The 72,089-nt window shown below is 38.4% G+C and overlaps 4 protein-coding genes across 4 annotated transcripts; 1 reads left to right on the top strand and 3 right to left on the bottom strand.

The window, feature by feature from the left end:
* Window positions 1-1,426: 1,426 nt before the first annotated feature.
* On the top strand, window positions 1,427-9,478 carry adra1bb (adrenoceptor alpha 1Bb). Its single transcript, XM_079838223.1, has 2 exons — window positions 1,427-2,507; window positions 7,916-9,478. The coding sequence occupies exons 1-2, from the start codon at window positions 1,556-1,558 to the stop codon at window positions 8,404-8,406; spliced, it is 1,443 nt and encodes a 480-aa protein (XP_079694349.1). The 5' UTR covers window positions 1,427-1,555; the 3' UTR covers window positions 8,407-9,478.
* Window positions 8,405-17,111, bottom strand: eif4ea (eukaryotic translation initiation factor 4ea). Its single transcript, XM_079838224.1, has 8 exons — window positions 17,053-17,111; window positions 16,060-16,163; window positions 15,848-15,943; window positions 15,655-15,718; window positions 15,460-15,573; window positions 15,207-15,346; window positions 9,704-9,833; window positions 8,405-9,608 (listed from the first exon to the last, which is right to left on the bottom strand). Exons 1-7 carry the CDS (start codon window positions 17,068-17,070, stop codon window positions 9,719-9,721), a joined length of 651 nt encoding a protein of 216 aa, XP_079694350.1. The 5' UTR covers window positions 17,071-17,111; the 3' UTR covers window positions 8,405-9,608; window positions 9,704-9,718.
* A 2,109-nt stretch (window positions 17,112-19,220) lies between these two features.
* Window positions 19,221-24,918, bottom strand: adh5 (alcohol dehydrogenase 5). The gene is made up of 9 exons (XM_079839472.1): window positions 24,454-24,918; window positions 23,831-23,932; window positions 22,038-22,179; window positions 21,828-21,915; window positions 21,131-21,350; window positions 20,770-21,030; window positions 20,367-20,502; window positions 19,700-19,838; window positions 19,221-19,601 (listed from the first exon to the last, which is right to left on the bottom strand). The coding sequence occupies exons 1-9, from the start codon at window positions 24,469-24,471 to the stop codon at window positions 19,577-19,579; spliced, it is 1,131 nt and encodes a 376-aa protein (XP_079695598.1). The 5' UTR covers window positions 24,472-24,918; the 3' UTR covers window positions 19,221-19,576.
* A 990-nt stretch (window positions 24,919-25,908) lies between these two features.
* Window positions 25,909-33,123, bottom strand: gar1 (GAR1 homolog, ribonucleoprotein). Its single transcript, XM_079839668.1, has 7 exons — window positions 33,031-33,123; window positions 32,455-32,654; window positions 32,187-32,341; window positions 31,089-31,148; window positions 27,907-28,006; window positions 27,641-27,799; window positions 25,909-26,395 (listed from the first exon to the last, which is right to left on the bottom strand). The coding sequence occupies exons 2-7, from the start codon at window positions 32,642-32,644 to the stop codon at window positions 26,385-26,387; spliced, it is 675 nt and encodes a 224-aa protein (XP_079695794.1). The 5' UTR covers window positions 32,645-32,654; window positions 33,031-33,123; the 3' UTR covers window positions 25,909-26,384.
* Window positions 33,124-72,089: the final 38,966 nt, after the last annotated feature.

The following is a 72,089-nucleotide window of genomic DNA, read 5'->3' on the forward strand; positions in this document are numbered from 1 at the left end:
CTTCAGACTCCACAGGAGATATGCTAATGAAGTCTGCATGAGACGAATTCGTGTAGAAAAAGTGGCATGGTTATGTGGTTTCGTCTGGGTATAAGTGTATAAGCCAGAAATCAACCGAGTTTACTGCATGCTTCACAAAATGTTCTTGAACACTCGATTTTTTTCTTTGATGGCTTGAGATATATAGCAGGTAAAGCTGGTAGGCTATAACCAAATGTTCATTATTATATTTTAGTTGTAGGGGAGAGCGGGGCACAACCTAACGCATTTTGACTTTCTGAAAAGTAACAACATAGGGTATATTGTAACATGTGAGGGGCACAATAACATGACCAAATGACAACTTAAAATGTTATCTGATCTGGTCAATAAAATACAATTATTAACTTTTTCATATATAAGAATGGCATTTTTTAATAATTAATAAGTAACACATTTTTGAGTTTGACAACAAACACACGGCAAAACACAGTTATACAGCATAGTTAAAAACAATAACAATGAATCATTTCTGAACATTGACTCTCATTCTTTTTTCACTTTTTTCTCATGGTTTCTCAATAGAATTAATAAAAAATATAGAATATAATAGCATAGTTCTAATAGGGGCAATATTGTAATGCAGGGTTACAACATGTGCTAAAGAATGGCACTTGTTTTTAGGCTAGGCACTCAGTGATCTATTCTATGTACTGACACCAGTTTTGTGTGTGTGTGTGTGTGTGTGTGTGTGTGCTTGTTTATGTGATTTATGATGTCTATGGAATGTCCTCATAGTAGTTGCACCAACGTGTGTGTGTGTGTGTGTGTGTGTGTGTGTGTGTGTGTGTGTGTGTGTGTGTGTGTGTGTGTGTGTGTGTGTGTGTGTGTGTGTGTGTGTGTGTGTGTGTGTGTGTGTGTGTGAGTTGTTGTTTATATATTGTGTATAATGATACATTTAATTTAAACCTCAGTAAATTCTTTTTTTTTAAATCTAGTTGGCCCAACATAATAATAATTAGTTTGACAAATGCAATAAAATTAAGTTAAAATACATTATTTTGAACAAATCCAACTAAACTGATTTATTTTGAATTAAATTGTGTGTAAAAATGTCTTCAAATAAATTCATATTTTGGAGCGTATAGCTTTAAAAATTAAAACAGATCCCCCTCGTTTGCAGTGATCAGCAATAACTTTGGAAGAAGAGCTTATGTTGCATCTATTTCTTTCCCATTTTCTCTTGTTAAATTATTTGGATACATGGTGGATTTCTAAACTAATTTGTGTCATTTGTTAAATGTTATTTAAAAGTTTAAGACAGTGTTTCCCATGTGGCTAGTGCATTTTGTAAGCTTTTTCAGCTGTTGTAAAAAAAAAAGAGAGTTTGGACTGAAGCAGAGATGGGCGGTAACGTCTTCCCCCTGAGACAGAGACTCTTATTTTCACATTACATGGGTGCATCAGAATGAAAACATTGCTCATTAGTAACTCACGCAATGTTCTAGTCATTTATTAGGAACCTGACTCAAGCAGCCAACCAACGTGTCAGCAATGGAGAACATTTTTCGCCAAAATGAACCAACAAAATGAAGATGAAGTCACACAGTCCTGGGGAATCGGTTCTTTGGACGGATATGAAGAGTCATCCAATTCAAATTCTTCCGAGTTAAATGGCACAGAACTCGAGCCTCTCCACCTGTCCCGTGCCGTCCCACTCGGCTTGGCTTTGGGGACTTTCATTATATTCGCGGTGGCTGGAAACATCCTAGTGATACTGTCAGTTGTGTGCAACAGGCACCTGCGAACTCCAACTAATTATTTCATCGTAAATCTCGCTATTGCCGACCTGCTCCTGGGCACAACCGTGTTACCCGTATCAGCCACCTTGGAAATATTGGATTACTGGGTGTTCGGGAGGATTTTCTGTGATGTTTGGGCCGCTGTGGATGTGTTATGTTGCACCGCATCCATCATGAGTCTTTGCGTAATATCCATTGACCGTTATATCGGAGTGAGCCATCCGTTGCAATACCCCAGTATCGTAACGGGACGCAGAGCTTTGCTGGCCATGCTGGGAGTTTGGGTCCTGTCTTTGGTCATCTCTATCGGACCCCTACTGGGATGGAAGGAGCTTCCGTCAACGGACGACACGGTGTGCTTAATAACAGAGGAACCCTTTTACGCGCTCTTCTCATCGCTCGGCTCATTTTATATTCCCTTAATTGTTATTCTGGTCATGTACTGCCGTGTTTATGTAGTGGCTAAACGGACAACGAAGAATCTAGAAGCTGGTGTGAAGACGGAAGCGATGAATTCGGGTGAAATCACGCTGAGGATTCACAGGGGTTCGCAGGTGCACGAGGACGCCAGCACTGCAGCCAGAAGTCGCGCTCATCAGGCGAGGAATTCTCTGACAGTCAAACTCCTGAAGTTTTCCAGGGAAAAGAAAGCAGCTAAGACCTTGGGGGTTGTGGTTGGAATGTTTACGATGTGCTGGTTGCCATTCTTTCTCACTTTACCCATTGGTAGGTCTTTATTATACAGCAGTTGCACAATTTAGCCCCCTCTCCCATTCATGTTATCACACTAAAGTTGTCACAAAGAGAAATTGCAATGGAATAGTAGGGTGAACTCAGGTTGATTGGGACACCTTTTGCCATTAAGAAAAATTAAATACATTAGGCCTACTTGAAACACCCCTGGTTTAAACTGCTCTGATCATCTAAAAACCAGCTGACAGTTTTCTCCATTTTTATATTTATAAAATAATAAATTAAAAAAAAACTTTTTTATAACTTTATAAGCTTCATGGGATCCTCAATTTAGGTCCCCACACTGACACAAGTCCCCATGAGTCTGTGTGCATTAAGGATGAGGTTCCCACCGAGATTGAAAAACATGTACACACACACACACTGCATCATTATGCCGGTTTATATTCTAGCTGGTATGCAGTTTGACCAGTAGAAAAGTGGCCAAAACCTTTTTAAAACCAGCAAACCGATCAGCACAGGAGACTACTAACCACCTTAGGTCATTTATATATTATTGTAGCTAGTGTTAGTAGTAAAAATAATAAATTCATACTATTTTAAATTCTTAATAGCATCCTGCCCTTTATCCTGTTTGGCCTTTATACATCTTGATGCCTTATATTGCAATGTGCCTGCTAATATTTGTTCTCATGTCATTACTTAGGATCTATGAAAGGTTAGCAAACAGCAATTAAGATAAAACAATCCTCACAAGAATAAATCATTATTACGGTTTAAATTTAATGCAAATAATGAATCATTAGCAAATTAATAGTTTGGCAAGGTAAATGGAAAACTTTTTTTCCAATTCTATTTTTATTAAATTTTGTTATAGGCCTACGACAGGAAAAACACAAAATACATAATATACAAAAAATAAAAAAGCATGACAACATTTTATAATAATTTAACATAAGTAAATTGCTTAAATTACTGTGGAATTATCCATTCTGTGTCTAAATAGATCCGCCTTTACACTCACAGGAAATACGTGCAAATGATTTATCCCAGAAGCCTTCTGCTGCTGGACGCTTGAGGTCAGTGGGAAGACTGCAGAGTAGGGTCAAGACAGAATAAATCTTTTTGCACTTTATTTCCTCGTCCCTCTCATGGGGCCCCCAGTGTGGGGTCTGCTGCATCCGTCGTTTGGCTGTCACAGCAGGGAGTATGAGAACGAGGCCCTGGACCACAGCCATTCAGACTCAAAGACAGGTTATTATTAATGAATTAGCATAGTAGTCATTCCTGTCCCAGACAGGGTTATCTCAGCAGGGCAGGGTGCTTGGAAGTTCAGCTGGCCTGGTTCTTAATTAGGCAACTGTGGTTTTCTTTGAATTGAACTTAAGTGGAAAACAGTAGTGTGTTTACTGGGTCCCTACAGTGGATTATTGTAGATACAGAAGTCATATTAACGAACACATCATGATACAATGTTTCAAGTTAACACGTTTATTTAGACGTCAGTTTGTTTTTAATGAAAACTCTTTAAAACTTTGAATCTTTAAAATCATTTCAATTCAAATCTTTATTTAGTTTGTTAGTAGTGTAAGTGGGATAATATAGCTGTTCAGCTTAAAGGGATAGTTCATCCAAAAAAGAAAATTATCCCATAATTTACTCACCCTCGGTGTCTATGACATTCTTCTTTCATAAGAATACAATCGGAGTTATATTTAAAAATATGTCCACACCAGACGCGACGCAACTACAAGATGCCAAAACAATCAAAAACCACAGCCAATCAGAACAGCGTGTGGGCGGGCTCTCGTGGCGAGTGTGAAGGAAATGGATAAGTACATAAAAAAAATTCACAAATATTACGCCATTTAAACACTACTAAAAATACATACTGAGTCACTAAAACAACCTTTGTCATAGAATATAACTGTTTGTTCACAGTTTGAACGTTCTTGTTTCCATTTGTTTCATTTCAAGATCTGAGGTGAATTATACATTGTTGCTTTTAGCACGACTACGTTACAAAGCTTGGAGCACTAAGTGATATACAAAGTCAAATTGCACGCTTTTAACATTAAATAAAGCACATAAACATTACCTGAGATTATGTTTTGTGTTGTTGTTCCAGCCACGACGTTGCAGAAATAGAAACCGTTTCTGAAATAGAATCATCGCGTGTCACGGCTGGTTAGGACAAAAACTCAATTTAACATGAAAAACATACCTTTTATCGAACGTTGCGGCGCATGTAGTTAGGACACGGTGTTACGCTTTTTCTGTAAGTTGAATACAGAAGGGGGTCTGCCGGAAGCTAGATATTTTACTTTACAACATGTTAAATATGGATATTTTCCTCCAATTGATTGGCTTAGAATGTCTTTATTAACCCCTATAGATAAGATAAATATAAATATATATATACAGTATTCAGTATATACATGCAAATATTTCTTAAATGTATAAATGAAAGAGTTGTATTTATACACAGTACACACACACATATATTATGTAAACACAAACTTTTGTTTTGGATGCTATTAATCGTGATTAATCGATTGCCTAGCACTAATATTTTCCTTACCCAAACCCATGATTCGCTTCAGAAGGCCTTTATTAACCCCCCGGAGCCATGTGGATTACTTTTATAATGGATGGATGCACTTTTTTGAGCATCAAATTTTGGCCTGCCATTTAATTCCATTATAATGCTTGGAAGAGCCAGGACATGTTTTATATATATAACTCCGATTGTATTCGAAAGAAGAATGTCTTGTGGGTCATTTTCATTTTGGGGTGAACTATCCCTTTAAGAAAATCTGCTCATAATTTTGGCTAATTCATTGCTGAGGAAATGAATACATGAGATACACATGCTAACAGGGATTATGAGTCTTGCTACATAAATCTTTGATAAGTTTCCTAACCTGTCATACTAGACAATGGAACAAAACCACAGTGAGCCACTTGACTGCATACAAGTTGGAAAAACAGGATGCAAGGATGTGGACAGTATCTCAACTTGTTTGCTTCCTCTGAATCCTACTGTTCTAGAACAGTTATATTCTCGATGAGTTCTTTGATAAGAGTGGTAATCGGATCAGAATAATGAGACTATTTGCTATTTAAGTAAAATTCTTTGCTGTGCTAACATTAATTAAGGTCTATTTAAAGTCTATTCATGACTCCTTTTTAGAAGAACGAAGCCTAGATCTTTGTCAGCTACACACTCTCTTGGCCTTCATTCGTGAAACTTTTTTTTTGTTCAGCCAAGTCTCATGGTTCCCATGGTACTTTGAATGCAGTGGGTCAATGCACTGAGGTGCCTCCGGCTTACACAGCAGGGATATCAGTCTAAAGCAATTAATGGCACAGATCCATAGTTTCAGCTACCACTGGAAATGAATGAGGAAAAAGTGGGGGAAAGGAGAAGTACACCTTTTCTATGAATCTTGCTAAATATTGGTTTTGTGATCAACAGAAGACAGCATTTCATAATCAGGCTATTAATTCACAACAGCTTCAGCAGATACATTTCTTTCAAACGTTCATATTTCAACAAGGGCAAAAGGCCTGAATTTGGCCTGTTATGAGATGATGGTGGCACTAACGTGGTTTTATCTTCACTGTAAACCCTAACGCTCAAAATAATTCATTGGTTTGAGTAGCCAACTCAAATTAAGCAAATTAGTTCAATCAAATTAACTTTTAAGAGTATTTAGAGCTTTCTTTTTCTTTTGAGTTCTCAAAACTGACACATTTTAAGTAATCTGAATTGTTTTATTGTTTTGAGTTTATTAACTTGTTTCTTTTCATTTAGACTAACTTAAATTTAACCAAAACTGGGCTGGGATTTCAATAAATGGGACAGCAAATGCCAAAATAGATGCCAAATGTTATTTATTATTTTATTTTTTTGCAAGATTAACATTAAGTGGGAGATTTATTAGTGTTTAATGTTCTGTTGTGCTAGTTTAGAAGAGTTTCTGTTATGTTGGTTTTTTGTTCCATCATGGTGACGAGTGAATCATGAGCTTAGTTTGAGAACAGATACATGTTAAAGGTTTTATATTGCTGTCTTCATTCAGGAAGTGCTACTCTATGCTACTGCTACCAAAGCATTTATTTAACTATATTATATATTATAACTATAACTATAATATTATATATTATGTATTATAACTATAAAGCTAGTCAAGTTTCCACTACTAAAAATGTGAGATTACATGATATTTTTAAGTTAAATTTACGAATTAGCTTACTCAAAAATTTTAATTCAGAGCAATTACAATATGCAAGTTCTACTTACTTTAAATGTCTTAACTTAAAAAGATTGAGGCAACTGATTGCCTCAATTTTTTTGAGTTTTGCCAACTTATTCAGGTTCACAGTGTACTCTGTTATTAGATAACTTGGATACTAAACTCAACAGTTTAGTGCTAGACGTTCTTGTAGAAAAAACAAACAAAACAAAAACAGGACCAGGATAAATGGTGCAAGTTCAATAGTGTTCAGCCATCGGCACTCGGGTCCAATAAAAGTCTATTTAAGGTTGACTTGGGTTATAGATTTATAATGGATTATAGACTTATAATGGATTCATTATAAAGTTTGCATTTCTGGGGGTGTAAAAAAATATTGTATTTTAAATTGTAGTTTTTTAAATTCTATTGTAGCATGTTATCTTTATTGTCTTAGTTCTATGCGTCCTAAAAACACAAGCTTGATCATCCAAACAACTCTTGATTGATAAGGTGTCTAAATACAAATCCTTTCTTCAGAGTTTGCGTCAAAGAGTAAACACAATATATAAATGTAAACTTTTTTACAATAACTTTCTTCTTTATAAATGCTATGCACATCTGCCATTTAGTTTGTCAATGACACATTTTAGTAACTTGCAAGAAGCGGAAAATATTGCTAAGCAAACGTTGCTGCCATCTGCTGGATGCTAAAGCAAATAACAGTTCTTTGCTACTCACCAGAGCCATTACCTCCAGCCCCCAACACCCTCTCTGGAGCTCCAGCTCCCCCTCTCTTGACCTACTGTGGGCATGATGGGTGGAGCTGCATCCCCTAACCACACCCTACACATACCCCGATCTCTCCACCCTTTAAACAGGTTAAGCTCCACCCTTGAGCTCCAGATGCTCTGCAGCGAGCACTACTTGGAACAAATACCAGTGGTACGGCAGGGGGAACAATCACGAACAGTGCCAGCAGGGGGCACACCAGTCATGTTAATGAGAGAAAAAACGAATCCCACTCACACAGCATGACAGTCAGAAAATGGACAGAAAAGTTTTCTCTGGAATTATGTCATCTTAACGATGACAAGTACAAAGTGAATTTAGTTTATAATTTGAATGACTAATAAACTTAGAACCCTAATGTCATATGGCTAATTTAATGACAAAAATATAACAATATATTTATCTTTGCAGTGGCCTTCAACGCCAGCCTGCGGCCCCCTGAGACCATCTTCAAAATCATCTTCTGGCTTGGTTACTTCAACAGCTGCCTTAATCCCATCATCTATCCCTGCTATAGCCGGGAGTTCAAGCTAGCTTTCATCCGCATCCTGAAATGCAGATGTCACCGCAGGAGACGGCCAGGTTGGAGATCGTACAACTACCAGGGCTCGCACATCAACTCCTTCTACTCACGGCAGGACTCAAAGGACTCTGTGAACTATGGTAGTTACCTAAATGGGAGCCAGAGAACCCTATCCTCTGCCAGCCCCAGCCCTAGTTATCATACCAAAGGCCTATCACATTTCCAGGAGGATGGACCCAGACATGCCCGGAGCAGGACACCTTCTGTGTTATCTGAAAGTATTTTGGATCATCATCTTGAGCCTGTGGAGGAAGATCCAAACCAGTCTGTAGGCCATCCAGATCAAGCTGGTATCCGAAATTGGCAATTGAAAGAGTAAGGATGTCAACTAAGTTTTTATTTACCCCAAGTATTTCTCTGGTCATGACATGAGTAAATACAAAGAAATCATTCATATTTCATTCCAAACTATTTAATTCTGATATACAACCCAATTTCCAGAAAAGTTGGGACATAATACAAAATGCTCCAACTTTTCTGGAAATGAGGTTGTACAAACTGCCGTTAATGTACAGCATGTGAATACATTAAAGCAATTTTGCTGAATTCCAGATCTAAATAATTCATTAATTATTTTCAAGTTGTAAAATTGTCATTAAGATACTTTAAAAAGTTAATACTTAAGCATACTTAAATGTTGTTCTTGCAAATTTGATTAGGCTTTTTCAATAAAGATGAAGTTATTCAGACTGCTTGATCATAAAGAGGAAGCAGATACATTTAGCTAAAATACATTTCTAACCTACAGAAATAAGAAAATGGCCCCCACATTTCAAGAATCTCAGAAAGGATTATTTATTTATCAACATATGCATTTCAGTGGCTCTTTACTGGATATAGACAATGCACTGTGCATTTTATTTACAGTCGCTTTTCATACATTTTCATAAGCACCCATTTTCGAGAAAGGGGTTTCTTTTTTTTGTCAGGCTACTCAATAAAACCCCTTAGGAAAATGTGAGAACTGGAGGTCAGTTTTCTCAATACTGCCTTGAACACTTTACATGAGGAATGTAGAACAAGACTGCAAAAATAACAAATTTTGCAACAGTCTTTAAACAGAATCAACCATTGACATTCTCAAGCTGCAATACAATAATTGCTTTTACAGTTTCATTAGAAATATCATGATATCACGCGAACACTAAATCCAAAGCGGAAACAAATGGCTAAGCAGTAAAAAATAAATAAATTACACTTAAGATTTAGTAACTGCAACTCAACATAAAAAGGCAAACAGAATATGAAAGAAATATTCATAAATTGCATTGAATACACTTCCCACCCCAACCAGCAAAAGATCTGCTTATAGTACGTTGACATTTAAAAAAAAGAACGTGGCTCTGTGTTTATACATTGTACAGTTTTGTAAATACAGTATTCTTCCGATTAAAGCCTAATCTGAAGGCATTTCATTTCCTAGTGTTTCCCCCACAGCATCCTGTGAAGATCCCAGGATTGTTTGCATCTCTTTTGATGAAAATTTGAATTTGATAAAGATTCAGACTGTTGTTGCAGCATCTGAAAAGAAATTATAGCATGATCAATCTTACAAAGGATAATGCAATTAACCATGTAATATGAAAATGTACAAGGAACTATCAAAAAATACCCACTGTTTAAAAGGCTCCTTAAACAACAAACTTATTCTTGGTGGTGGAACCACTTTTGGTGGCTGTGTCCGCATGTGACTGGTATCCAATGATGACCTTTGATGGCACACCTAATCTTTCCTTGTACACACGCCTGTGAATAAACAGATAAAACTGTTCAGATAATGGCAAGCCATAACATAATGCGTCTACCTAATAACCACAAATGAAAAGAAACAGCAGAGATCTTCCATATTGGTGACATACATCCGAGTGCAACAAATTATTGGAAAAGAATAAAAAAAAGTAGGACAGGGACTTGGAGATGTGGGCATGGCACTCAAGGTATGTTCCCATTTCACACAAAAAACTATTGGCGATGAATTTAACGAACATCCATGTGTTCTGGGCTAAATGAGCTTGTTATATGTGTGTACATATAATGGTATTTTGACCAGCTGAGAACTCCTGAAGAGTAGGGGTGCTCCGATTGATCGGCAACCGATCTCTATCTGCCGATAATCGATTTGGGATGATTGATCGGCGGTATCTAATAAGGCCGATCTCATGAACCGATCACATGCTGACGACACATAAAACCCCATGCCTGCCGTGAGAGCTAGGGTATGATATGCAGCGACACCGTCTCATTCTCTTTCCGGCGCGGGTAAAATAATTATAATGCTGAAGGTGAGGTAAAATTCATATTTCTATATTAAATAACTTGCGCAGTCATTTGAAAACTGTGAGACGCAAGTTCACAAACAGCGCGAGTGAATCACCGCGTGCGCGCGCACGCTCTCTCTTTCCCTCAAAATGCTCAAATGGCTTCACATCAGCGCATCGCATTTGCACTATAATCGAGCTGCACAGTTGACACAGGATTTGCCACTTGCACAATCGAGGCAGTGTCGCATCGTCGCTAAAGTTTATCATTTGCATTTATTTTTAAGTCTTGCCAGTGTTCAAATCGCTCAGCACTCGCGCGCTCTCCAGACCGTGAGCGCGCGCACACGCACACACACACACAGGCCATCTCACAAAAAGCTTGCGAGTACAAATTGCGCTGAAATGGTCAGATACACACAAATGTATGTACTAAATTACCGTCTTGACGAGTGTGCACGTAAACCCCGTCGTGACTCGCGAGTGAACGTTTGTGCAGCTGCATGTAACCGTATCCGTGTTCGCTCTTAAAGTGACAGCTGTCGAATAAACTGCTGCTGTCTCTGAGTTTCTCTTTGTCTTGTGTTGTTTGATGAACCTTTATGACACTCACTGCTCTTGAATGACTAACTTTTGCAACCTTAAGTGTAAGGATTAATCTAATTTAATTTATTCAGGGAAGACAAATATTAATTTACATTTGATTTCTTATTAAATGTCTTTAGTATTTCTCACCTCAATACTAATGTTAGACCTACCTGAAAATTGGTCTTTAAAAACAAAAATGCACTGCATGATCAAATATTTAGGTGAGATAATGATATACATTTATTATATACATTTATTTGGGAAAGATGGCCTACAGTAGCCTTAAGTTATCTCATTTTCTAAAATAAACACTTGGTGGTTCTTCAAGATCTTGACTCTAGCCTATTTCTACAGTTTTTTTCTCACTACAGTTAATTTAGAGTTAGTTTCATTTCTACAAATGGTGCAAACTCTGCAAGATTATAGATAAAAGATTCCCATTCCCTTGCCATTCTGTGATCGGCAGTGATCGGTAATCGGCCCCAAAAATGCTGATCGGAGCATCTCTACTGAAGAGTTTATAAAACTAATGAACATGTCAAAACAGTTGCAGGAATTCCCCTGTTGCATACAAATGAAGATCTGCTGTAAGAAGTTTCTGACGCCTATACCGAACTGTAATGGGCAACATAGCTCCTTTGACGAGAAAAAGCAGGTATGAGTCAGCATTGTCTTTTTTATGGTGTTTCTGGTTCATTTAGATTTCAGTCAAACCGCACCCAAGTTCACTTCATCGGTCTCTGTATGCTTGTTTGGTGTGCACCAGGGTTCAGATGGCAGCGTTCACACTTATTCAAATGAACTGTGCACCAGAGTTTGTTTTAATGGAACCAAACCTGCCAACACACCTTTAAAAAGTCACCATGAAATCAAAATGGACCTTTTTTTTTACGGAATACTGCAGTGTTACTGCAATAGCAAACCATTCAATCAATTCCTTGCGGGCAAAATCAAGTCCCGTCCTACATTTTTTGTTGCTTGAGAAGCCATTTCACTTTGATATACATCACAATATGAAAGAAAATACCATCACAACTTCCGTTTCATGCTGACTTTAAGAATGGAGGCAGATGAATGTGAGTTCTTGCAGAGGCGGGGTTTAAGTGGACTAAATGATTGGAGAAGTTCTGCATACATCACCAGAGAGATTTCTGCCGTTTCACTTAGGCCTGTCGCGATAATTAAATAACCGTCTAATTGCGCCTAATGTTTCAGACACCTGCGATTATAGCGCTCTTTTATAGGCCTACTACGGCACAGGGGGGAGTTATGGACCAAAAGAAATACAGGGAGTGCAGAATTATTAGGCACGTTGATTTTCTGATCATATTTTTTTTCCAGGCACATTTGACCAATTCCAAACCACAGTAATCCTAATAACTACTATTGATTTAGTATTTAATAATGTATAAGTGATATATAATTGTTCATGAAGGCTGGAAATGAAAATCACCTTATATTCAGGTGTGCAGAATTATTAGGCATGTTTTCTTTTACAGATAAATTGAGCCAAAAAAGAGATTTAACTCAGACTGAAAAGTCAAAAAGTATTAAATGCCCATGAGAAGGATGCAATACTAATGCAATACTAGACATTGCAGTTAAGGCATGACCATTGGACAGTGAAATGCTCGTTGGGTCAGCAGGATCTGACAAAAACAGGTGGTGAAGAAAAGACACCTGTTAACTGCAAAAGAATTAAGAATTAAGGTGAAGAATTAAGGGTGAAACCATCAGGAACCCTTTAGTCTCCAGCGCCACCATTTTCCAGAGCTGCAACCTACCTGGAGTCTCCAGAAGTGCAAGGTGTCAGGATCTCAGAGACTTCAGTTAGGTAAAGAATCCTAAAAAATGACCCCCACTAAATAAGAATCACAAGCTGAAGTGTTGTAAAATACATGAAGAAGGTTTTTTTATAGGCTTTATGGACAGATAGGTTGAGAGTGACTCTTGAAGGACCAGCACCACATCCTCTAGTACCACTGTTTGAAGAATTCATCTTCCAGAATCTGGCAGTACGTTTTGGGAGTTCATTTTAGTCCATCCTGAAGTCCGTTTTGCAGAGATGGACTAAAAATGAACTCCCAAAACGTACTGCCAGATTCTGGAAGATGAATTCTTCAAACAGTGGTACTAGAGGATGTGGTGCTGGTCCTTCAAGAGTCACTCTCAACCTATAAAACCTATAAAGCCTATAAAAAAGCAGGCTTCATGTATTTTACAACACTTCAGCTTCCACTAAATGATTCTTATTTAGTGGGGGTCATTTTTTAGGATTCTTTACCTAACTGAAGTCTCTGAGATCCTGACACCTTGCACTTCTGGAGACTCCAGGTAGGTTGCAGCTTTGGAAAATGGTGGCGCTGGAGACTAAAGGGTTCCTGATGGTTTCACCCTTAATTCTTCACCTTAATTCTTTTGCAGTTAACAGGTGTCTTTTCTCCGCCACATGTTTTTGTCTGACCCTGCTGACCCAACGAGCATTTCACTGTCCAATGGTCACGCCTTAACTGCAATGTCTAGTATTGCATTAGTATTGCATCCTTCTCATGGGCATTTAATACTTTTTGACTTTTCAGTCTGAGTTAAATCTCTTTTTTGGCTCAATTCATCTGTAAAAGAAAACATGCCTAATAATTCTGCACACCTGAATATAAGGTGTTTTTCATTTCCAGCCTTCATGAACAATTATATATCACTTATACATTATTAAATACTAAATCAATAGTAGTTATTAGGATTACTGTGGTTTGGAATTGGTCAAATGTGCCTGAAAAAAAAATATGATCAGAAAATCAACGTGCCTAATAATTCTGCACTCCCTGTAGACAAGCACCAATTAAGTGTTCGTGCAATATTTATAGTCATTTGGAGCAACTTAATGTGAGGGACAGAAGATTATTTACATTGTTAAATTAAAGTTGACGGAAATTCATCTTCTCTCCATTGCAACTGTCAAACATTCTATATGTTGCTTAAAGCGCATCATTCTGCACCCGGGACACGCATAAGCAGTTTGTGCCGCTCTATTTTTAAATGTTCATATATTATCACCGTTTTGCGCACTGAAAGATTATTAAAAGCCAATCTTGTTCTGTTGTATCTATCATAATCTTGTTGCCCCATTAAAAAGCTGCACAATACATTTAAAGTAAGCATCTTTTAATCGTGTTCTTTTATAAGAATACAAATAGTAATTTGTTTATATTAAAATGTTTCGATTTTATAAAATTACTCTGCACCAAATATTTTTTCAAGAATTACTTTTAGCTGCTGAATTATATCTCAGTTACTTTATTTTTTATTTTTTTTTTCATATTATGATTATATATATATTTAGTGGTTTCTGGATTGTGTTTACCAAATAAAGTGGCCATTAGTTCATACTGTGTATGAATGACACATTGTATGGCCTTTTCTGTGATTTGGCCAGTATGTTGTGATTGTTTCAGTTATGTACTGAATTTAAATATATATATATATATATATATATATATATATATATATATATATATATATATATATATATATATATATATATATATATATATATATATATATATATATATATATATATATATATATATATATTTATTTATTTATTTATTTTTTTTTTTTGGTGTTAACTGTAATCTTATGCTAAAAAATGATAACGGATTAAAATGAATCACAATAATTTAATGAATGAAGCATACAAAAATTATTTATGACAAAGCCCTAAAACAGACAATTAATTGTCAAAGCCCTAAAACCGCCAATTCATTGGTATAATCGCAATTATTTTTTAGACAATTAATCGTCAGCCAAAAATGTAATAATCGTGACAGGCCTGTTTCACTGGAAGATCAAATTATGACCTTTTGATTAAAATTTACGAGATCAAAAATGAAACAAATGCACAGGTGAAAAATAAGATAAATAACATGCATTTATAATAACATGCATAGATAGGGTAAACATAGAAATTGAGAAATTATAGCAATGTGAACATCTAGGTCAGGGATCCTCAAACTTGGTCCTGGAGGGCCACTGTCCTGCAGAGTTTAGCTCCAACCCTGATCAAAGTCACCAACCTGTGATTTTTCTAGTGATTCTGAAGACCTTGATTAGCTTGCTCAGGTGTGTTTGATCAGGGTTGGAGCTAAACTCTGCAGGACAGTGGCCCTCCAGGACCAAGTTTGAGGATCCCTGACCTAGATGTTCACATTGCTATAATTTCTCAATTATATAGAACCCTAATCTAGGTTAAAGCTGAAAGGAATTGAAAACTCACCCTATGTGTACAATAGCATCTTTGTTCTCGTAGTCTGAAGTCCATATCGCTATTTTGTCTCCCTTTGTTCGGATGTTGACGACAGCCCCACAGACATCATCACTGTGGTCATCAAATGCTTCTCCCACAAGGCACAAAAGCTGAAAAACAAAACCAGAGTTGAGAGAGAGCAGCTAACCCTTTAGGATCTATAAACAAACAATTAATTTTGCAGCTAATGCAGTTAAACCGACTAGACAGAATGAGGACTTACCGTCTCCAACCAGAAGCGATCCAGGTCGGCTCTGCGCTGCTGTTTGGACAGGGTGATCAGCCAGCGGCCGCCCTTCTTGTTTCTCTCATCTTCCCACATGGGCTCAATGCCATCCTGCTCCGAAAAGTGCAAACGGATCAATTTAGATGGATTCAAAATACTAACATACTGTTACAATGCTATACTGTGCCTTACCTTGAAGAGGGAGTAGTCACATCCTGACATTAAGTTACTTGATAACTGAATGTGATTGTATAACCTGAGAACAGAACATTAAAACCTGTGTTAGTGCTGCTTACAACAACTAACAATATGTTTACTTAATCAAAGGTTTTTGTGAATCATTCAGGCTATCCATGTTGTTTCAAATCCCTCTGGTAATACTCACGCCCAGAAGTCTTCCACTGTGTCAAACTTTGAGATGAGACGGAGATTAGCCTGCCATGTTTTGCTTTTGTCATTTTTAAAGAACCAAAGAGCCCATCTGTCCCCCGCACCCCCATAAAAACAAACAAAAACAGATCACAGATCAGTTTTTTTGTTTGTTTTACATTACAATGCTTAACAACCATGAAATGTGTGTGGCCTGTGTGACTTCACCTGTTCTGCAGAGGATGTTTAATGTAATCTTCAAGACTCACAATCTCTTGCGTATTTTCGTCCTTTTTTTCTTCTTCTGAATTCGGTGGATTTGTTGAATTTTCCTACAAGGAACATTTCATTTCTATTACATTTCCTCTATTTTCATCTAAAGATTTGCAAGCCGAATGTGACATTTCAAACAAAATGCCTATTTTGTTGAGCAGTCGAAATATGAGGAAACTAATATCTTTCAATATCAAGTGTCTCAAAGTCTTTCCTTTATGACCGGGTAAGTGGAAATTGGATGGCTATTCTTTAAAGTTCTTGCAGGAACTTCTTTAGAAGTTATTCAGAAAACTGCCCTTTTTTGAAAATGTACATAAAGTTTCCCCAAAGGCTGTCTGTGTACATGGTGCCTCAGGTATCTTTTCATTTTTACAATGACAAATAAGTATGTTTAGAAAGAAAATGTCAGAGAGTTTAAAAATGTGACATCATTGACTAGAGGTCCTTCTAAACATTCTTATAAACTTACAAAGTAAACCTCTAACAATTCTTCTTATTTATTTCTATAAATACATGTATTTTCTATATATACTTATTTTAATAAAAGGTCTGTTTTCGAGCTAAGTTACATGAAGCGTTGTCCATAGAGACTAAAAACAACCACACTAAATTCTTAGTGACACACAAGCAAACCATGAGTCTAGATTAAAGAAACGGAGATGAGTTAACAACCATCTTCAACTCCAGAAAACATCAAATGTGCTCACAGCCCTCCTTTCCAGACAAAAACATAAAATATTTCACACTTTTGCACAATATACTTCAAACGCATATGTGCGGCAGTCAGACACATCAGCTCATTTGACTTTGCTTTAAGAGATATTACTCCATAGCAACACATGTATCCTTCTATACAAGCACCGACCAAAATAAAACAAGTATTTAAAATTATTAACTACAACTGGTGTTATCACAGTGTTTGTAGAAGCACTTATATTGACTCACCGGTTCAGCAGTCGCCATCTTCTACAAATGTGAAGAGTCTTTCCGTGTGTGAAAACACCATTTGATTGGCCAAACTCAACCGAACACATGTGAGTGAATGCGGAGCACGCGTCTGGACAGCGACCTCTAGAGGACACAGAGAGAAGAGGACTCCCGCCGTAAAAGTATGGCTGTTTATGATTATGTTTATGACACTCCACTGCTTGAGCACAACTAGTGTTTCAGTTAAGTATTTCATATCAATATAATATAATATAGTGATAAGTATAAATGTATTTCTATAACTGAAAGTAGTCAAATTTATTATGGAAATAAAGTCACCATGAAATCAAAATGGACCATTCTTATTATTTCACTTGGATAGATGTCACAATAGGGAAGAAAAGACACAACCTCCGTTTCATGCCGACTTTAAAGGCCAGTTCACACCAATAACAGTAAAGATAACTAACTACATTAGCATCCATTCTACACCAGTGGTCAGTGGAAAATAACGTTCTTTTTAGTATAGGCAGGCACACGCTGCACTTTTGTTGTCTGCTGCTTTAGTTCACCCAAAAATGAAAATTACCCCATGATTTACTCGCCCTCAAGCCATCCCAGGTGTATGACATTCCTCCTTCAGACGAACACAATCAGAGTGATATTAAAAAATGTCCGGGCTCTTCCAAGCATTATAATGGCAGCCCAAAATTTGAACCCTAAAAAAGTGCATCCATCCATTATAAAAGTAATCCACATGTCTCCGGGGGGTTAATAAAGGCCTTCTGAAGCGACTCGATGGGTTTTTGTAAGAAAAATAGCGATATTTAACACGTTATAAAGTAAAATATCTAGCTTCCGTTGGTCCGTCGGAAGCTATATTTTAATTGATAAAGTTTTAAATATGGATATTTTTCTTACAAAAACCCATTTAAATGCTTGCAGGTCAAGCTCTTTGAGCCAAGATGTATTCTAATTGGCTGTCAATGCTTTCTGTTGCACATCAGGGGTCCGTTCTTCGTACCTCGCTTAATACATCTGAGATGATTTGACAGATCCCAGATCTTCTATCCTGATAACTGATCTCTGGCTAATTTAGTTCTTCAAACGAATTTGCGAATTGGAATAAAATATCTGTATTAAATGATCTAAGATTACTGCGCGTTCTTGTGTTCCCTGAAGAGGGCAGATGCATCGATACACGAAACAATCAGCATGCAGCGATTGGCTGGCGGCAAGACAGCAACGTAATGACATCATGCCTAAATAAAAAAGCCACCTGGCAAAAAACTTGACAAATTACACAAAAAAGCCCCACAAATTTCTGGATCTTTATAAGGAAACAGCCAAACCAACATAAAAGTTATAATAGATAAATGATATTTAAAAAAAAAAGATGATTACCAACTATTTATACACCCTTTACATTTTTATTTCAATGTTGTAATTAGCAATTCATTCATTTAATTTTTAAGTTAATTTGAAGCAGATTTGTTACGTGACAGTATTAAAGTTCAAGATCAAGTTCTCTGCTTCTCCTGCGCTGCATCAAGCCACTCCCAAAATATCCGTCATCACTCAAATTAATGCATGGCTCAGAGTAACTGTACATGTAACTGTAGCATGTGTGCAAGACTGCAATAACACTATAAAGTAATTATTCCATCACAAATAAATCTCTCAATCAAGTGGCTGCATCTGTAGTATATACACCTTTTACACAGCATTATATTATTTTCAAATACATTTTTATATTATTATTATTTAAAATGATTATTGCCCCTGGTTCAGTAATGAACTCTTGTGATAAAGTAGCAGTGGCTGGGAGAGATTTTAAATATCACCTCAAGATGCAATCTAATCCTGTTTACATGAAATAAGCCTGCTCCCGAGCAGGTTTAAGTTTACAGACCTGTTGCTATGAAAGCAAGTCTAGGATGAGCTTCGAAGAACCAAACAATCCAAGATCATGCTAAATCGTCAACAATCAAATCCAGCTAACGGAGTTAGCGAGGTATGAAGAACGGACACCAGCTGGAAAAAGCTGATGGACTCCTCTGTGCCATAGACTCTGCTATTCTTTTAAATTTAGAAAAAAAAAAAAAACCTTCCTTTATCATAGTTATCGTGTAGTATGAACAAGTCATTAGAATTTCACTATTTGAAAATACATTTTGAATAGGTTAATTTATATGCATCATAATTTATTTGGATATTTTATGCTTTTAATGTACATTCAAGATTTATAACAGAGCAGATTTATACAGAATATAATTTGATGCCAAGCCAATAATATTGCAAGATTTTAATTAAGATTAAAAAAAAAGGAAACAGAACGTTTTGTGTTTGATCAATCACATTTATTCAGTGTGTAACTGGAACTCCACACACAAATAACTATTAATCAGAACAACCTCTTAACACAACAGTCAACACTTTAACTACTGAGACAAGGGTGTTAATGATTAGTATGTCTGTGGCAGGTACTTTATGTATGGTGTGTATGGCAGGACAAGGCAGGGTTCATGTTCCAACTCGAGGCTCAAAGCTGCAGGACAGTTCGGATACTATGGAAGAAGCCAAGAGAAAGGTTTGCATTAAAATATCAGTTTGTTTCCCACATTGCATTAATATGAAACAGCACCAGATAAAAACAGGCATGTACCTCTTCCCAGCATGCATCAGGTCAAAGGCCTCATTGATCTGGGTAAAGGGCATTGTGTGAGTAACAAACTCATCCACCATCAGCTTCTTACTCATGTAGTCATTCACCAGCTTAGGAACACTCTCCACACTCTTCCAGCCTTAAAGGCAAAGAGAAAATCTTTCTGTTAAGATTTGTTTGTTACATTTGTTTTTACGCCATGTTAACATTGAGGCAATTTACATGGCAAACACATGGTCAATATTCACAATCCATAAAATAATTCTATGGAACATTTCAACTTGACATAAGACAGACATACATCTAAAATACATTCAGCTGACACGTTCCAAAATATGTTTCTGAATGAAAGACGTTTTCTAGCAATATCATAAAATAGAAAACCCAATAGAAACCCATGTATAAGTCTTGAGTGACCCAGTCAGCATCTAGTGAAGACGACTTGGTCTCCTTCTATTATGAAGTTAATTACCCAATGTTATATTTATATGCTACATGTTCATATATCATATGCCATTTGAAAATGGGAACATAAAATATATAACATGCAAAAATAAGATATACAATCAACATTTTTATTAAAATATAATACATTTATATAACAATATCAAAATAAAATTAATCAAACAAAACAATAAAATAAAAAATAAAATAAAAATACACCCACCACCAAAAGCTGTGCCTTTCCATGTACGCCCTGTGACCAGCTGGAAAGGGCGGGTGGAGATTTCTTGCCCTGCCCCTGCCACACCAATGATGACACTGGTTCCCCAGCCTTTGTGACAAGCCTCAAGAGCAGCCCTCTGAATTCAAAAGAAGTGAAAATAATATTGGTCATCTTGGGCATCCTAAGCTGTATAAAACAACTGGGCAATTATGCACTTCACATAAGTACAATAGTGTTAAATATACGGTCTCTATTTATGAGTTACCATGGCAGCAAATATTTTGAGGAACAATGACGACTTCAACCAAGCGGAGATCTACAGTTCTGCTGTAGACATCTGTATGGCTGTATTAGTCAGCTTTCGTTCATCCCTATCTAAACGGCTGATTTTTCTGCGGTTTACCATAATGCCAACATTGCCGATGCATTCGAAGGAGTAGTCAACCCCTCCATCTGTCCGCTCCACCAGCACTTCCTGAATGGGCTTGCTGTGGTCCTTGGGGTTCACAAACTCAGTGGCGCCGAACTTCTTGGCAATTTCAAACTTGTCTGGGTTGATGTCGATGCCAATGATCCTTGTGGCACCGACTGACTTGCAGCCCATTATGACTGCGAGCCCCACTGCTCCCAAACCGAACACAGCACAAGTAGAGCCGGCCTCAACCTACCAGGGTGAATATGACTATTGACCATGTGACATTTTGGGTCAGAAGGAAATATTCGTATTATTATAAAGACATGCACATTAATTAAATGAAGCAGACTTTGGCAGTATTGATGGCAGCCCCGTATCCGGTAGAGATGCCACAGCCAAGCAGACACACTTTGTCCAGGGGGGCATGTTCATCCACTTTGGCCAGAGATATTTCAGCCACCACAGTGTATTCGGAGAAGGTGCTGGTACCCATGAAGTGGAAGAGCTGCTTTCCTTTACAGCTGAACCTGGAGGTGTCATCGGGCATCAGACCCCGACCTTGGGTCACCCTGAAAGAATTACATCACAGCTGAGCATCTATAAACCAATTGTCAGTTGGCATGAAAAATAACAAGACATACACTACAATTAAAAAGTCTGGGGTCAATCTCTAATGTTTACCAAGGCTGTATTTATTTGATATTTAAAAAATAAAAAACACAGTAACAGTGAAATATTACAATTTGAAATAACTTCTGAAATTTTAAAACGCGATGAATTTCAGCCGCCATTACTCCAGTCTTCAGTGTCATGATTTTTCAGAAATCATTTTAATATGCTGATTACTGCTCAAGAAACATTTTGTGTATCATTTTATTTTTATTTTTTGATGGATACAAAGCTCAAAAGTCTCTTTACTGTCACTTTCGATCAATTTAATGCATCCTTGTTGAATACAAGTATTAATCTTCTTGCTGACCCCGAACTTTTGAATGGTAGTGTATTTTCATAAAGGAGAAAATTATGGAAAATATATTCGTAATTACCTGATTTTCTGACACAAGTTGGTTTTGGGATTTTTACAAAACTTGCACTCTCCACATTGGGGTACATACAGCGGAATAACAGTATCACCTTAACAAAAAATGAAAGAGCTTCAGGCATAACTCATTAATTTCTGCATAACTCCCAAAACTGCTCACATTTTTTACAATAAATGTCATTGAAGTGAGGGTTAATAGTTCGTTTTGACATGCCTGCTTTGAATTTGGTGACCCCTTCGCCAACACTCTCAACAGTGCCTGCCCCCTCATGGCCCAGGATGACAGGAAACAAGCCCTCAGGGTCACTTCCACTCAGGGTGTAGGCATCAGTGTGACACACACCTGTAGCATGAATCTGAAACACACAACCATGCAAGACTTCTCACCATTATATTTGAATATATTATTATTCAAACCACAATACATTTTTCTCTATAAATGATTTGATTGCTTAATTATTTGTAATAAAGAACAAAATCATAAACACAACACTCCTACCTACATAATCATGCATTAGACAAGACACGGAAGACAGTCAAAACTGAACCTGCTCAGTGTAAATCTGTCACAAAACATGGTGCTTTGACAGGGTGCAGCTGCAAGCTGGTTTGTTACAGCTTTAGCAGAGCTTGTGCAATTATTAGTTATAAAAAGATCTCAATCTTCTGATATGTCAGTTTAAAATGTTAAATTATGTAGGTTACGGTGACATACATCCGAGTGAAACGGCTTTTCAAACAATGATTGGATGGTTGTGGTTTGCTATTGCTATGATCTCATGTGAGTGACAGGATGTCCCGCCCTCACGCCATCAGAGAACAGATGCTGTGGCAAGAGGGAGGGGAAGTTATTTTGATTAAAGGGGTGGTTTATTATGATTTGAATTTTTTAACTTTAGTTTGTAATGTTGCTGTTTGAGCATAAACAACATCTGCAAACTTTCAAAGTTCAAAGCAAAGGGAGATATTTTATTTGAAAGAAATCGCTTTTAAAGGACTACAACAAATGGCTGGTAAGGACTACAACAAGCTTATTAACGGGTTAGTGACATCACTAACTAAATTTACATAAACCCCACCCCGGGGAACACGCAACAAAGGCCATGCTGAGTCAAGAAAGAGTTGTTGTAGTCGCATATGCCCTTCACATTTATTGCAATACAGTACTTAACACAATTGCAATAGCATGTCTTAAAAGCAATAGAACAACATAAGCTATAACCGTAATTAAACTAAACTATACCTGTTCTATATTCATGCAGTGCATATTCTGTGGCTCTCACATGAGCCAATTATAGATTATCATGACAGAATATGCTAATCAATGACTTGAAGATTAACTCCACGAGCTACATAAATGCATCAATTAACCATTCAGAAACGTCCTGTTGCATTCTACATGTCACTTCTTCTTGAGTCTCTCCATCATTCTCAGACTCCGGTTTGAACATAAAAGGCTGAACAGTTTCTGACATTTTCAGTGCCTGTCTGCGTGAGGTAATCAGAGCTGCTAGCACTAGCTCTTGAAGCTCCACCCTCTTCTTGAAAGGGAGTCAGAGCAATTATCCCATTTGCATTTAAAGGGGGCACACACAAAATGACGCGTTTTTGCTCACCCTCAAAAAGTGACAATTTTAACATGCTATAAAAAAAAAAATTCTGTAGGGTGTTTTGAGCTTACACTTCACATACACACTCTGGGGACATCAGAGACTTATTGTAAAGGGGCATTATAGTACCCCTTTAAAGATTATGAGGGCACATGAATTTAAAAATGAATAATGTCATGAATGGATACATTTATAAAAATAAAAAAAATAACACTGCAATATTCCATCATTTCAAGACTAATTTCCAAAAACAAAACTTGTCCATTTTGATTTCATGGTGACTTTAAAAACAAATATTGTACGAAGCACCACAGTACTCCGTGTCATCAACAATCTATGCACATCAAATAACCCATTGCTTTTGTCAAGAGGTACAATGTTCAGATTAATGGTTTACCTTCACTCGAACTTCATGGGCTTTAGGTGGAGCTACCTCCACCTCCTCAATGGAAAGAGGCTTACCAGCCTCCCAGGCCACTGCTGCCTTGCATTTGATCACCTGAGAATGAATCAAGAAGCTGTTAGTTCATAAATATTGTTAGAAGAGATGCATAACTAATTTTCACCTAAAATTAAGGTTATGAAAGTCACTGCTTTGGATGGAAAACGAGATGCAGTTAACGTAAACGTACAGCAAAATCTGCACAGCATATGGGGATATCTCCATTTGCATGTTGTAAGAAATCTGTAGTAAAGGTGAAAGGCCGTTGAATGCATCAATATAGAGATTAGACTAACAGGTGATCTTGCATGCATTGTCATAGCGGGATACCGAAAACAAGGCCAACGGAAAACAGGTCAAAGCAGCAGCACAATGGATCTTTGTATATCTAGATCTGCACTCACTACTCCTGTCATGCACAAGTAATGCTACATATTTGAAAGCGCTTTTGATTAAACTGCATTGGGTCTTGACACTGGAGGTTCACAAATGTTACATTAAACATGCACAAATGGAAGTTACACAATTAAAACGTTACGTAGTTCAAAGGGTGAGGGCAAATTTCGCTGCTAACTTACTTTCCCAGTTGTGTCCATGCTTGTCTTCCACCACGAGAGAAGGGAAGGGAGGTGTGGGAAACTGAAGAACTCTTTCTTCAACCAATCAGAGACCAGGATGTGGTTACGCTTGAGCAAAGTACGTTGTTTTTCTCAGCGCGTGCAGCGCGTTTGAATCTAATGGGTCTTTTGAACTGATAAATATGAATGAAGGAGCAGTTTCGACTCGAACTAGAAATATCCTGTCAAAACATTTCTGATGCCTGATAAAATGTAAATATGAAACTGGATATAAGGATTACCTAACGCTTTACGGAGAAAATATATTCAAGAAGGACCAACTAAATTTAACATTTAACGTGCACAAAAATGTTTTTTCACGCTTAAGGAAAAAGTATCATCTTATTTATGAGAGGAAAAACTGATTGTTCAGAATCGTTTTACAAAAGTAACAAGCTGCGAATTAGACTTCCGGGTTCTGACGTCATACCTAATCACACATGCAGGAACTTTGATTATATATATATATATTGGTAACACTTTAGTTAACATTAAATATGCTCAACAGAGGTGTTGTTCATGGTTTAGTTAATCTTTGTTAACGTTAGTTAATAAAAATACAGCTGTTCATGGTTTGTTCAAGTTAGTTCACAGTGCATTAACTATAGTTAACAAGATTTTAATAATGCATTAGTAAATGTTGAAATTAACATTAACACAGATAAATAAATGCTTTAAGTGCAGTTCATTATTAGTTCATGTTAACTAATGTAGTTAACTGATGTTAGCTAATTAACCTTACTGAATAGTGTTACCATTTTTTTTTATTCAAGAACTGTACAAATATACAAACACCTTCAGGAGAACATTAGAATTAAGAAATAAAAGACATTTGTATGTGGTGTCAAATATCTAAAGGAAGTGTTAAGAACCATTTACATACATATGAAGAAGACACATAAAAGACAAAAGGGACAAACATAATTAAGGGGATAAGTAAGTACCATACATTTTATGGGGAAACAATACTGAGAGATAGATAATCATCGGGGGCTTTGAAATAGACAGTCACCAAACACTCTACTGATTTTACATTTTACTTTACATATATACTTTACATTTTGAATCTGTTACTTTAAACTGTAGTTAGCACCATAGTATTGCTTTTCTAGACACATGTCTCACTTCTGTTTGGTTCTACACTGATCTGGAAAAACCCTGACCTAACACTGTCTAACTGTTGATAATACACATTGCATTTTATCTCTGATAGGTTAGCAGACTCAACAATTTCTATGAAGGAATTTTTTTGGTGCAAAACAACTGAACAGGCGTGAGAGTGGAATTTGCTCTGTAGAGCATATCCACACGTGTATCAATAAATTTGAAGTCACAGAGAAAAACAACTCTTAGGAGTTGTAAAATAGCAAAGATGTTGGTACGTCACAGAAGAATTAATAAAAACAAAACTACAGGTTGTACATATGCCATAGGTTTTATTTTGTAAGTCCATGGTGGCATCTAGAGATCAACTGAAACAATTTGCAATTCTGTAAATGCAGACATCCAATATAATCCAACGATGAAAGTTCTTTACATCATTATCTTTGGAGTTGGCTTCAGCATTTTGTCACTCAAGTTGTTCAAGTTGATACTGGTCCAACCTTCAACAAATGTAAAAATGCAAGTGGATGCAAACCACCACACAATGTTGTGGAGACTCCCGTCCTCTTGTACACAGACATGTCGTAACTTAAAACAATAGCCCTATCAGTAGACCAAATAAAAAAATCCACTGCTGAGAAAATACATATATGATACAAAAAGTAAGAAGTTCAGCTGTACAAGAGAGGCATCATTTAAGTCAAAAGACACTGGCAGGCCCCAGATGCTGCTTCTGGCTTCTCACTGGAAGTTTCCACAGCAGATCCCATCCTGTGAGTCCATCATCATCATCTTCCACCTGCAAAGCAAGTAGGAAAAATATGATGCGTTACTCCTACTACTCCTAATGAAATGGAAAAGAGCAGCTGAGATATATTCATACATTATAAATTACCTTTATTCAGCAAAGACAAATTCAATTGATCAAAAGTGACAGCAAAGACATTTACAAAATATTTCCATTTCAAATAAATAATGCTCTTTTGCACTTTCTATTAATCGAAGAATACTGATAAAAAAAAATGTATCACAGTTTCCATAAAAATATTAAGCAGCAAAAACTAGAAGAAGAAAAAGAAATGTGTAGGCACCAAATCAGCACATTACAATGCTTTCTAAAAGACCATGTGACATCACAGGAATTAATTATATATTACATTTTAAAAAAGGTAGTATTTTAATAATTTTACAATATTACGTACTGTTTGATCCAATAAATGCAGTCTCAGCATTTATGAGCATTAATATTTCAAAAACATAAAAATCTTACCAACCCCAAACCAGAGCGAAAATGCATGAAGGGGAATTGATGATGGAATTTGCATTTTTTGGATAAAATATTCCATTAACTCTTTGGCACGTACAATCACACCAGTGTGATTAGAACGTTCAGTGCAACACGTGATCATCTGCTAGACTCAAATGAACTATTCAGTGTTTTCAACCACATGCGTTTTTTTTTTACATAAGTACTGGCAAAACAATACATTTAGAGTTTGTAAAATGCACACTGATGTCTATGGAAGTGACAATAACAATCCATTCAATTATAAATTGACGAAGTGTTTTATTCATATCAAATACACATTGTGTAGGTAACTATAACGTTTACTCTATTCTTCTCCCACTTCACCGGTCATGTACTTTGGGAGAAATTAATGAATTGATGTGTTGTAAATCTGACAGATACGATTCTCTGAACTGTGACGTAAACTAACATGGCGGGTTTTAAACAATGAAAAACATATTTGAGAATCGGAATATCAAGTAGTTGATGACATACCCAACAAGTTTGTGAATATTTGAACAAAATAAAAACGACATCTATCATACAGCGCTTTTGTGGCAGCGGTGTCACGTGACAAACATGTCACGTCACCATGGAAAAAATAAGGTCATGCATTCTAAAATAACGGTCGCCTTAAATTCATGATGGGGGGGTCAGCTAGAATATTTTAAACGTATGTGTGAAAAGGTTAAACTGAATTAAGTACTTTCAACTAATTTCATTATTAATTTCTGAGGATCAGCATTGCTAACTTACCTCTGAATCCACGTCCACCGCCTCCACCTCTGCCTCCTCTGAACCCTCCACCACCGCCTCCTCCTCTGCCACGTCCACCAAATCCTCCTCCACCGCCACGTCCACCAAATCCTCCTCCACGTCCACCAAATCCTCCTCCACGACCTCCACGGAAGCCGCCTGCAAATACGACACAAGCTTTAGGATTCATGGTGCAGGGCACAATGCTAATGCTACACAATTCTGTGTTAACTAAATATGTATATAGTTTTCTTGTGTGGTCTTACCTCCTCTTCCACCTCTACCTCCACGGGGCGGCCCCTTCTCACCTGGAGGCCTGGGGAGGAATCTCTGAAGGGGCAGCAGCTTCATGGGGTCAATGTAGAACTGATGCAAGAGGAGAGAAAGAGAAAAGCTAATTAAAATATTCTTCATCATAATAGTGTTAGTCACATCCTAGTGTATTGATTAGAGGCAGAGCAGCAAAGGAAGCTGCTAAAATTGCTTGAAGGCTCATAAGAATCCCTTTGATATTCTGGAATAATATCTTCTAAATTATGGATATCATAAAAGAACACCCACTGATCGTTGTCTAATATTGGAAATAACACTGATAAGCAGCGGGGTGTTCTTTAAAAAAATATTACAGAGTAGACCTCATAAAAAGGAAAAAAGAATTAAGAAAATTGCAAAAAGAAGAAAGTTACATGGAGTTACATGGGATGTGAGAGACCGTTAAAAATTTGATAAAAACAATACTGCTGCTGGACGATATGACCTAAAATCAAAACCTCGATTAAAGCTGCACTACGTAACTTTTCCATCCACTAGAGGTCGCCTATTTAAAACCAAGGCGTAGTTTGATGACACCACGTAATGATGTTATGACGCTACTCTGTGCGTTCGCTCGGCTGCTGCTATGACACTTGTTGCATCGCTCGGCTGCTGATATGACACTTGTTGCATCGCTCGGCTGCTGCTATGACACTTGTTGCACACTGCAGTGAGAGTAAAGCGTTTTACTGCGTTTAAGAGAAAAACCGGAAACCGAGGGTAACGCAGATATGACGCAATTGACAGGCGACTTCCTCACACGTCTCGGTTCCTTGGTCAAAATAGCAATTTCTCATGATTTACAAATAGTTGGAAACATTTGGGATATTGTAAGTACTCAACTGAACAAAATACATAACACTGGCCTAGTGTTTTTTGGATATTTTACTGGGAAAAAAAAGTGTTACGTGGTGCACCTGTAATTGAACACTTCACCTAGATTACGTTTAATGAATGATTATTTTGTAATTTTTTTGCCCTCAGTTCACTGACAAGGTATGTAGTACGTACTGTAAATATGGTTGACTATTAAAGGTGGAACATTTCTTTTTTTAAAAATAAATTAGCACCGTGAGAGTAGTTATTTGAAGGCATTAATGAAAGATTGCGTGCGCTTTAGTCATATCTACTCTATTAATTGTGAAGTTGTGCATTATATGTAGTTACTTCAAAAGTAGAAAAATATATGCTATGACTTTTGAGTTTCTAAGCTACTTTAGTGGTATATCACAGGACAGCGCTGACAATGAGTTTCTGTGCTCCTCTTTGTGCGCGCGATCTTCATGTGATGTGCAAGCTAGGGTTGGGCGATGTCCCCTAAATTGGCAGTTGACGATGTTTACAGTAAAACATTGTGAAGGTCGATGATATCGTCGTTTTAGGTTTTGGGGGGGGGATTAGGTAAATGATATACTAATCTCTTTACATAAATACTATTCTCTTAAAACTATCATTGTTATTTTTTACTAACCCAAATAATGACTCATTCGCTAGGTTGCACGTGAGGGGGAAAAAATAGGTTCCTTCCACTTAAGAGTTGAGCTCTTTTTATTGTAATATATCTCTTTACATAAATACTATTATCTACTTTTAAAAAAATAACTTTGTTATTTTACTAACCCTGTGTTTTGTATGTGAATGCTTTTTCACGTGAATATTACCACAGGAGTGAAGCACAAAGCTTAGCCTAGAAAGGAAATAATGGTCAGATAGCACTTTTTAATTCTGTTTTGCGATCTGGATCTGGTCACTCAATTTTCCGTGAATTTTAACAATAGGCCTAGTCCATTTTATCCCAATGGACATGGACATCTCGTTTCTTTTCCCAAATCTTCACTCATGTCGCACCCCCGCTCACACACGGCGGTGATTTTAGTCTCGTTTTTTGTCTGGCAGTGAATAATCAAAGATTGCCTAAATGTCTTGACTCTGTGGAAGATAAAATCCACTCTTCAGACCTTTTACAACAAGTGTTGCTTTGCAACATCAGTAGAACATATGAAGACGAAGATATTCGAAAAAGTGTCTAGCTTGTGTCCCATTCCTCTCAAAGCGCAGAGCGGTAGGCTAGATGACACATCTTTGCGGGGAAATAGTATGAATCAAATGTTATCGTCCATCAGCACAACCCTAGCGCGAGCTACTGTCTGTATGAGTATTCGTGTGTCACAATCGGTCACAAAGCATCAGGGCGGTAGTAGCTCAATATAATGATAAACATCCGATCCTCAAAAATCTCTTTAATGTCTAAACTGGCAAGCCTTAAAACACATACAATAGACAAAGTGTCACAGAAAAAAGTGCCATATTTTCCATATTGATGTTATTGAATGGTGTAAAATAATTTGAATGTTCGAACTGGCAAGCCTTTAATGGCATACAATTGACAAACTTTCATGAGGACACAGTCTCCGTGTGTTGACTCACGTCAACTTTCAAAATACTTTCTCACCTTCCGAGTGGACATTTCTTTGAACCCACCACAGAGAAAACAGACACATGCAAAATCTGAGATCAAATGAAATGATTTTGTTTTCTGCTCCAGATATACACTTTTCAAAATAATATCAACTTTAAAATGTAACATTAATTTGACTGTAATTTAAATATAGCCTTTGTGACAATATAAAGCAAAAAAAAAAAGAAAAGTGAACAGCTTTTTCCAAGTCGACTAGCAGCAGTAGGGCTTGACGATTAATCGAAACCGAAATTCAGAGCCTCTAACCGACGTAATTTCCCCATGTTGATTATATCGGTTTATAATCCTATTAATACTTTCCCCCTAAAAACATACGCGTGTGTAGTCACGTGACTCCGCTCCGTCCAGTTAGCGACATGGAGTCAACACACGCCAGTTTGAACATTCAAATTATTTTACACCATGCAAAAATGTTAATGATTTGAAAAAAAAAAAAGTATTTAACAAACACACATAACATCCATATATATATATATATATATATAGAGAGAGAGAGAGAGTTATGATAATTGTATGATAATATTAACAACTATAATAATTTACTTCCATTATACATTAATTTGACAAAAAAAAAAAACCTTCAATTTAAGAAGGTACCATCCAAATTTGATTCAAAACAAACATTACACATCCAGAAAAATAAAGGACTGAGCTTACCTTCTGTAACTTTTTGAAGGAGGATGCCTTCATATTTTCTGAAAGTTTGACTGAAAAATACTGAGGAATTTGTTAAGGAAACAATTTAGCTCATTAATCCTGTAAAGCCTGACATATTAAATATTATTCAGAAAAATCAATTTTTTAGTGGAAGTATATTGAATCTTTAGACAAAACAAAATAAATAAAAATAAATAAAAAAAATTGCATTTTGAAATTCGTATTAAAATTAGTTATTAAAGATTTGACTGCAAAAAGACAAGTGTACCACAATCTGAATGTGGACATTTTTAGAATTAGCTATACAATAGAGCTTTATACTTGCTATATATACACACTATCAATTGTGTAAAACAGTTTATCAGCAAAGTTGATCATGTTGATAATTTAGAGGCCTTAGAAATGCATGTATCAAATGCGATACAGTGCGCTTTATGGGTTTAAATACAAAAGAACATTTCACTTAAATGGATATCTCCCGAAAATGCAATTTCTATCATTTTTTACTTACCCTCATGTTGTTCCAAACTCATTAAGATATTTTTGATGAAATCCGAGAGCGTTCTGACCTCTTCATAGACAGGTTTTTAATTAACACTTGCAAGGCGCAGAAAGGTAGTACAAAATAAATTGTTAAAATAGTCCATGTGACTCCAGTGGTTCAACCTTAATACTTTTTGTTTTTGTAACAAAAATATTGACTTTATTCAACATTTTTGTTCTGTCCTGTGTCAAAAGCAATATTTTTGTTTGTTTTTGCGCACAAAAAGTATTCTCGTCGCTTCATAAAATTAAGGCTGAACTACCAGAGTCACATGGACTATTTAAATTATGCGTTTACTACCTTTCTGGGTCTTGAAAGTGTGAATTGCATTGCTGTCTATGGAGAGGTCGGAGAGCTCTCGCATTCCATCAAAAATATCTTAATTTGTGTTCCGAAGATGAACGAAGGGCTTACGGGTTTGGAACGACATGAGGGTGAGTAATTAATGACACATTATTCATTTTTGGGTGAACTGTCCCTTTAACTATCATCGTGAAGTCGCAGTAAAATTTGACAGAACTGCCAGCATCACATACAACAACCTGTAAGGATACAAAATCACGAAGCTGCCCAAAGATCTCGTCCACTTTTCCAATCTGTTCTTTGTTTTCCAGATATATAGGAGCGTTGAAGTAGGGGACTTTATTTTCCTCCGTCACACATTTCACGACAATGTCATCCTCACAGGGGTGCACGAACTCTCCTACAGCTGAGACACGAGGAGCAAGAACACACTTTATAGCATGCTGAGATGCAGTCTTGCAGTGCAATTTACAAGGGAATGTAAATACAAGCAGAAGAATGGAAGCAAAAATACCTTACCGACAACATATTCCGGCGGACCATAGTCCTGATTTCTGTTAAATCCACCTCTGCCACCTCGACCCCCTCCAAATCCACCTCCGCGACCACCTCCGTATCCACCTCCACGACCACCACCAAATCCACCTCCACCTCTGTTAAAACCACCGCCACGACCCCCTCCTCGACCACCACCCCCGCGGAATGACATGATAAAGATCCTGTAAAACACATTAAAATGAATCTTTGGCTACACTGGGCAACGTGGCATTAAACCACGAGAAGTCAACATGAAGTTTGATCATCGTGATCCAAATAAACCCCGAAGGAAAATACTCCATATCCAGGTCTGGTGCAAATCGTTTTGGATATTTTAAAAAGTTCCTTATCATAATAACATTAACGTTACTTTCAGGAAATAAATAACAGTTGTACTGGAGTAAGTTACTGTCGAGCATGGTGAACCAGGGAGGTTAGCCTTTTAGCATTAACGTTATACCTCCGAGTGCAAAAACAGACAAATAACACCAACCGGTATTCAACATAAAAAAATTGCTGTTGTAAACTTCGTACTGAAAAGTAATAAGTACAATTTACCTTTAAAGGTGGCCGGTTGGACTATCAATGAGCACGCTGTTGACTCTGGAAACACATGTGCCTACACTGCCTGCCGTAAATGAACTCCGGCACACAGACTGTCGTAAACACGGAAGTCATGACCATGTTTGGACGATAGGGGCGTACGTGTCAAGTAAAAGCAAAGCTTCAAGTTTCCAATTCTTCATAGAAAAACATACTATAATAGCACAAATATCAAATGTTTCTGTTCCCTTTTAAGCATTCTCTTTATACATGTATGCTATATATTTCTATTTCCTCTTATATATGTTAAATAAATATTTGTATCTAAAGCTGGTGTTTAGCACATTTGTACTTTTTAAAAACTACTTCTTTTTTTAATGATTCATTTTATTTAAATGAATGTTTGTTTGGCACATTTTTGATCAGTTATAATTAATTAAAATATGTTAAATGTAAGCATTGTTTTTATTTTTAAAGAAACATTTTAACAGTTGTTTACTGTTTGATGTTAAATTTGTGTAAATATGTTTTAATTTATATCTAGAACTCACTTTATAGAGCCTGTAAATAAATAGAAACACAACTAGATTACAAAAAAGTGAGGAAAGTGACTTCACAGAGATTTTAAGAAAGCAAGTCTCAGATTCTAAATGGCCCGTCACGTCAAGTCAAATCACCTTTATTTATATAGCGCTTTTTACAATACAGATTGTTTCAAAGCAGCTTTACAGTGATAACAGGAAATGATTCAATAATGCAAACAGAGTTCATTAGGCTACATCAGCTGTTAAAGAAAATAGTGTCATTGTTCAGCTGAAGCCAGTTCAGTGTTGATTCAGGCCCCGTCCACATGGAGACGCGTTTGGCTGTAGGCCTATACGTAAAAATGTTTGGACCGTATCAGCGTTTCGTCCACACGGATCCGGCGTTTTGGGAGCATGAAAGCGATATTTTTTTAAACCAGGTCCCAGAGTGGATAAATCTGAAAACGACACCTTTGCGTTTTCGTGTGTACAGCCAATCCGTATATTTTGTGAAACGGGGATGTCATCACACCACGTCCCGCAAGGGAAAGACTAGAAAGGGATACAACTACGGGCACTGGGCATGCACACATCAATATTGCTACATTTAATTACTGTATTTGCATTATTGTAAGGGTAAGTTTAGGGTGTAGGCGTTAATAAAACACATCTGGTAAGTAGCACATTTATTTATTGTTATTTTATTGTGAGATTTTGCCTCACTTCCTACCATTGCTGGCCACAACTCTTCTTCTCCTTTTTTCGTGTATTTCTGTGGGCGAACTACAGCGCCACATACTGGCCTGGCATGTATACTACATCGTTTTGAGTCGTTTTCATTGCTCTCGTGTGTACGCAGATATTTCTTGAAACAAGGAAAAAAAAAGATTGGATAGGGAAAGCTCTGGCTTTGTGTGGACGGGGCCTCAGTTCCATTGTAAATATCATCATCAATTATTAAATTAGTTCATTTAAACGTCAAAGCAGTTCTGCAGAAAACAGTAATACACTGAACAAAATTATAAACGCAACATTTTGTTTTTGACCCCATTTTTCATGAGCTGAACTCAAAGATCTAAGACTTTTTATATGTATACAAAAGGCCTATTTCTCTCAAATACTGTTCACAAATCTGTCTAAATGTGTGTTAGTGAGCACTTCTCCTTTGCCGAGATAATCCATCCACCTCACAAGTGGGGGGATATACCAAGACAGCATGATTATTGCACGGGTGTGCCTTAGGCTGGCCACAATAAAAGGCCACTCTAAAATGTGCAGTTTTATCACACAGCACAATGCCACAGATGTCACAAGTTTTGAGGAAGCGTGCAATTGGCATGCTGACTGCAGGAATGTCCACCAGAGCTGTTGACCGTGAATTGAATGTTCATTTATCTACCATAAGCCGTCTCCAAAGGCATTTCAGAGAATTTGACAGTACATCCAACCGGCCTCACAACCGCAGACCAGGACCTCCACATCCAGCATCTTCACCTCCAAGATTGTCTGAGACCAGCCACGCGGACAATGGCAGCAACAATCGGTTTGCATAACCAAAGCATTTCTGCACAAACTGTCAGAAACCGTCTCAGGGAAGCTCATCTCCATGCTCATCGTCCTCATCTGGATCTCGACCTGACTGCAGTTCGTCGTCATAACTGACTTGAGTGGGCAAATGCTCACATTCGATGGCGTCTGGCACTTTGGAGAGGTGTTCTCTTCATGGATGGATCCCGGTTTTCACTGTACTGGGCAGATGGCAGACAGGGTGTATGGCGTCGTGTGGGTGAGCGGTTTGCTGATGTCAACGTTGTGGATCACGTGGCCCATGGTGGCGGTGGGGTTATGGTATGGGCAGGCGTATGTTATGGACAACGAACACAGGTTGTGCCATTCATCCACGACCATCACCTCATGTTGCAGCGTGAAAATGCACGGCCCCCTGTTGCAAGGATCTGTACACAATTCCTGAAAGCTGAAAACATCCCAGTTCTTGCATGGCCAGCATATCACCGGACATGTCACCCATTGAGCATGTTTGGGATGCTCTGAATCGGTGTATACGACAGCGTGTTCCAATTTCTGCCATATCGCACAGCCATTGAAGAGGAGTGCATTAACATTCCACAGGCCACAATCCACAACCTGATCAACTCTATGCGAAAGAGATGTGTTGCACTGCATGAGGCAAATGGTGGTCACACCAGATACTGACTGGTTTTCGGACCCCCAGGGAAAACTGTTTCAGAATAAAACAAAAACAAATAAATGAGTTTGGAAACATTACGTTTTTTGTTAATGTTTTTGAAATGTGTCGCTTAATCTCACCAAGGCATTTGAACAAAAATACAGTAAAAACAGTAATCCATGCGAAATATTATTATAATTTAAAATAAACAGGTTTCTGTTGTAATATATTTTAAAATGTAATTTATTCCTGTGATGCTGAGTATCATTTTCAGTATCATTACCCCAGTCATCAGTGTCACATGATCTTTCAGAAATCATTCTAATATTCTGATTTGGTGCAGAAGAAACATTTATTATTAATGTTAAACACAGTTGTGCTGCTTAATATTTTTGTGGAAACTGATTTTTAGGATTCAGGATTATTTGATGAATAGAAAGTTCAAAAGAACGGCATTTATTATAAATATAACTTTTTAGTAATATTTAGTAATTTCATAAATGTCTTATTTCTTTATCAATTTAATGTGCCTTTGCTAAATACAAGTTTCTCTCTCTCTCTCTCTCTCTCTCGCTCACACACACACAAACACACACACACACACACACACACACACACACACACACACACACACACACACACACACACACACACACACACACACACACACACACACACACACACACACACACACACACACACACACACACACACACACACACACACACACACACACACACACACACACACACGTTTGTTTTTGTGAAATGTGAGGACATTACATAGGCGTAATGGTTTTTATAACGTACAAACCGTATTTTCTATCCCCTTACACTGCCCCTGCCCCTAAACCTAGCCCTCACAGGAGACTGTGCAGTTCACTTTCTGTGAAAAAAACCTCATTCTGTGTGATTTATAAGCATTTTGAAAAGTGAGGACATGGGGAACGTCCTCATATTTCACCCTCTTTTTGTAATACCTATGTCATACCCATGTCATTATACACATTTGTGTCCTGATATTTCACAAAAACATGCCCACACACACACACACACACACACACGCACACACACACACACACAGTATGAATGCATGCACTGAGGTAACAGCAGAGGTCACTCTTGACACATGATGAGTTGAGCAGTACATTTACAGTATCTCTGGAGCGGCTGTGATGATTGTGAGGGACCGGAATATTTGGATTCTGATCAGGGAACTGCTGGCTCTCCTGGGACTACACACTAGAAGGCGATATCTGTAAATAGAAGTCAGTTTCCCCCGAATCTTTCTACCTCATTTTTTCCCCTAGTTTTTTTAAATGCCGCAGGCAACTGTCAGCATCCAGCATGGGAACTTGAGTAGTGTACCGAAGAAGAGGGAGAGCGCGCTAGACAGCCAGAGAGAGAGAGTACCCTACATCAAGAGGAGTGCCGCACTTTGTGGAGCTTATTATAACCTTGTGTTGTATATCTTGTACCACAAATACCTTTACACTTTCCCTTAAACCTTTTAGAGAATAAATCCTGCCTTTATACCTGCACGTCCTCGAACTTGACAGTGACTAGAATTTTGACTTTATCTCTTTTTGGCTGACTGAGAGACACTACAACATCTGAATGTCAATATTTGATGTTAGGCTATAGCACACCCATCTCAGAAGCTGTGCGACTTTTCATTGAGGAGATGGACGACATACAAAAAGCATTGCCTTTCTGGGTATGTGCAAAAATATGTCTAAATGGATTTCAAAACAGAATTAAAAAAATTATGTATTCAATATACATTTACGCACTTGATGAACCTTTCATAATGTGTATGAAATGTTAAATAATATTAAATTTTAGAAGAGCCAGAAATTTTGTTAATTAAGGGCAACAGTGGCTATTCCACAAATTCCTTTTGTGCATTTCAGGACATGAACCATGCGATTTAATTGCACAAATGTGGAGTGGTTCCTATCTTAATGTATCGATTTTGTGGTTGGGTAATCCGTGATTGTCACAATGGTCAGTCAGATTACGTGGAAAAGGCCTTTTATACTGCATGGGGGGGGAGTCTGTTAATTGCCTCTGAATGGTGAAAGTAAATTAATTATTGATCGCTTACACCACTCTTTTTCTGTACTTACATAGCTTTACAAATACTTTTATCTCCCCTAAGTGTAAGTACATTTCCGCTTCGGCATAATTACACACGGAGGGAAGCCCATGGACCATTAAGCACCTCATTAGACCCAAAAAGTTGTTTATTCTGGATTTGTTTTTTATGTGTATATCTGAAGATGTCTCTCACACTTGTTTTTGCACATTTTCGACACATTTGGTAGCTGAGAAATCACACTTTTTTGAAAGTTTTTTCACATAGAAATCATGAATTGATTCCAATTTTACTATAAAACTTAGAACTAACCACACATATACAAAAGCCTTAAAAAAACGGGGTCAGTAAATACTTTTATTAGGCAAAGACAAATTTAACTGATCAAAAATGACATTTTGTACATAATGTTACAAAATATTTCTATTTCAAATATATGCCATTCTTTGGAACTTTTTATTCATCAAAGAATCCTGAAAAGGATATTGCAAAGGGATATTGCACACTATGGCTGCGTCCGAAACCTGGAAAATGCTGCCTTCGGAGGACACATTTAAAGACAGGAAGGCATCAAGGCACGTCCCAATCTAATGTTAGCTTCACTCCCTGTTTCCTGAGATACCTTCATCTGATCGATTTTCGAAGACAGCATTTATGTAACCATCGCTGCCTTTGATATCCCACAATCCTGTGCTTTGTATTCTGTGACAGTCGAGCTGGGGATAAAAGATGGCGTCTGAAAGTTGCATTTGCTGGTCAGTTTGAATGTAAATGTTTTTTTTTTTACCAACATTTTCCACTAATTTCTAGCGAGAAATTTCTAATGTAGTGCTTAAATATTTGTTTAGTTCTCACCAAAGCTCTCTCTATTTTGCTGTAGATCATTAAACGGTGACACTAAGAAGTCTGTCCGAAATTAGTTTTGTGAGGTGCCTTCATGCAAAAACGCTGCCTTACAAACCATTGTCTGATAAGGCAGCGAGGCAACGAGTCAGCTGCTTAGGTTTTCGGACGCAGCCTATATTGCAAAAAGTATTGGGACACCCCTCCAAATCATTGAATTCAGGTGTTCCAATCACTTCCATGGTCACACAGGTGTATAAAATCAAGCACCTAGGCATGCAGACTGCTTCAACAAACATTTGTGAAAGAATGGGTTGCTCTCAGGAGCTCAGTGAATTCAAGCGTGGTACTGTGATAGCTTGCCACCTGTGCAATAAATCCATTCGTGAAATTTCCTCAATATAAATATCGGGAACACCAGCAACTCAGCCACAAAGTTGTAGGGGAGAGCGGGGCACAACCCAACACTTTTTGACTTTCTCAGTTTGTGTAAATCCACTTGGGGTTCAGAGTATTTATTTTCCCCACATTAATTGCACACATGTCTAGTACAATTGTGTGGTTTTGTTTCATTAATACAGTGTATACTGTTCTTGATTTACCCCGAAAGAATGGAAGTGAAATGTGACAACATGCCCTATATGTGGGGTACATTGTAACATGAGGGGAACGATGCACATTACCATATGGCAGCTTAAAATGTTATCTGATCTAATCAAACAAATATCCATGACAAACTAAAATATTTTGCAAATAAAATTGGAATTTGATTTATTTATTAATAGAATTCCAAAAAGCATAGAATAGAATAGCAAGTTTCTAATAGGGGCAGTGTGTAAAGCAGTGTGACAACATTCCCCATCTGCGCAGCTGGGATTTAAACCGTGGCTCATGTCTTTGCTGTTTAGATCAGCATTAAAGAACGATCTCAACTGTTAAAATAACAGATAAAAGATTAAAATAATATCAGATTTGTCTCATTTAAAATAAACACAAAAAATAGAGATGAAAAATGAACTTAAGAAATTGACTTTTGCTATGGTTAAATAAATGTTCAGTGATATTCAGTTGAATTTTGGAGCTATTTTTTCTCTAAATAATGTTGATATTACAACTAGTAAATAGACTAAGTTTCGTCATCCTGGCATGTGTGGAAAATTTTAAACCATGTGTGTTACAATTAACCCTGTGTTAGGTTGTGCCCCGTGCTCCCCGCCACGTACAAATCACAGAGTGGGGTCAGCGCATGCTGAGGCACACAGTGCGGAGAAGTAGCAAATAGCTACAGACCTCCAAACTTTGTGTGGCCTTCAGATTAGCTCAAGATCAGTGTGTAGAGCAGGGATCCTCAAATCTGGCCCACAAGATCCACTTTCCTGCAGAGTTTAGCTCTAACCCTAACCCAAACACACCTGAACATGCTAATCAGTGTCTTCAGGATCATTAGAAAATCACAGGTAGGTGAGTTCGATCAGGGTTGGAGCTAAACTCCAGGGCAAGATTTGAGGAACCCTGGCATAGAGAGCTTCATGAAATGGGTTTCCATGGACGAGCAGCTGCATCCAAGCCTTACATCACTTGAGTGCAACCAAGTGCAACGCAAAGTGTCGGATGCAGTTGTGTAAAGCACCCGCCACTGGACTCTAGAGCAGTAGAGACGTGTTCTCTGGAGTGACGAATCACGCTTCTCTGTCTGGCAATCCGATGGAAGAGTCTGGGTTTGGCGATTTCCAGTAGAACGGTACTTGCCTGACTGCATTGTGTCAAGTGTAAATTTTGGTGGAAGGGAGATTATGGTGTGGGGTTGTTTTTCAGGGGTTGGGCTTGGCCCCTTAGTTCCAGTGAAAGGAACTCTTAATGCTTCAGCATACCAAGACATTTTGGACAATTTCATGATCACAACTTTGTGGGGATGGCCCCTTCCTGTTCCAACAGGACTGTGCACCAGTGCACAAAGCAAGGTCCATAAAGACATGGATGAGTGAGTTAAAGACAGCCAAAAAGTGGGCTAACTCTACATTAAATCCTACGGATTAAGAATGGGATGTTAATGTGCATGTAAAGGCAGATGTCACAACATTTTTGACAATATAGTGTATACACACAGATACACACACAAAACATGGCTAAATGCACACCTTAATAAAAATGTGCTGTTCACTCATAAGCCCTGTTTCCACCGAAATTACCCAGAACAATTTGTACCAAGAACTTTTTTTACAGGAACTCCCCCCAGACCTGCTACTGTCTGTGTTTCCACTGCTGTCTAAAGTACTGTGAAGATTAGGCAAATTAGTTCGGTGATGTAGGACTGCGTGCGACTGCTCCTCCCAGTCAGCGACGGACAGTAATCATTTTTACGCGACACTGTCTGCAACAATAACAAGTAGAGGAGATTCAAGCAGCGCTGCTTTTGCTGGTTATGTATTGGTTATGTTTTGGAACTTTGAAAAAGTACTACCTCGGGAGCAGGGCCGTTCTGAGGGGGAAATATTTACCCGGAACTTAATTTAGACCCTGGTTCCTGCGGTCGAAACACACCGAGTACCACCCCAAAGTTCCTAGTTCCTGGGGAAAGTTCCTGCAGTGGAAAAGCGGCTATAATGTATGATTGCAGAAAAAATAAAATAAAATAAATATATATATATCGTTGCTGCCCGATGAAACTCACGTATGTCCAAAACGGTTACTTTTCAGGAAGTGAAAAAAACACTGTATTTCAAAAGCAGTTGAATGTAGCGTTGTCATACTTGGTACGGCATCTTTACATGTAACCATATTCTTGCCAGTGTAATGATATAATCCACATTTGACCAAAATTGAGTTTAAATGGACATATGTGCATATTTTACAGTAACGGTGGTCGATACGCGTTCTTCCGATCATTAATTAGAATGGCCAAGTCGCGTTTCATATTGACAGAGGAATACGTGCTGGACATTCTCAGCCTCTGGCAAGCGGTGATAGCAGTATGAGTGAGGCATGTTCTAGTGACAATCATGACAGTAGCATTACAGGCTATAATTTGATCAGTTTGACTGAGAAAAAAAAGGCTGAATCTTATCAATGAGACCGAGTTTATTTACATACTAGCAAGCAAACTAATCTGTGAAGAACTAGATTAGAACTAAACTGTGGAGAGCTTCAATGTCGTACTTTCGGCTATCCAGTGCTGAGCTTCGATGAAACAACTTCACGAGACCGGCGAGACCGGCGAGATGCTTCCACATGGCGGGAGATACGCGGCGTGATTGACAGCTTTGACACCAAATGGATATACGTGAAAATCAGATGACATGATTTCACAACTTTTCATTGGTCATTTAGATATGTGAAGCATACTGTATACGGAAATGAACCTGGACATTCAATCCGTCGAAAAATCTCAAAATCAGCAAAATGGACACACATGGTTTTCATCGGACAGCGACGATATATATATATATATATACATTTATTTATATATTTATTAACCATTAATGGAGCAAAAGATTTAGTGTATAAATAAATCATACAATTGGTTTGTTTGCTTAAAAATCTTATAAATGTATGAGCAAGCAAGGCCCCTTTTTATTACATCATAAACACAAGGAATGAAGCAAACTGTAGCAAAGAAAGTCGCCACTTCACACCAATCTTAATGCAACATTACAACATATCATGGGCAAACACAACTCTGTTTTTTGTAATGTATGTCAGGAAATGGAAACTGTAGAACATGTTTTGATTAGATGTAAAATATTTGAACAAAAAAGAATTGAGCTTATAAGAGATATGCAAGCTTTGGGTATTACAGATTTCACCATATATTATATTTTGAAGACAGGAATAGAGTCTGGTTGAAGAATAACAGCATTAATGACATTCTCGAGGAATAGTGGCCTGAAATATGGAATATAGGAAATCTTCCATGTATCATCTTCGTTCATACTCCAGCACAGTAGGTGGCGGTATGCACCTTTTCAGTTTGTTTGCAACCCGCCAATAAATCAACAGTAGAAGATGGAGACACATGGAAAATGTGCAGTGCTGGTGTGCCTCCAGGATCGTGGTTGGGAAACACTGATCTAATGCATTAACTAATGTTAACTAATACAACTTTATTGTAAAGTGTTACCAAAATCTCTTTGTCTTTTAAGGGAATGAAGATTGTGACTTCGAGGAAGATGATGAGAAACAAGATCAGTAAGAATCCACAAAGGCAGGTATAAGCATTCAGGTAAATCCATACACAGGGGGAATGACGATACCAGAGACAGGTGACAGGAGTTCTTAATGAGCGTGAACAGGTGCAGCAGGTTAGTATTCCGGTGAGTTGGAAGCTGTAGGGTTGTGGCTGAATCTGTAATCGTTACTTGTTCAAATCAATCACTTTAAGCTGGGCATACACTGTGCGATTTTCGTCCGATTTCGAGCCGAATTCTGACTCGTGCAACTCTTTTTTGGGTCGGGCCGATTTTCAGCTTTATCGTGCGTCGTTTGTCGTGAGGTGTTCGTGCAGTGTACAGAGGGAAACGAGAGGCGACAAACCTCTCCCAATCGGCAATCGGATGGTCGGATGATTTTCTGGCATGTCAGAAATTCTGGTCGCTCCTCGTGAGGTTATTAAACAGCTGAAGCAGAGCTACGAACTGATTGCTCTATTTCTCATCACTACGCCTGCGCGAAAGCAGAAGTTGAACCATTTCATCTTTAATGCAGCAAGAAAGAAAACGAAAAGAGTTTAAGTTCAGTAGGTAGTTATCAAATAGCAGCAATTTAGCAAACTGTTGCTTGCCTCCAGTTCTTGTTGTAAAATGGATAATCTAAGACGTTCAAACCACCGTGTTTAGCCTATCAGTGCCTCTTTTATTCATTTAACTTTGAATATTAATTTACTTGTTTTACTTTCACAAATTATTTTATTTACTATTATTTAATATTTGCTTAATTTTATTATCATGGGAAAAATGTGAACCGTTGTCCATCATTTGACAAAAGAAAAGAATGACAAAATGTCACGGCGCAATATAGATTTTTTTTCCTTTAGTTTTAAATCATGAAGGCGAGTCAGTGGATATCACGCAAAAATGCAATGTGCGCGAAAGTCGGTGAAAGTGAAAGTAAAATCTGATGAGCTTTCAGCGCATTTTCTCACAGAGACAAGATACATCTTCTTTAAAATATGCTGATATGCCTATAACCAGAGGCTGATTAAGGTGGTCAGGGGCCCCTAGGCTGCTCTTTGTGTAAGGCCCCCCTTAATCATTATGCTTTACTGGAAAAATGTATTTAGTGCCATACATGGTCCACACGCAAATATGGTGAACCGGCATATACACACACACACTGAGACAGCCAATACTACAGTGTTTCCTCTACATTCCTTCAAGTGGTGGACCAACACTGTACGAAAATGACCACCACACCACATAGGTAAAATGAGAAATTAAACATTACAAACAAAACACAAATACAAACACACACGGCCCAGTGCTTAGAAGCAGCCTTTTAATTAACAGAGATGGTGGAAAGATATGACCCTCTGCCACAGAAATATGTAACTATAAACAGCAAAGCAACAGAATTCCCTGCATTCACAGTTCAACTGCAAGCTGGTTTAGCTTTATAAACCAACAGGTAGACTACAGCATCAGTGCAGAACACCCTGTTTTACCGAGGCAAAATCACAACATCATTACTGAGACACAAACCACTGTGCAATACACTAAACTGTGTATAAAACAAAGCCATTATAAAAACGGCAGGGATAACCTCCATCTCTGCTGAGGGTGTGGCTGACCCACGAGCAGGTGAACAATAGCCGTCTTTTCACCGCCGGGCCGAACGTTTCTTATAATTGTAAGGAACGGTTCCAGTTGTTTTTCCCCTTTAGCCTGGTACGGCACGGCACGATTACAAACTGTTCTCTGCCCGGAATTCTCGGCACGGCTAGCTAAAATGCGTGTAGTGACGTTGCCACAAATGTGTCACTTGTCTGTTGCCTGGCTACTAGTTTCTCTGTTGCTGGGTAAGCGCGCTATTTGAGCGAAGTAAATACAGATTAAAGGGGTGGTAAAACACATTCTTTTGAAGGCTTGATTGTGTTTGCGGGGTGCACTGTAACATGAGTTAATGCTTCGTTTTTAAAAAATTGCATTATTTTTCATATATTTGACCTTTATTCTACACTGCTCTGTCCCTCCTTGTAAAAACGGTCTGATGGTTTCCGGGTTGTATGAAGCCAGTCCCTCAAAAATACGCAATGGGCTCAGATTGGTTAGCTGGCCCAGTGTGTTGTGATTCGCTAACCGCCTAGTGCACGTTTGTCGGAAACGTCACGCCCCTTACCTTTACCGGTAGACTGTGCTTTGGTAGTATTAGAAACAATGGCGTCAATAAAAACATACCAATCTGAGCCCGAATCAGACCCAGAACATTTTTGTGAAGATGATCGAGCAGAACCTGTTCATTCCTCAAGAGTAAAGACTGCGGATCTATAACGTTAGTGATCACTACTGAATGGCACTTTTGTATTTTTAGAACGATTATAGCCAAATATCTGTCGCAAGAACTATTAACCCAAAACGAACACTAAACATTGGCTTTGCTATAGTAGCCAAATCAAACACAGAACCATGTTTAGCATGCCTGTAGATAAACAATACATAAAAGCTCTAATCAAAGAATAATTTACACTAATGCCAAGTTCGCTGTTGAGATTTTAATGTTAGGTGTTTGTAACATTAGGTGTTTGTCGGATAACGTTAAGTATGAATGAGCATTTAACAGACTGGTTTGCAGAACAGCGTTGTCATCTGTGTACTTACTTGCTACAACGTACAATTAACAATACGAACTATTACAGGAAAACACATAGACGAAAAATAAATCATACTTACAGGTTGTGGCCCGTAAACAGCTTCTGTTTTTAAATCCATCTTTCAGGACAAGCCGTTGTGCGAATCCTGCATTGAAGATTGTGGAACCTTTCCTCCGTGAAATGTGTAGCGGGAGCCGCGCGCGCCCGTCGTGCATTATTCACACTGGCAGTGTTTGTCTCGCGCAGCTGAACCGCGGCTCGTGTATTGCAAATACAGACGAATATTGTCCATTATGTCACATTTTCCAGTCTTCTCCTCCGACCCCTGTCTGTCTCGTGCTTTGATTTATGATGGGCAACATATATCTGCTGCAAATGCGACCTGTTCCCCTCGGTCTCATAAACACATGCATATAACATGATGTATATTAAACGCACTGCAAAGCACTCCCGTCCCTAGGAAGGCTGAACAAAGTGGACCTGCAAACAACACTCCAGCCTACTAACCACAACAACGCAGCGATACAAAATGGCCTCGCCCCCCCCCCCCCCCCCTACTTATAAGAATATGATGTTAGGCCCCCTACCGCACCAACCTAGCTATCCAAAATCTTTGTCTGCAATTTAATAATACTGACCAATTAAGCTCTGCTCGCTCAACCCAGAATGCCCCGATTGGCTGATGAAACATTGATTAAAATTAAGATACAATTTATTCAAAACAAAACTTAATGAAGTGGTCACAATCATGTCTGACCCACTCCTTGTCTCCTGGAATTGCGCATCTTATGATGTGTCCTTTCTCACTCATGCTGTTCACTTTTCATAATCAACATAGACATAAAAAATAACATTATAATATTTAAACATAAATACAAAACAATACCTTTTCTTAATGGCTACAACAATTATAGCTTCCAGTACAGAGAAATTTCATGTCGGAGTGGGATTTGAGCAAATGTGAGCGGTTCATGAGTGGAGCGTTTTGCTGGATTTTGCCGGAAATGCAGAAATAAGCCATAATTTTGTTATATTTGTGACTCATTGGTAGATTATACATTTATAATTTCTATTACATTACTACTAGTACTGTTACTACTAATAAAACCAATCTCTGGGGGCCCCAAAAGTGTGTGGGCCCTTAGAATCGTCCTAACATTCCCCCCCTTAGCGGCGCCCCTGTTCTCGGAGGAGGGGTTTATGTAAATATTGGGGCTGGTGATGTCAGAGACCCTGGAGGAATGTCTGTAGTCGCCTACCGGCCGTTTGCTGTAGTCCTTAGAAATTGATTTCTTTAAAAGCAAATATCTCCTTTTGCTTTAAACTTTGAACGTTGTAACTTTGCAGATGTTGTTTATGCTCAAGCAGCAACATTACACGCTAGATAAAGTTAGAATAGTGAAATCGTGGTTTACCACCCCTTTAATAATAAAATTAAAAGAAATACCTGATCGCCCTCCATAACACAGTCCTCCTGCTGTGGATCTTGTCTTCGACTGGATGAAGATTCAGCAGCCTTTAAGTATCCAGTCAATTTCGGTATATCTTGGTTACGTTGTTCTTTTTACCTTTGTATTTTCCGTTTTCGTGCTCCACTATCTTGCTTTCTTTCAGACATTTTGCCGCTATGCCGTCTTGCCCGTCTAGCAATAGCAGTGACGTAAATGAAAAATATTGATTTGACCAGCAGCTGATTGGACAGATCTATCCAATCACCTGCTTATTGTTACTTATGGGCCAATGAGGGTCTTTTTTTGTTTGAAAAAAAAAAAAAAAAACGTCTGGCCAATCCGGGGCCCCTGCACACGTTGGGGCCCCTAGGCTGCAGCCTACGCGAGCCTGTGCGTTAATCCGCGCTTGAACATGAAACACCACCAAAACACCCTGTGACAATTATAAATATGGGGATTATCTCTAAGGTGGATACCCAATTTAATATATTATATTTAACATCTGAATCTAACAATGTCATGTCAACAAATGGAAATGTCAGCCAGCTATTTCTTATCAAGTTAATTATTGTGCCTTTAGCCCCAAGAGCAGGGGCGCCTTTTACCCCAAATATGCCTACCATACTTTTACATATTCTTCCATTATTGAAAAAATGCTGTTTTAATTACCTTGAACAAAACTGAAAATCATTAACAAGACCTTTATTTCAACATATAGTCAATATTATTCGATTCTCATTTGCTACATAAATCTACAACATTTAAAAAAACATGAAATACTAGATCAAGGATCAGCCAAATTCCCATCATCAAAAGCGGTTAAGAAAAGTATTGAGCTGAGTTGTTGTGCCTTCTAGTGGTTTAAAGGGGAATAAAGTCAAATGCGCCTTTTACCCTAGTTAAATGATCTGCATAAAAAAATGCTCGAGATCCTTTTCCCTGCACATAAGTATGCAACAGGGACGTCGTTAGGCCTATTTTAGGGGGGCTGAAGCTACCCCAAAATGTTCCTAAGCCCCCCTAAGTGATAATAAGAACAACAATAACAATTTGATTTATCAATAACCGTATCCTCGTTCATATTTAGATGCAACAAATTATATATCCAGCTACAAAAAAAAAGCCGAAAAGTCGGAAGTTGGACAGAAGTACAAAGAGTGTTGTGCTATGAAGATGATGCACCGCGTCTCGTTGCATATTGGTGTCAACTGTGGCAGCCTTCAGAGCGTTGCAGACTGGAGCGCTACTGCAATTAACTGTAAAATAAAAAGGCATTACAAAAAAAAAACGATAACTAACCAAATCTGTAATGTGTTTGGCAAAACTAACTAAAATAAAAGGATAGATTAAATGTCCTTAGTTTTCGTCTTTATCAATGTCTTTCATAGAGCAAATAACGTTCACCTGCATTTCCTTTCGCTGCGTCTCTTACTCACGCGCGCCCCCCCCCCACCTTTACACAATCACACATTAAAAAGTGGTATAAAATATTTTTAATTCAGAATATAATTTTGTCAGTGTGTTAATGTCGACCCGAGAAGCGATTGCTACTTTAGAAAGTTAACTAGTCGCAAGTTTGAGGTAAAATGCACTTGGGTTGTCGATGTCAAAACACAATATAAGCTGTGATTCAAATATTAAATAATGTTATGTCATTAGGCTATTGTACAGAGTAAATTTAGTATAGGGTGTAAAAATTGTACAGCTGTGGTATTTGTATAGGTTTAGCTCAATTTAGGTTTAGCTGTAGGATTTGTATTTTAGCTCAAAAATGGGTTGAATACATGCGGTTCTGTGTAATTAAATAGCATTCTGTGGACAACTTATCTTATATAGAGAGGAATTAATTATAGTATGCTATTACTTTTTCATACATTTACATGAGCAGACAGATAGCATTTAAGTCATTGCTTATAGTAACGCATCAGGAGCAAAGTCTGGCCTAAGTAAATTCCCCCATGCAGCTTTGATGTGTCTAAAAGCTAACATTACAGTAACTTTTCTTTAAAAGAGTAGAAATGGAAGAAGAGGATATGTCTGTCACGTTTTACTTGTTAACATCTTGGTTTCTTGACTGGTTGTTGATGTAAGTGTAGCTCTAGATGGGAGTGCAAAGATTTTGCAAAGTTACAAATACCCTGGGGGCTAAGCCCCCCCAGTCTTCCAATCCTAGTGACGTCCCTGGTATGCAACACAATTATGAATGAAACCCAATGTCATTGGCTCTTTCTTTCCCCTCACTGGTGCTCTGCGCACAAACTAGCCTACTAACATCGTTACCTGTGTATATACCTGGAGAGACAAAAAGATAGAACGTAACTGAATGAAATTACTTGTGTGGGTGAGGGCTCTCATCCAATCTGTGTTCAGGATGACACTGAATGCAAAGCACAGATCCAAGCCAACCCAAGCCTGCATCATTATTCTTGCCATTGATTTTCCGCTGGGCTTCCAAAGGGCCTTGTTCTCTTTGAAATAAAATATAAACAAAGTACCAGCATGATATAACAGCATTTTTATTCTGCTTCGGGAGGCAGCAAGCCCTATGGATTAGAGGTTTCGCTCAAAGAAACACAAGTGGTGTGCATGTGTGTGTCCATTTCAAATGGCACACTGTTCCCTCAGCCCGTGTGAATGACACTCGTTCTCTGATCAGGTTGAGTCAGTGCATTTTGAGTGGGTGAGGAGAACGGAGCGTTCAGGGACATCTGAAGACAGGTCATCTTATGCTTAGAGCCAGCCTGTGATGCATTCTGAGTTGGCATTTCACCTCTTGAGATGAGAGACGATAAGAGCTGGCATTATGTTTGGTTTCCTTTAATGCTTTGACAGGCTGGGTCTGATTTAACCCAACTGAGTGAAGTGTTAGGACCAAGGGTGGGAGGAACAGCAGTGATAAAGGTCATATCTGTTAAGATCCCAGAGTTATTTCTTGGTTTTGTGTCGGCAGCCGTGTGTAATGCAGGTTATAGTTAAAAAAGAAACAGAAAAGTAAAGAAAGAAACTAAAAAATAAATAGTGGTCTGCTTTTTGGGTGTTTCTTCAAATTCAATGTCTATATCCACTCTATTGTCAAGAATTTCAATGAGTCTGTAACCATATTCATGTTTTCTCAGGCGGCAGATGGACTCTTTGATTACATTAAGAGAATATCACCATAATGGTACAGCTACAAATGGAAAACACAAAAGTCCATGCCACCAGGTCAGATAATTGTTAGCTACAAGCAGAAAAATCTCTTTTTTGGAACTTTGATGTTAGTAAATCAAATACTTTAATGTATTGTAATTGGTTCCCTTTGATATCGGCCAGTTTTACACATTCCATCTCTCTTTGCCTTCTCTATTCCATTCAGTGCAGCATCGATGACCAAGATTATACCCTGAAAGCACCTATACATACAAATAGCAGTGTCATTAGAGCTGAGAGGTTTTCCATGCTCTTCCTGCCCCTACTGTTCATCCACACTATCCTTTCAACAAAATCAGAGAAGATAATGTGTATTATTAGGTTTCCCATTCTCTTTAATAAGTGATGGGTGAGTGCATTTCTTTTCCATACCAAACTGGTCTGCAGGGTGTTCCCGGGTGCCTTCACTGGATGAACTGGACCGAGGGACTTTTGAAGTCTTAAATGGATCGTGACAGAGTAGTGGTTATAGGAATCGGTCAACTATGATGAAAAATTATAATTCTGTCTTTTACTCACCCTCATGTCATTTCAGACTTGTATGATTTTGTTTCTGTCTTTTGTGGAAAACAAAAAAGGTGAATTGACTGGGGCTTCGATCTTCAAAAAGGAAATATCATACAAGTGTTTCATATGACTCATGTGGAATATTCCAAGTCTTCTAAAGACATAATAGATTTGTGTGATGAAAAAGATTGAAATTTAAATAATTTAGATAATGAAACTTGATAACTAAATCTCTCTGATTTGTGAACAATCATTCAGACGGCTCTATGTGAATTGGATCAACCGATTCATTGAAAAGTCAATTTATTTATTAATAAATATCTAAAAATAAATCTCGTAATTTTGGAGCTTGTGCCACTTTATTCACTTTATTCAATGGCATAATTTTCAGTGTTAGGTGAACTATCCCTTTAAGAATCATAAAGGTTGTAGATTAATCACCGATATAGGTGAGCCATAACATGCCATGAGGTCATATACTCTATTACGGTTGAGACCTCGAGCACATACACTTTACCTGTAATTACTATAATTTCTGTCAAGTGGTTTACATGTCATGTAAGCTACTTGAGAAGAAGGTATCTGCTAAATGTCAAGGAACTTGATTAGATGCTGTATGTTTGCACTATAATAATTATAATAATAATTTGTTACATTTATATAGTGCTTTTCTAGGCACTCAAAGCACTTTACATAGAAGTTGGGAATCTCCTCAATCCACCTGGATGATGTGACGGCAGCCATATTGCGCCAGTACGCCCACCACACACCAGCTGATTGGTGGAGAGGAGACAGAGTGATGATACCAATCGTGGATATTTATGGGGATGATTAGGAGGCCATGATGGACAGGGGCCAATGGGCAAATTTGGCCAGGGGTTACACCCCTACTCTTTATCGATGGGCATCCTGGGATTTTTAATGACCACAGAGAGTCAGGACCTCAGTTTAACGTCTCATCCGAAGAACGGTGCTTGTTACAGTATAGTGTCCCCATCACTATACTGGGGTGTTAGGACCCACACAGACCACAGGGTGAGCACCCCCTGCTGGCCTCACTAACACCTCTACCAGCAGCAACCTAGTTTTCCCAGTTGGTCTCCCATCCAGGTACTAACCAGGCTCAGCCCTGTTTAGCTTCAGTGGGAAATCAGTCTTGGGCTACAGGGTGATATGGCTGCTGGCTATTACCATTGAGCTTGGTCTGGTGATAGCCAGACAAGTTCTATTTGGGATAGGGCCTTTGACTGTCTGGTAGAAGTGTGCTGCGGAGCTCACCTCAGCAAAAGTGTGCATTGAGGGTACATATATCGGCCACGAAGGGGGCGCTCATAAGTACCCTTCTGAAACCTAAAATGCCAAATGGTACACGCTACAGTCTTGTGGACCAAACAGACACATGCACATGGTGGCCATTGTAAGTCCATAAGTGCACATGACCATTTGACAAATACATGCAAATATATGTCAAAATGTCCATCTTGGGAAATGCCCATGTCTTCAGTGAACTTTAACAGCTGGGAACATAATCAAATGCTTGTCACTGTATTAGGTCAGTGTTTGGTCTTAAAGTGACAGCAGCCTAATAAACCCACTGCTTTCTCTGTCATTTAATGTTAATCAAACAACAAAATAAAACGAAAGAATCATTCACTGCTCTTCACTGGGTCATAGAATGCCATTTTTGTACAAGTTAATATGATTCTTTAGTGTCTAAATGGAAAGTTTGTAATATACTTCAATTAAAAATTATCATTAGTATTGTAAGAAAACACAAATTTTACCTGGTCAAAACCAGCTCTGTTTTCAGCAAGTCATTTCAGTTTATGTGACTTTAAATGATAATGAGCTTTGCTCACCCCGCCCCTCTGTTCTGTAGGGCGTTCGGTTCGACAACACCACAACACATGTGGATTGTTGCCTTGACAACAGTTGAGGGTATATTTTCGAGAAATAATGGCAACGGGAGTCTCTGAGGACACATCTGAGCAACCTTATCAATTTGAACCGGAGTCGGACCAGGAACAAGATGACGAACCCAACGAAGTTCAAACAGGACGTTTCTGAATGGTTGGTTAACGCCATGTCACTTTGATCTATCTTTGTACTGGGAGAGTAGCGTAGTGAGATACGAATGCTATGTGTTTACTGATGTATACGTTAGTTCATTGACAGATTGATGTTATGTTATAAGATTTTCTTTTGACATTACTTCTTAATCAGTAACAGACACCGTTATAAACCATGCACAAAAGTAAGCTTAGTGTAGTGTTACCACGTTAACTTAATCACACGAATACACAGTTTGTAATAACAACCATAACGCGTTGTTCATTATAAACGTGGGATTATGAATTATATTGAGAACGTCATTCACAGAAGGCATGCCGTAATGTAACTTACCCTGTAAACTTTAGCCTCATTCATCGTGAAGTGTGCAAGCGATTTGCAAAGATTAATATAAAGGTTAATAAAACGTTACACTCACATCTTCCTGAGGTGCAGCAGGAACACAATCCTTTTTTCAAGAGCAGCTTATTAGCAAAACTTGCTTTATACTGACCCTCATTTATAAAGCAGTCTGCTGAGAAATGATTCGCGCAAACATTGACGTTGATCGGGGGGAATATTCCCTTCGAAAACAAAACGACCCACTGGGTCTTCAGCGGTTCAGATTTAGGAACATCCAAATGACTGCTGTGTTCGTTATTACATCCAACAACACAACACCACAATCGCTTAGACGCCATTCTGCTCCAGCGTATCAACAATGGCGGACTGATGACAGCTCGCTCAGGGCGGGTCTGTGTTGAAACGCTGCTGTCAATCAACAATCGTGGGAGGGGCGTACACCGTGTAACGTCACACGGTCAGACGGCTCGATTTGAGACAGGGGAAAACATATAAGGAGATTAAAAAAAACACTGGATGTATTTTTATCATTATAGGATGGTTGTGTACAGGCACTGCCAACACACATTTCCGTGTAATCAACTTGTAAAAGTGCATGTACCATTATATGACCCCTTTAATAAGAATCAATGTATATTTAATTCATACAGTTAAGATTATGAAATGTTTTATTTATTTAGTTTACATTTGATTACTTTATTCAATTTCTGTACAGTAAGCTATTATTAGTAATATAGACTAAATTTCATTTTAATTTCATGCATAGCTTTTTTCTGTTGTATTGCCTGTTGTTTTTTCTTTTTCTTTTTTCTTTTTTCTTTATACTTACCTGTGCAATCCTGTCTCGAACTGTCCAGTCTTCAGTCTTCTTCAGTCTTCTGTGTTCATCCCATATTCCAGTTAACCGGTCCTCCAGTCATCTTTCATCACCATCTACAACAGATAAGAACAATCACTTTCATAACCACATTGAGCTTTGGATTTTACCTGTGTCTGCATTCTTCTGTTCCATGGCATTATGCAAATGTATTTTCTAGTGACGTAGAACTGTCAAGCAGTGGAATTCGAATTACAAACAACTAGTGTAGGCGGTTCAGAATCATTTTTTTCTTTTGGGAGACAATAACTTTATTTATCATGCACTTTCAACTTTATAACTTTGCAGATCATTTACATTCACAAACAGCTACACACTGCATGAAAGGGAATATTCTGAAAAATACCTAATTGGTGCACTTTAACAATTGTGTTTTGCTATATTTATTTTCAACAATAAATATCAATAAACATAATTAACTTGAGCATCTCATTCTTACGAGTCAAGACGGATCAGCATCACTGCAGAGTGTACAAGAACATCAACAAAAAACAAAGGGTGTTTTACCAGCGCAACCAGGTTTGCTTGCTTTAATTTTTAATTTAGGTCTACAGCAAGGGTACACAAACATACTTTTGGAGGTCCACCTCCCTACAGAGTTTAATTCCAACCTTGCTCCAAAACACCTACATGTAATTTTCAAGTAAACCCAAAGGCCTTGATTAGCTGGTTTAGGTTTTATTTAAAGTATGGAATAATGGCAGTCATTATACAATGGAGTCCTAGCATGCATGGTGCTGCCTACATATTCAACACATGACCAATAAACATGTCTATCTTTTTAAAATATTTATTTCTTGAATCATAGTTCTTAAATTGTGCATTGTGCTGTTCTTCTCAGGCCATTTTGGGAAGAAAAAAAATCATATTTCCTCACCACAAATCCACCTCACTTTTCCATTATATGTCACATCAATGTTTCAATAGCCACTGTGTTTGTGTCCAATATGGTTCCATTTATATTTAATATCTGCTTTATCCAAAATATTCTGCAGACCATAGCAGTGCTGATTCATGCAGTATCGAGAGCAGAGCCAAGCAGAAACAGCAAGACTAGAGATGTCCTTACCTGCTGATGGGGTATTGTTTCTTTACCATTAAGAGTTTTCTAGTTGTCAACAAAAAAGAATGGCTTCTTTTCGAAGCCATGCCACCAATGACACATTAAATATGTGCTAACCGTGCTACAAGACAAAGTCTTCATTCGGCATGACAGATGTGTGACAGATGCAGGGATTTTCACAGTCTTCTGTGCGGCCCTTTTAGTAATGCAATTTGATTACTTTTTTAAGCAATTTAATAAATCAATGTAATAAATTGTTGTGTTCATTTATTTACTTTTTTATTAAACATAAACTTAAATGAACTTCTCATGTTACTCATCTTGGATGATTCACTTTGTTTTGTAAGTCACCTTGGATAGTAGTGGCTGGTAAATGCACTGCTCAAAAAGATTAAAGGAACAGATCAGATCTCAATGGGGAAAAATATCATCCTGGATATCTATACTAATATGGACTGGGTAATGTGTTATGAATGAAAGGATGCCACGTCGTTTGATGGAAATGAAAATTATCAACCTACAGAGGACTAAATTCAAAGACACCCCGAAAATCAAAGTGAAAAAATTATGAAGCAGGCCAGTCCATTTTGCTGAAATTCCATTGCAGCAACTGAAAATGGTACTCAGTAGTTTGTATGACCCCCATGTGCTTGTATGCCTGACAACCTCGGTGCATGCTCCTAATGAGACGACGGATGGTGTCCTGGGGTATTTCCTGGACAGTGTGAGGTGCAACCTGGCGACGTCGGATGGACCGAAACATAATGTCCCAGAGGTGTTCTATTGGATTTAGGTCAGGTGAGTGTGGTGGCCATTACCATTCATATGATACCATTCAATTCCGAACTGCCTGGATATTCTCGCCACATGAAGCCGGGCATTTTCGGCCACCAGGAGGAACCCAGGACCCACTGCACCAGCTTAGGGTCTGACAATGGGTCCAAGGATTTCATCCTGATACCTAATGACAGTCAGGGTGCCATTGTCTAGCCTGTTGAGGTCTGTGCTTCCCTCCATGGATATGCCTCCCCAGACCATCATTGACCCACCACCAAACCGGTCATGCTGCATGATGTTACAGGCAGTATAACGTTTTCAACAGCTTCTCCAAACCGCTTCACGTCTGTCACATGTGCTCAGGGTGAACCTGCTCTCATTTGTGAAAAAGCACAGGGCGCCAGTGGCGGACCTGCCAATTCTGGTGTTCAATGGCAAATGCCAATCAAGCTCCACGGTGCCGGGCAGTGAGCACAGGGCCTACTAGAGGACGTCGTGCCCTCAGGCCACCCTCATGAAGTCTGTTTCTGATTGTTTGGTCAGAGACTGCTGGAGGTCATTTTGTAGGCCCTGGCAGTGTTCATCCTGTTCCTCCTTGCACAAAGGAGCAGATACTGGTCCTGCTGATGGGTTGAGGACCTTCTAAGGCCCTGTCCAGCTCTCCTAGAGTAACTGCCTGTCTCCTGGAATCTCCTCTATGCTCTTGAGACTGTGCTGGGAGACACAGGAAACCTTCTGGCAATGGCACGTATTGATGGGCCATCTTGGAGGAGTTGGACTGCCTGTGCAACCTCAATAGCAGTGTTACTCATTGCGCGGCTTGCACCAGCTTAATCTGCGGCTCGCATGGCAGTACATAATACGGTGAAATGATCATGCAGTCAATACATTTCATAAAAACAAGCAGGGCTATAACATAATCCATGAAAAACTCAAAGCTGTTTTTCCAGGTTTTAACGGCGAATGTGCTCTTATAGATTAACACGTTTTCATGACATGCATATCTATAACACAATTTGTATTTATCGTGCAATTTATACACCAAAATTACTTTTTACATGCATATGATATGCATTGTCAACTAGGTTGAGTGGTGTGGGTTACGTGCCAGCATCATGAGCACAGACAGCGCAGAATCCAGTTCTCTTTCGCTCTTGAACAAACATTAACACAGAATTATGCCTAAATGTCCATTTTGTCGAGTATCCTCAGAAGAACAGTTTTAAATGATTTAAATAATATCTTAAATTAACTTAAAGAGTTGTGAGGAAATGGGACGCTTGTGACAGTGCGCCAGATCTGCGTCATGTTCGGCAGCGGCAGATCTTAAAGTCACAGCAGCATTACTAATGAAGTTTGAAGCCTAATAAATATTAAAAAGCCTTCAATTACACTGTAATGTTGAATGGCTATAATTAATGTTTAAAATGGGGGCGGGTCTATTTCATAGAGACATCAGTATCAGTATTAGTATCAGTGATACTGGCCTTCATTCATAAAAAGATGCCATTGAACAAGTATTTAAAATATACTGTCTTTGTTTTTTCTACATTTGGTGATTTATTGTGAAATTATTACATTTTAAAATATAAAAAAAAATTGTGAATAATCTAGTTTAAAACAGCACTAAAAGAAAGTTTACATTAAAAATATATTATCCCAACCCACTATCTATCTACCTTTTGTATTTATTGCATAGCATATTGTATGTTCAGGGATGACAGATTGATAAGCAGGCATGCTATTTATGACTGGATGTAACTTTTGATACGTTGCGGTAAAAGTGGCTCTCCTATTGATTTTGTCCCATCAGTGTGGCTCTCCTGAAAAAAAATAGCGAAGACCACTGCTCTATAGGGTCCAGGTATTGCCTCATGCTACCAGTATCACTGACCCTAGCCAAATGCAAAACTAGTGAAAAACAGTCAGAGAAGATGAATAGGGAAAACAATGTCAGTGACCTCCACCTTTAAAACCATTCCTGTTTTGGGGGTCGTCTCATTATTGCCCATCTAGTGCGCCTGTTGTTAATTTCATTAACACCAAAGCGGCTGAAACTGATTAACAACACCCTCTGCTACTTAACTGACCAGATCAATATCACAGGAGCTTAACTGATTTGATGCTATTCTCTGATTAAAAAGTGTTCCTTTGACTTTTATTGAGCAGTAAGTGAATGGCATGTAATGATATTAAAATTAGCATAATTGTTTAAATACTATACCTTAATGCCAACACCACCCTACTAAGATAGAAAAAGTTTAAACAAAAATTATGTATTTCACCAGCATGCTTCTGTTGTTATTATTATCAACACAAAAGGATATAGGCATATCATTATGAAGGTGTACTGTGGTATCTGGAACCAAGATGTTAGCAGCAGATCCTTTAAGTCCTGTAAGTTGTGAGGTGGGGCCTTCATGGGTTCCAAGTCTGGGCTCTGGTTGGCCCACTCAAGGACATTCACAGAGTTGTCCCGTAGCCACTCCTTTGTTATCTTGGCTGTGTGCTTAGGGTCGTTGTCCTGTTGGAAGAGGAACCTTTGCCCCAGTCCGAGGTCTCTGGAGCAGGTTTTCATCAAGGATATCTCTGTACATTGCTGCATTCATCTTTCCTGACTGGTCTCCCAGTTCCTGCCGTTGAAAAACATCCCCACAGCATGATGCTGCCACCACCATGCTTCGCTGTAGGGATGGTATTTGCCAGGTGATGAGCGGTGCCGGGTTTCCTACCAGACAAGACGCTTGCCATTCGGGCTAAAGAGTTCAATCTTTGTTTCATCAGGCCAGTTTCTTGTGGTCTGAGAGTCCTTCAGGTGCCTTTTGGCAAACTCCAGACGGCCTTTTACTTAGGAGTGGCTTCTGTTTGGCCACGCTACCATACAGGCCTGATTAGTAGAGTGTTGCAAAGATGGTTGTTCTTCTGGAAGGTTCTCCTTTCTCCACAGAGAAATGCCCATTCAGTTTGGCGGGACGGCCAGCTCTAGGAAGAGTGGTTACAAACTTCTTCCATTAACGGATGATGGAGGCCACTCATTGCGACCTTTAATGCTGCAGAAATGTTTCTGTACCCTTCCTGTATCTGTGCCTCTATACAATCTTGTCTCTGAGGTCTACAGACAATTCCTTGGACTTCATGGCTTGGTATGTGCTCTGACATGCACTGTTAACTGTGTGACCTTATATAGACAGGTGTGTGCCTTTCCAAATCATGTCCAATCAACTGAATTTACCACAGGTGGACTCCAATCAAGTTGTAGAAACATCTTAAGGATGATCAGTGGAAACAGGATGCACCTGAGCTCAGTTATGAGTGTCATGGCAAAAAGGCTGTGAATACTTAGGCCTATGTAAATGTTATATTTTATTTCTAATAAATTTGCAATGATTTCAAACAAACTTCTTTCACGTTGTCATTATGGAGTATTTTTTGTAGAATTGAGGAAAAAAATAATGAATTCAATCCGTTTTGGTATAAGGCTGTAACATAACAAAATGTGGAAAAAGTGAAGCGCTGTGAATACTTTACGGATGCACTGTATATTTAAATGTGCAAAATGGAGAACAGACTCTGAGATCCACAGCAGGGGGGAGGATTTTCAGAGAATAACAAACAAAATCTCACACAAAGCTCTAGAAGATTCGATATACACTGTAACGTACATGTCAGATGGAACTTTATGGTTCTTTTATGGTGCTTTTTGTTCTTTTTGGAGCTTGACAGCTGTAGTCAGTATGGACTGTTGAAAGTGTCTGAACGATTCTTCATAAATTCTCCTTTGTGTTTGACAGGAAAAATAACAGAATATAGGTTTGGATCAACACAGAGGTGAGTAAAAGGATGAGAATATTTATTTCCGTTTGATGCATGCATGGCCTCTCATGTCACCTCGCATAAGCTGCATGGACCTGGTTTGGGTGCTTCCCAATGCTTCAAGGACCGAGAAGCTGAGCAGCTAAAGAAGTACCCCAGACCAGACCTGAAAAAATCCTGGCTGCAGAACAGAGCACCTATGAGCAAAGATGGCAGATTTCGAATCAATTGAGATGAATTGGAATGTAAGTGGATCACTTTCTCTGGGCTGGGTAAATTTGTATAAGAGAGAGAGAGAAAGGTGGGTGTGATCAAAGAGAGAAAAGTTGGGAGTCATTTAAGCACTGACACTTCCACCCACTGATACTGCAGCAGCTCCTCATCTGCAGTTCCACGTTAAACACCATCACCCCCCCCCCCCCTCTCTCTCTCTCTCTCTCTCTCTCTCTATCTGCATCTCTGAATTCTGCCTGTTGTGTCCACAGCTTTTATTGGAGTACCCTTCAAGTGTCCTAAAAGTCTCTGCCTCTGCTTCATGTTTGTTTTGAAAAGTGGTGAGAATTCATTCTTTGAAATGGGCATTTATGTTACTGGGCTTATCTTGTTCCTTTTTATCTTTTGAAATAATAAAAGGATGAGTAAAACGTATATAGCTTTACAACAAACAAACACTCATACAGTACAACAAACACATGTTTTTATCAAATACAAAGAAAAGAAAAAGATGGACATTTCATAGAAACATTTAGCGGAAGTAAGTTACTTTAGGTTTCCCGTGAAGGATCCAGCGCATTATAGGCAGTGGCTAAAGACGGCAGCGAAATACAGAGAGAACACTGGACTCCACTAGACCCCTGAAGGTGTGCTGTGGTATCTGGCACCAAGATGTTAGCAGTAGATCCTTTAAGTCCTGTAAGTTGCAATTTGGGGCCTCCATGGATCGGACTTGTTTGTTCAGCACATCCCACAGATGCTCCAGGGAATAGCGTTTCCATGAAAGGCTGTACATGGTCTGCAACAATGCTTAGGTAGGTGGTACGTGTCAAAGTAACATCCACATGGATGGCAGTACCCAAGGTTTTCCAGCAGAACATTGCGCAAAGCATCACACCGCCTCCGCCGGCTTGCCTTCTTCACACATGCATCCTGGTGCCATGTGTTCCCCAGGTCATCAGACCAGGCTACCTTCTTCCATTGCTCCGTGGTCCAGTTCTGATGCTCACGTGCCCTCTGTTGGCACTTTGGGTGGTGGACAGGGGTCAGCATGGGCACCCTGACTGGTCTGCTGGCTATGCAGCCCCATAAGCAACAAACTGTGATGCACTGTGTATTCTGACACCTTTCTATCAGAACCAGCATTAACTTCTTGAACCATTTGAGCTACAGTAGTGTATATTTGACATGTTATTGTGCTTAATGATTCAAATAAAGTACTGCAATTAACCTTTAAATGTTTCAACATTTTACTGTCCACTCACATACACGCTTACCCATTTTATTCTTTTTTTCACACCTGAATACTATTTTTTAAAAACAACACTGGTTAAAGAAATTGTTTAACTACTGCATATCGAGTAAAAAAAAAAGAAGTTTTCCCCCATTCAAGTATGTATGCCTATTTCACATAGATCACAGCTGCTCAGGCAATTTCCAAGATGGCCACTTAGTGCTATAAATGTTGAATGTACACATAAAACATACATATATAAATAGTTAAATAGTTTAACATACAGCTCCTCAAACACACACACACACACACACACACACACACACACACACACACACACACACACACACACACACACACACACACACACACACACACACACACACACACACACACACACACACACACACACACACACACACTCTCTCTCTCTCTCCAACACATCCGCTTTGCACTTCAACATCTTCCACTCTTCTTACCCTGCCTTTGTGCAATCCCTTTGCATAATTCATCTATTTTATCACCACGCAAGGGTCTCGTCAACACCGGCTAATTTTAGAGAGGGACAAGAGGAGGCTTTGTGATAAAGCTGCGAAGTGTCTTTTTCTGCTCAGACTTCAAGTGCATGTGGATATGTGTGTTTGTGGCTAAGCACTGTTCCTCTCTACATCCTACCACTTCAGTGAACTGCTTTTATGCTGCGTGCTTTTATCTCTGCCCCACTCTTTTTTGTCATTATTTCCCCCCTTTTTACTACTTTCAATTTCTCTTTAAATTTCACTTTCTCTTTTGGTTTCGAAGGATATTTCAGTTCATCAATGCTCATTGGAGCTAGCATGTACTGCTGTAGAGATTTGGCTTTACAGTGACAGGCATGTCAGTGCATAACAGTAGGGGTCCTTGTTTCTTTGTCTTGCCAATTATGCCCTGCCTAGCTGCCTGCCTTTTTACTGAAGATAGCGGTAGCTTCATATCATATGGTAGGCCTATGTTTTATTAATTGGAATGTCTGCAAAATATTGACCCCGGTATTTGTCCAACCTAATCGTGTTTACTGTGCTTCCCAGCGGCATGTAAATAATCCCAAATCAGCTTTAATGAGTTAGGAGAGAGTTTGAACTGCCTGCGAGGATGAAGCGTGGATGATTCGAGCTTTCGGAAAGGGGAGCGGTTGGTTTCTATCGCTTTAGCTCCAGTGCTATATAGTGCGTGTTTGTAAAAGAAGGGGCAATGGTTGAGAAAGATGAAAGGGTTGAAATGAACATGTGACTGCCACTTCACATGGGTGTGGGGGTTTGCCGGGACAATGCGGATAAAAGTGTTTGATGACGAACTCATTTGCTCTATGATGCGATCGTTAGCATTGATGTTCTAATTGATTTGGTCAGCAGACAGAGAGAGAGATGAAAGAAAGGCAGAAAGAGAATCTTCATGTGTGGGTGTGTGCATAGATGCGATTTGTGTGCATATTTGTTCATATATGCTAATTAGCTCGTGGGTCATAACCATGTGTGAACATCTTGAATAATATTTCAAGTTAACTCGGCTGATTCTTAGAAAATTGATGGTGTATTATTTCTGTTTGTTCTAAGAAAAAAGCAGTAGGCAGAACTTTAACTTCTGACTCTGAATTCAATGCATCCATGATCTTTTTTTGCTGCTTTTTTGAAAAAGGATCTCTCCATGCATGTCACTGACATATTAACATTATAATGCGGCTAATGATCTAGGTGATCATATTTATATTTAGGTTTATCGTTCATCTCTCTCACTGACAGCATCTTAAAATTGCGTTCTTTAACACAGACTCAGCAAATCTATGAATACCCGGGCACATAAGATTCATGAGCACATTAGGGCGATCACTAATGTGTGGGATGAGAAAAGGAAGAGAGAGGAAACACATTGGCAGTTGAAATGTAATTTGAAAAATATAATGCATCCTTTAACGCAAGCTTGGTTTGAGGAAAAAAAATGAGTATGGTGATGCATAATTTTTAGTCACTCTGCACAAAACCTAGAGCAGTAACACATAGATGTGAATTTAATAAAGAATCTTTTTAGAGAATTCTGACTAACATGTAATGTCGTTTTTGTAGTTAGCAAATAATTGCGTTCTGATTAGTCTGCTTTGTTTTGTCCGTTAACCAAAGGTGTTTCTCAAACGGAATGCTGCATCCTACCAAGACTGCGTCCTTCTGTGTCTAGTCCTTTAGAGGCTTGTAGGCTAGTGTCCTCGTCAGAAATTAAACGCTAGAATGAGACAGTCTAGTAAGTGTGCATGGCTATGTCACACATGTTCCCGCCCCCACGGTGATGGCACGAAAAAGTATTAAAATGTATTTTTGAAAAAATTATTTGTATTACAAATCTTTAAATTTACTGGCTTTCTATTAACCCTCCTACTATCTTTGGGGTCAATTTGACCCCATTCAGTGTTCAATGACTGTAAAAACACGATTGACATATTTTTTTTGCTTCAGATTGAATGACTTTTCCTAATTTAATGGGGACAACTCTGTAAACATAAAATTAACATGATGATATTTTTCCAATGTCCTGTACACATTTTGTAGCATTGTTGTTCTTTGGGGTCAATTTGACACCAGGCTCTTTTAGCTGTATAAAACATAAGAAATATCAAAATGTTACACACATTTGTTTTGGTTGTTTTATTGAGGTCACTATAACATGCTATAATTTTATATATTCAATATAATATTCAAACAACTTCCCTCTGTTTTAGGGCTCTAACCTAACATAACCATACCTGTAGTATTGCGAGAACCACTAGTAGTTCACGTTATTATGGTCCCGCTCCCCATAGTGCTGCTAATGTCTTCAAAATGGTTCCAGAGCCCACCAGATATGCTGTCAGCCATAAATGACTGTATATATATATATATATATTTAAATTGCTGGGGTACCCAGTGGGTAAAAAATGTTACCAGATTTGAGGGTAACAAGAGGGTTAATGCAATACAGTGAATGACAGCCGTCTGCAGTCTCCCAGTTTTAGCAGTTTAGTATTAGTGATTAATTTACAGCAAAACCAAAGATAACGTCTACGCTTACAAACATTATTTTTGGCTTACATTTCATAAAAAATCAGGCAAGCTCAGTACTGACTCATTTTCCATCAGATTACTGTTTTTTAAATGAAATGCATGCAAAGGATTGTGGGTGATTTACATCCAATGCGTCCTTCAAAACAGGCCAATTGAAGGACGCAAAACAAGGCCACCTTCAAATTGAGATGGCCTTCAGTGACATTTGATGACGTGGCAGCCGAAATTTACAGCCTTCATAGGATACAGCCTTCCATTTGAGAAACACCCCCGGGCTGAATCCGAAATCTCCCCGTATATTTCAGTCGGTTAATTATGTCATTCTATTAATCTGTGTTCCCATTATCTCATTAGCTCCTTTGTTTGGTTCCTGCTTTTACGTCCTTAGTTCTCCCTCAGTGTTGTCCGTTCTCGTTTGTGTTACGTGTGAATTATTCCTATTTCAAGATAATTATTATTAAAGCCATTTTTCCTAACGTCTATCTTTGTCTTTGTGAGTGTGGTTACAGGTAGCATGACAGAGACCACACACATAAGGGAGATTTTTTTTGCATTATATAAAAATTATATAATCCTCCGAATGCACACACTAGAACCAGAGCCGGATTAAATAAATGGACTACACTAGGCAGGCTACATTGTTTGGGCCCCCCTCCATCGATGTTATTTATGAATTGAAATCTGAAACTTACCAAAGTTACTAATAAAACTTAATTCACATTTTACATAGCCTAGTCTTTGGTTACAAATTGGTTGTGTATTAAACAGTCTATCAGACTATTTTTTTGATATTCATTATTTATACGTCATTACATGGCTCTATTAAATGCTTTTAAATTATCCTCATCCATTGGGAGTGTCATTGTTAAGGCAGTAGTATCAGTAAATAACCAATCGGTATCAGTAAACTATGTAAACAGAGCAAATAAGTTTATCTTTCTTATTTGCTCTGTTTTCATTTAATCAACACATTTAATTAAGATTTTCTGCAAAATGCAATAGCTTACAACATTTATAAATGTTGTAATTAAGATTTTCTGCAAAATACAATAGCTTACAACATTTATAAATGTTGTAATTAAGAACAAGAAGGCAAACATGACCCCTTCACATTCATCAAGACCAATAAGAAACTGTCTAACAATAAATAATAATAAATATAAGGATGGAGGATTTAAACTATGGAAAACTAAAGGTATTCAGACTATTAAAGACTTGTATATGGATGGAATACTTCTTACATTTCAAGAATTGTGATAAACACCAGATTCCCTCAAAACATTTTTTTTTTAATATTCACAGCTTAAAAGTTTTATGTCTTCCAGGTCTACAGATATTATGTACATTCCCAAACTGTCATTAATTGAGGAAAAATTGAAAAAAGAGGTGAAAAGGGCCAATTGTCAAAATATTATAATTTAATAATGTCTAACTCTAAAGAGTCTGCTGTAGACAAATTAAACGCATGGAGGAAAGACATTCAAGAAGAAATAGAGGAATTTGAATGGACTGAAGCATGTTTAAAGGCACAAAAACAAATCATAAACACGCGGCTTAAATTATTACAGTATAAATGGTTGACAAGGGTTTATATAACACCTGAAAAACTCAATCATATGTCTAGCAATATTCCTGATATATGTACAAAATGCCAAAATTATAAAGGAACTCTAATTCACTGTCTATGGGGATGTTCTGATATACAGAAGTTCTGGAAGGATGTCATAAACTGTTTGTCAGAACGGTTTAATCTTAAAATACCACATTGTGCCAAACTTTGTGTACTGGGAATATATCCTACAGGTTTCTCACAAACAAAGAAACACACTAGACTATTGGACTTTGGATTGTTACATGCCAGAAGAGCCAGAACTGGAAGAGCATGGAAGCACCTTCTATAAAACAATGGATAAAAGAACTTTCAGAGTGCATTGGACTGGAAAGGCTGACTTATGTCTCCAAGGGTAAAATAAAGGACTTTGTACAATTATGGGAGCCATACATGATTATTATATCATATGTAAAGTGGCCCATGCCATTATTCTTTTATTGATTTATTTCTTTTTTTACATTTGTTTTTATCTTTTATTATCATTTTGAATTAGATTTTCTTGTAACTTAAAACTTGACACGGAAATGTTGTTTTACTTTTTTTCCGCCACATCTTCCGCCGCATCTTCCACCGCGTCTTCCGGCGCATTTCCCGCCGCATCTTCCACCGCGTCTTCGGGCCGTGTCTCCGGGCCTGGCTCGGCCTCTGGCTCTGCTGACTCGAGCAGGTTCACAGCTGTCGGACGGCTGCCCGACAGAAACTTCTGCAAAGCCCCCTGCTGTCTCTTCTTTTGTTCCTCTTCATTTTTTTTCTTTTTACGTTTTGCCGCACCCGAAAGCATCTTGAATGTTAGCCTACTCAAAACACCTGCCTGCTAGCTTTGTTGTCCCACTCTGACCTGATTATAATAAATAGTGATGGGCTGGCGTTAATGTGACGTAATGTAACAGTCTATGGTTAAGATAAACATCGTCACTATTTTTTGTTAATTAATAAATATTGAAATAAATTGTAGATAGGACATTTGTAAATTTTATTTTTATTTTATTTTTATTATTATAAAAAATTTTTGTCCCTCTGTCTGGGCCCCATCCCGCCAATCGGGCCCTAGGCACGTGCCTAGTTTGCCTTTGCGTTAATCCGGCTCTGACTAGAACATTTGTCCGGCCCGCGAGACCACACACCTGTTGATTGTAGTAATATTAGGCTTATTTGAGATGCACCTCGCCTCACCTGAAATATAGGCAAGAGTAGGCGGCTGCAGTGAGGGGAGGAGTGAAAAAAGTGCAGGCAAGACGGACAGTTCTCTCTTCTTGTAGTGGATCAGACACCTCCGAGATCAAAGGCGGATATGTTCATATGATTCATGTGCTTGTGTTGCTAATAAACTGAATGAAATTTAAGTTCTGTTGCTTTTACATGGAAATAAATATAATTAACAAGACACCCAAAGTACTTGTTATTTATTTCCATTTCGAAAGATTTATTTATCAATCACTTTTACTTTAATACAGACATGTTACTACATTTAATATTTTCAGGTTTTTTTTGAGAAATTGACAACAATTACATAACCCATATCGCTGTGTCAGAGAAGAATATTCACATAATTTATTCACATTAACTCTTTCCCCGCCAAACACAGTATTTTCCGTTATTTGTGAGAAAATGATTCCCCGCCAAACAGAATTTTAAAAGTCCTTTCAACGGCTTAAAAGGCTTAAACCAATCACATACACGGAAACAAAGGTGACACAATGTCCAGTTGATGTCATTAGCTATTCAAGCAACATTAACCATTGCCAGGTATCACATTTCTCCTGAGATTATAGTTGTAGTTACAGGTGTACAGCTGCAGCTGTGTTTGCCCAATGTAGGCTACAGACAACGATAACATAACCTTTCGAGTTTAAACTTGTTGATTTTTTCTAAACCTATTTATGTCTGCGACTATATAAAGTGAATGTGTTTCCGTCAGTACGACTGTGGCACTTAAATGTTTACATTGTGACTCAATTGAAAACAGCTGCTCCAGATCGATTGGTTCCTGAAGTGTATGGTTTGTCTCGTCAGATGCGGTGCTACTGTCTATACAGTCTATACAGAGACTCGTGAGATCAAACGTGACTTGAGAAGAAAAACAAATGGAGTACGATTGATGTCGTCAGCTGGATCTCCTGGCATGATTTTAGTTTTTACGGGAAGAAAAACAAAGTAGAAAAAAAGAATATGGGTGATCTTTTTCAATACTCCACATTCATGGCATGTTTGTGGCTGCCAACTTTCATCTAGAAGCATGCAACATCCGGTTAGTGAAACTTGCTCACTCTCATTGGCTATCGCGGGTATCACATCAGAGGCAGCTCGATCATGTTTGATGTTTTCAATTTGGGCTCGTGCGGGCTCCGATGTGATTGGGAGCGGTAAAACAATCATAATGACACTAGCCTGACGTCGTCATACTCAATTCTAGTCAGAATATGAGTCTGATACTGCTCCGTTGGGCTGTGATTATGGGGCGTGTTTCAACCGAACCAGGAAAGACCTCAATTGGATAGACCTACAACCAATCAGAGCAACGGAGCGACGCATAACGTTAGTTGTCAAATGTCAACAGAACTCAACTGCACTGTGTTGCCATGTCCGCGGGTTGAAGCGACCCCAATTATGTGATATACAGACCCAGGAATGCGATTTTTAGCTGCCATCCCTGCCAAAATAACACATATTTTACCCCCCAAATGCCTTTTTTCCCCCTGGAGAACCCCCCTGGAAAGCTATCGGGCTTGTTTTTGGCTAGTTTTGAGGAACGTTAGCAATTGGGTGGTTTTGTTGTAAAAACTTGGCAACCCTGTACCTGCACGCACGCTGGAATAAGTTACGTTAGAAGAAAAAGATGAGTGTAAACACATCGTGTTTAAATTTAAGGATACACAGAGTACTTACCAACACGATCATCATTTCTGAGAGAAATAGTAAAGGTGAATGCATATACAACAAGTTCTCTGTTTAGGATTAGAACAAATTGAACCCAAGCGCTCTTTGGTGACGTGGATGATTACGTTACTGTTTATCATCTGTCCATCATCGTCTAAAGCCCGCCCTGACAATTTCATTGGTCCGAACAGTTTCTGTTCGGGCATAATTACTCCTCTACGGAGAAAGTCCAGACCGAACTGCCCGAGTAAAAATGTTGTGGGCGGGGCTAAGTTCGGCTGGCATCCAGGCTATAATGACACCACACAATTGAGGATTTTTTGGACAAAAAAGTCGGTTGTTAGAAGCCTAGAATCTGGGGGCTCAAAATCGGGTTTAAAATCTTAAAATTTGTGTGCTAAAGTGGTAGCCTAGAAATCTAGATGCACCCTAATGTAATTTGCAGCCAGGGTCGTCTAGCAACTCTCCGTAGACTAGCGATCTTGAAAAAACAAACTCTAGTCAGGCCAATCACATCGTGTACAGAGTCGGTGGGCGGGATTAACATAATGAGGGCAGAGTTGGGATGGTTCCACATGAAATCCCTACTACTTCCCTGCTAACAAAGAACTTTACGGCACTGAAGTCATTTTTAAAAAAGGAAGATGTGTTCTGAGTTTTGCCGACCGGATACGGCAAAAGTTGAATCTATCAACTAGCTCCACTGGGGGGAAAATGCATGGGATTGTTGTCACCATGGCACTCTGGTTGGTTGTAGCATTGTTGGTTGTATCCTATTGCGTGCAGAGGGAATTTGAAAGACAAACTTTTAACCCGCCTCTCAGATTGAGCCCTGCCAATGGTATGGTCCCAGACCCAATATCTTGATGTGGGTCTGGCTTGTCAGGCTACTAAAGTGGCATATTGTTTGTATTTTGAAGTGGAAAGTTAGATCCTTGTATTAAAATGGGTTGGGTTAATTATTATAATTTGTGGAGTTATTCAAATTACTCATCATTACCTATGCCACCATTTAAATGTTTGGGGTTGGTAAGATTTTTGGTTACACTTTATTTTGATAGTCCACTTTAAACATTCTACTAACTATAAGTAACTTTGCAACTACATGTCAACTAACTGTCATTAGAGTATTAGTTGACTGTCAGTAGACTGGTAGGTTATGGTTAGGTGTTAGGGTTCGGGTTAGTAGAATAAGTTGAATTGTAGTTGCCAAGTTACTTATAGTCAGTAGAATGTCTGTTGGGGGACCAAACAAATAAAGTTTTAGTAAAAATTAATCAGACAGTCTACAAATACTCTAATGACAGTTAGTTGACATGTAGTTGCAAAGTTACTTATAGTTAGTAGAATGTCTAAAGTGGACTATCAAAATAAAGTGTTACCAGATTTTTTAATGTTTTTGAAATAATCTTCTCTTATGCTCACCAAAGCTGCATTTAGGCCTATTTGATTAAACTGTATTTAGTTGATTAATAAATGATACACTTTTTACAGGATTCTTTGATGAATAAAAATGTTCAAAAGAACAGCATTTATTTGACATAGATATTTTGTAACAATACAAAAGTTTTTACTGTAACTGTTGATCAAATTAATGCATACACACTAAATACCAAACTAATTTATATAGAGAATCTGATACAGTATTTAGCATTAATGACACAATTAAATACATAATCATAAACAATATCTATATTTTAGCATTTGTAAATCAAGCCCTAAAACAACAGCAGCCACATTTCGTCTTTCATCCAGTGTGCCACTGTGAACTCTGACCTTTCATTTCCCTTTTTCATCTCTGAATAAAGACTTGACACCAACTGCAGCAACTGGCGAAACTTATTTATAACAGTCTTCCGCAAGGGAAACGGCCTCTCAGCTGCCTCTCTGAGGAACGTGGACCGGAGGTGGCGAGGCCTCACTTCATTCTGTCATTGCGGCGACCCGCGTGAGTGTGTTTATAAGTGGCGGGTGTATTAGCGGGTAGGTGGATTTGAGCGATGACTGTATTTTAAACAGCCCCTTGGATGAGTACGCATGTGGGCTGAGAGGTTACAAGGTACAATTCAGGTGAGATGGAGCTACATTGTGTGCGAGTGTGTGTTTTGTGTGTATCAGCAGTACTGAAGAGCACCTGGAGTGTAATGGAAAGAGGTAAGCAGTGTAGTGATGGACTACGCTGGAGCAGCCGGTGGCGTTCACCTTCAGACAGGGGTCACACACAGCCTCCGTAAAGAGCCTGTAATAACTGTTCTCCCAGCCTAAGCTTACTGGTACAAAACAAAGCTAGAAAACAAACCATGCGGGTGCTTAAACATAAAAACAACGGACCGCACAAATCTCTTTGTGTATGTGAAGAAAGCGCTCATTGATCAGATTTTAATTGGTTTTTGGCTTCTTCCTGTCCAGCTTTTGTGAAGAGAGATTCAGGCAGATGTCAATTCAACTGCAGTAAGCTGGCATAAAGTGGGCAAGTGTGACGGTTCTAGAGATGATACCCTCTTCACCTCTCCAGGAACAGCTGGCCGTTGTCAAAAACCTCATTAGGCGAGGGGCATGATGCAGAGATGTTCCGGCTAGGTCAATGTGACACATCAACATTCACAGTACTTGCGCTCCTTCAGCAAACAACTCATCGTGCCGTCTGATCCCTTTTGATCTCTGGTAAACAGGCCTAAATTAATCTCATTGTCAGTCTGCATAACACATTCCATATTTAACTATAGAAAGATCTTTTAATGCCTGTTAATATGCAAGGATCGAAAGCAGAATATGTGCCTGCGTTAAGCTGGAGAGTCTGTGTTCTCTCTCGCTCCAAGTCTAAATCAGTGTAACACATTGAGTTTAATGTATAAGCCCATAATATTGCAAGCACATGCATGGCCGTCACTAGGCCCTTTTTAGGGGGGCTTCAACTTCTGCCCAGCCCCCCTAAAAAAATTGTGATTAACCTTTATAACATATGAAACTTGCGGGAGGCTTCGGCTTCGTCCCGTCTTTTAATCAACATTAATCAGCGTGTTCTTCAATCCGCAGCGGCGCCGAGCAGAGCGCACGTCAGAAGCAGAGGTGTGTGCGTTGATCTGAGCCTCATTGGTCTGTCACCGCTCGTCAATGTCAAAATATTTGAGAAAACCAATCAAATCAGAGTAGGCAGAATTTTTGCAGAATTTTAGCAGCACGACTCAACGCCAAGTGCAAGATATGCAAGTAGCTACTAAACATTTCATATTTGACAGCCACTTCTTTAAATCAGAAATGTTAAACAAATGACAAAAATATTCAGGCAAATTAATAAACTTTTATCTAATTTCGCCATTTTGAATTGAAATAGGCCTATATGTAATGTCATTTATAATATCATTAACAAACAAGAAATATTAACAAAGCCGTTTTCTTCAGATTAGGCATAAGATTAATAGTAATGAATGTGGGCATATTGTAAATTAATATAATTCCATTTGTAGCATTCAGCAAATAAAAAAGCTCAGCTTTTCAGCCTGTATTGGCCATAAGATTAGTAATGA

The sequence above is a fragment of the Gobio gobio genome, assembly GCF_949357685.1.
Source record: "Gobio gobio genome assembly, chromosome: 16".
NCBI lineage: Eukaryota > Metazoa > Chordata > Actinopteri > Cypriniformes > Gobionidae > Gobio > Gobio gobio.

What these genes read in the sequence shown, in the direction of transcription:
- adra1bb (XM_079838223.1), top strand. Translation starts at nt 1,556, where the DNA reads ATGAACCAACAAAATGAAGATGAAGTCACACAGTCCTGGGGAATCGGT. An exon ending in CTTTCTCACTTTACCCATTG is followed by an intron (nt 2,508 to 7,915) that starts GTAGGTCTTTAT and finishes TTATCTTTGCAG; the next exon opens with TGGCCTTCAACGCCAGCCTG.
- eif4ea (XM_079838224.1), bottom strand. An exon ending in GTGACTACTCCCTCTTCAAG is followed by an intron (nt 15,574 to 15,654) that starts GTAAGGCACAGT and finishes TTTTCGGAGCAG; the next exon opens with GATGGCATTGAGCCCATGTG. An exon ending in ATCGCTTCTGGTTGGAGACG is followed by an intron (nt 15,347 to 15,459) that starts GTAAGTCCTCAT and finishes TTTGTTTTTCAG; the next exon opens with CTTTTGTGCCTTGTGGGAGA.
- adh5 (XM_079839472.1), bottom strand. An exon ending in CCCATGAAGTTCGAGTGAAG is followed by an intron (nt 22,180 to 23,830) that starts GTAAACCATTAA and finishes TGTGTGTTTCAG; the next exon opens with ATTCATGCTACAGGTGTGTG. An exon ending in GAAAGGCACAGCTTTTGGTG is followed by an intron (nt 19,839 to 20,366) that starts GTGGGTGTATTT and finishes TTTGCCTTTAAG; the next exon opens with GCTGGAAGAGTGTGGAGAGT.
- gar1 (XM_079839668.1), bottom strand. Translation starts at nt 32,644, where the DNA reads ATGTCATTCCGCGGGGGTGGTGGTCGAGGAGGGGGTCGTGGCGGTGGT. An exon ending in TCCGCCGGAATATGTTGTCG is followed by an intron (nt 32,342 to 32,454) that starts GTAAGGTATTTT and finishes CTCGTGTCTCAG; the next exon opens with CTGTAGGAGAGTTCGTGCAC. An exon ending in TTGGGCAGCTTCGTGATTTT is followed by an intron (nt 31,149 to 32,186) that starts GTATCCTTACAG and finishes CAAATTCCTCAG; the next exon opens with TATTTTTCAGTCAAACTTTC.